Source organism: Girardinichthys multiradiatus, chromosome 23 (genome assembly GCF_021462225.1).
Source record: "Girardinichthys multiradiatus isolate DD_20200921_A chromosome 23, DD_fGirMul_XY1, whole genome shotgun sequence".
In the NCBI taxonomy this organism is placed as follows: domain Eukaryota; kingdom Metazoa; phylum Chordata; class Actinopteri; order Cyprinodontiformes; family Goodeidae; genus Girardinichthys; species Girardinichthys multiradiatus.
Window position 1 is genome coordinate 16,753,151 of NC_061815.1, and position 54,949 is coordinate 16,808,099.

The 54,949-nt window shown below is 39.7% G+C and overlaps 4 protein-coding genes across 7 annotated transcripts in view; 1 reads left to right on the plus strand and 3 right to left on the minus strand.

Annotated features, from left to right (window-relative positions):
* hmmr (hyaluronan-mediated motility receptor (RHAMM)) overlaps nt 1–5,848 on the minus strand; it is an 8,246-nt gene extending 2,398 nt beyond the window's left edge. Inside the window, exons 1-16 of one of the 2 annotated variants that reach the window (XM_047352661.1) lie at nt 5,670–5,848; nt 5,345–5,443; nt 5,162–5,247; nt 4,989–5,066; nt 4,639–4,827; nt 4,471–4,557; nt 4,258–4,369; nt 3,561–3,626; nt 3,314–3,387; nt 3,156–3,226; nt 2,710–3,077; nt 2,465–2,613; nt 2,140–2,375; nt 693–803; nt 366–566; nt 1–292 (exon numbers count right to left, since the gene is read on the minus strand). The exon at nt 1–292 is cut by the window's left edge and continues 434 nt beyond it. In XM_047352661.1, coding sequence (XP_047208617.1) covers nt 1–292; nt 366–566; nt 693–803; nt 2,140–2,375; nt 2,465–2,613; nt 2,710–3,077; nt 3,156–3,226; nt 3,314–3,387; nt 3,561–3,626; nt 4,258–4,369; nt 4,471–4,557; nt 4,639–4,827; nt 4,989–5,066; nt 5,162–5,247; nt 5,345–5,443; nt 5,670–5,715 — 2,265 coding nt within the window. In that variant the 5' untranslated portion in view covers nt 5,716–5,848. The remainder of the gene's footprint in view (nt 293–365; nt 567–692; nt 804–2,139; nt 2,376–2,464; nt 2,614–2,709; nt 3,078–3,155; nt 3,227–3,313; nt 3,388–3,560; nt 3,627–4,257; nt 4,370–4,470; nt 4,558–4,638; nt 4,828–4,988; nt 5,067–5,161; nt 5,248–5,344; nt 5,444–5,669) is intronic. The other variant, XM_047352662.1, reaches the window with a different exon arrangement.
* Nucleotides 5,849–7,851: 2,003 nt separating this feature from the next.
* Nucleotides 7,852–34,671, minus strand: cyfip2 (cytoplasmic FMR1 interacting protein 2). Of its 3 annotated transcripts, none has more exons than XM_047352659.1 (30): nt 34,482–34,671; nt 26,050–26,198; nt 25,878–25,967; nt 24,961–25,038; nt 24,248–24,349; nt 23,206–23,387; nt 23,013–23,109; nt 22,060–22,188; nt 21,870–21,974; nt 21,690–21,778; nt 21,312–21,549; nt 20,995–21,147; nt 20,016–20,155; nt 19,775–19,922; nt 19,426–19,579; nt 19,083–19,239; nt 18,900–18,996; nt 18,736–18,812; nt 18,521–18,629; nt 18,298–18,417; nt 18,012–18,211; nt 17,852–17,939; nt 17,606–17,749; nt 17,357–17,447; nt 14,557–14,687; nt 13,150–13,222; nt 12,954–13,048; nt 12,589–12,827; nt 11,367–11,514; nt 7,852–9,563 (listed from the first exon to the last, which is right to left on the minus strand). In XM_047352659.1, the coding sequence occupies exons 2-30, from the start codon at nt 26,164–26,166 to the stop codon at nt 9,396–9,398; spliced, it is 3,759 nt and encodes a 1,252-aa protein (XP_047208615.1). In that variant the 5' UTR covers nt 26,167–26,198; nt 34,482–34,671; the 3' UTR covers nt 7,852–9,395. The 3 variants fall into 3 exon arrangements, with proteins under 3 accessions (XP_047208615.1, XP_047208614.1, XP_047208616.1); XM_047352658.1 differs by lacking the exon at nt 34,482–34,671 and adding an exon at nt 28,255–28,377 and having other exon boundaries at nt 13,150–13,223; nt 14,555–14,687; XM_047352660.1 differs by lacking the exons at nt 25,878–25,967; nt 26,050–26,198; nt 34,482–34,671 and adding an exon at nt 25,592–25,654 and having other exon boundaries at nt 13,150–13,223; nt 14,555–14,687.
* Nucleotides 34,672–36,448: 1,777 nt separating this feature from the next.
* On the minus strand, nt 36,449–46,968 carry itk (IL2 inducible T cell kinase). Its single transcript, XM_047352663.1, has 17 exons — nt 46,753–46,968; nt 46,511–46,615; nt 46,357–46,438; nt 46,116–46,241; nt 43,910–43,947; nt 43,340–43,491; nt 43,150–43,215; nt 42,982–43,036; nt 42,513–42,592; nt 42,166–42,308; nt 41,922–41,996; nt 40,024–40,192; nt 39,727–39,943; nt 39,576–39,640; nt 39,368–39,486; nt 36,883–37,040; nt 36,449–36,798 (listed from the first exon to the last, which is right to left on the minus strand). Exons 1-17 carry the CDS (start codon nt 46,888–46,890, stop codon nt 36,733–36,735), a joined length of 1,854 nt encoding a protein of 617 aa, XP_047208619.1. The 5' UTR covers nt 46,891–46,968; the 3' UTR covers nt 36,449–36,732.
* A 2,854-nt stretch (nt 46,969–49,822) lies between these two features.
* med7 (mediator complex subunit 7) lies at nt 49,823–52,646 on the plus strand. Its single transcript, XM_047353883.1, has 2 exons — nt 49,823–50,007; nt 51,687–52,646. Exon 2 carries the CDS (start codon nt 51,696–51,698, stop codon nt 52,443–52,445), a length of 750 nt encoding a protein of 249 aa, XP_047209839.1. The 5' UTR covers nt 49,823–50,007; nt 51,687–51,695; the 3' UTR covers nt 52,446–52,646.
* The last annotated feature ends 2,303 nt before the right edge of the window (nt 52,647–54,949 follow it).

The following is a 54,949-nucleotide window of genomic DNA, read 5'->3' on the forward strand; positions in this document are numbered from 1 at the left end:
TGCTGCGTGGATTTTCACTTTCTCCTCTCTTTCTTCTTGGAGTTGCTTAATTATTTCTTCTTTTTGCTGACCGAACTCCTCCAACTGTTGTTGGGCTTTTTCCCTCTCATGTTTGAGCTCAGTTACACTCTGATTTCTCTGTTCCTCTAAACATTCCAGCACCTTTTCTTTCTCATTTATGTGCATCTGTAGCTCCATTTGAAGCAGGCTGATTTCAGCTGCATGGCTTGTCTCTGCGGCTTTCATTTCCTCAACTTTTTGTGCGAGGCAAGCTTCCACTTCAAGCAACATTCTACAAGAGGAAGAACAACAATGAGTTTTTAAAAAGTTAAAAAAAAAACAGAACCATAGAGGTTTAAGCATACCTTGAACTCTCCTCCCTTGTTTTTGCTTCAGCCTGCAGTCTCTCCTGTTGCTCGTCAGTCCACCCCCTCACTCTATTGATCTCTTCCTCCTTCTGTTCAACCATTTTGTCCATCGCCTCCTTCAGCTGGCAGGTCACTCTCCCCACCTCCGCTTCCAGTTCTCCCTGTCTTCCTCTAGCTTCCTTTAGAGTCTCTTTGGTGCTGAAAAGGAAGACAAGGATTCTGTGAAGCTGGAAAACCAACAGAGCTTAAAGTTTAAAGGCAAAATATATCAAACTGACTTTAAAGCAAAATAACACCAGGAAATGCTGACACTCAAGAGCTCACCTTTCCAGCTCTGTGACAATATTCTCAATCTTTTTCTGTGAATTGTTATATGCTTCCTGGAGTTCACTCATAGCTGCAAGATGTAGCTCTTTCATCACTGCCACATCACTGCTCCGAGCAAAAAGAGAAGAACGGGTTGTTAAAGAGCAAATTTCTTTATGTTTTGGAGCCAGAATACATAAAAATCCTGAAAGTCTGAAACTAAACCACAATCAGGCTTTCCATTAGTTGTAAAACAGTGAATCAGCAAGTCATTTTCAAGGCACTTTTCAGATAAAAAGAGCTTTTGGAGCCTCACCTCTCTAAAACAGAAATGCACTACTATATACAGATGAGAACCAGCAACATTTTTTAAAAGGGGGATAAATGGAATGGATCTGTTGACGCTTATAGGCAACACACAAAAAGGATGGAGTGTGCATACTAATTTTCAACAAAAATGCCTCATTCAGGAAAACAGAATTAAAAGATCCACTTCAGGAAAGTTCCTGTGCGTTCCAAACACTGCGTGTGAACTCCTTAGCTTGTTTTACCTTTTTATGACACAACAACATGTGAGAAAACTAACTGTAGAGGACTGCAGGGGTTGAGGTGGCTTTAGAGAACAACAGTGATGTGAAACATAGGAAAAAAAGTGTCAACCTGAAGTATCATCGGTTGCTTTTAAATCCCCGGGTAGAGTGCCAGTTTGTTAGGTCTCCAAGTTATACTCTCAATGATTTATTACATCCTCCTCCTCACTGGACAAATCGCAATATAAATCTTCTCCTTATAGACTCAGAATAAGGCTGGAGACTATGCTATCGCTACTTTCATCTTGAGTGGTCTTTCTTTCATGCACTGATGCCCAAGTTCAAGGTCTCCCACGTGAAGTCACTACTCTTCGGCAACTTTCGGTTACCCAGTCCTGTTTCCTTGATAGACAATCATAATAAACGTTTTAAAACTCATATTTTCTTATCCAATTCCTGGTGTCATTTAAATAACATCTTAAATAATGCTCGGTTGTGTATGTGACACGTCCTCTGTGTGGCCCTTTTGTTAAGAACAGCTGCAGTAGGAAAGGAACAAGATATTTTTGCACCAATAATAAGCAGTATTATATTTCTAGCATATGGTAGCATTTTATACCATCTCTCACATTTAATATTTTACCGGTTTAATAAGATCTAACTAATGTATCTTACCTTAAATATCTTACTGTGTTATAATTAAAATGGCATGTGTGTCAAGTATATGAATAGTATCCTCAGATGTATATGCTGGAATATGTTTATTCATGTAAAACCTGTTACAGGCAGTGGAAACTAATCTAAAAATAAATAATAATAATAATCAAGTAGCCCTTGTTCAAGCCTACTTCTGACTGTCAAACTTTATATGCCCAACCTGCACTGAAGATTTTAGACACATATTTAGCAATAGTGTCTGGCTTATGTTTTTTTACCCTTCCAGAAGGGGTTGTGCATCGCTCAGCTGTTTCTCCAGCTCCTCTTTCTCCTGCTGTAGGCTCTGAAGGGCCTCCTGACTCTTCTCTACCACTTCCTGCCTCTTCTGCTCCTGTTCCTCAATGACAGCCAGCTCCCCGAGCACCTCTTCCATTTCCTCCTTTAGCTGTCTCATTTGCTCTTCTGATTCTTCCCTTTCCTGCTCCACAAGCACAGTCAGAGAGTCCACCAGAGCCTGTAGACATTAACAGAAGACATTTACTGAATCTAGCATTGCGATTGAGTATACGCTTAGACTACATTAGAGGTTAGTGTTTATATAACCTTTTCTTTGGCCAGCTCCTCAGTGAGTGCTGTGTGTTCTTGCTCCAGCTGAATCTGTCTCTTCCTTTCATCTCTTTTAGCCTGCTGTAAAATGTTCAGCTCATTCTTCAGCTCCTCTACTCTCCTAAACCCTTCCTCTTGAGTCTTACCTGAAACCAAATATGATATTCATGTCACATGAATATCTGCCACAAATCTTTAAATAACCTGACTAGACATTAGGTGCTAAGAGTAGATAAACATACTTCTCTCTTCCTCAAAGAACAGACACCTTTGTTCAAGATGCTCCACCCTCTCATCAAGCTCCCTCTCTGTTCTCCTGAGCACCTCCCTCAGCCTGGTAAGCTCAGCCTCTTGCTGACAGACAGTTGCCTGAGAGTCTTCCACTTCTTGGCAGGCCAACTTCAACTGCTTCTCCATGTCAATGGCTGACTTTTGTGCAGACTGGAGCTCCAGCTCTTGGTATTCTAGCCTCTTCTCCACTTCCCACAGCGCATCCTTGGATGTCTGTAGCTCCTGCTGGAATTTGCTGGCCTCCTCTTCTTTTTGTTTCAGCAAATCTTGCATGGTTTGTAGCGTCACAGTACTCTGCTCCAGTTCCATCTCTAGATGCCTGTGGAAAACAGTTATGAGTGTGCAGTAGATACCTTACAGCTCAAATGAAACAAACAAACAAAACAAAAAAATGTACTTTAGTTTCTCTCCTTGGGAATCAGCGACATTGTCCTTCTGTGTCTTCTCTTGAATCTTCAAACGGAGTTCCTACAAACACATCAACAATGTTGTCACCCTTTTTTTTAGAAGTATGTTTGAAAAGTCAAATTTTGCTCTTGCAGGTGTGGGTTAAACCTGAATCTTGTCATTAGCTGCATCCAAGTATTCCTGGAGTACTCTGATCTCCTCTCTCAGCTCCTGTATCTCACCTGAAAAACAAAACTAGTGCTCGCCAAGTTTGCACACAAAACTAAGAACAGAAAGTGCCCACACAACCCTTCTCTTATTTTTGCACAAAGTGTATTACATGGGTATAAAACAGCGTTAAAACTATTGGCAAATTGATGTTTTTCTTTCAGGTAAAAAAAAAAAAAAAGCTTACCATTTAAGCTCTCATTTTCAACCTCGAGCTCTGCATTCTGGGTTTTTGTCACTTGATGCAGATCCTCTAAATAAAAAGAAAACATGTTGGAACATTAGACCTCAATGCTTACATATGTTCCGAGAAATTTGTTGTTTAGCTGAATCGGAGGATTTTCAGGTTGATCAGTCCTGACTGTTTCAAAAAAATCAAATATTTGATATTTTTACAATCAGGGAATGCATCATACGAATGGCTTTAAAGAGACCTTCTCAGCTGACAACAGGAAGGCCAAACAGCAAAGTACAGTGAAGTTGTTCAGTGTTATCCTTTTGAGTTTTAAATGTGTCATTTATGGAACATCCTAGATTTAGAAAAGTTGCCGGCTGATTGAAAATCTCAGAGCTAAGTTAAGGCTTGACATTCTCCAGGTAACTCACGGAGGCGCCCGTTTTAAGTAATTCAAGCCCTGCTAACAGAGCAAATTGCTAATGCAAGATGCTGAAGCTAGTTCAAGTTGTCAAGGCCATTATCATCTCATTTTATAATGAGTAAAACTGTTGTTTACAGCGATTGCTTCATCTCAGACATGCAGTATGCTTCTTTATATGAAACATGAATCCTTATCAACAGGTCAAAGCTTTACAAAAACCAAATATCAGAAAGTGGCTTCTGATTGGTGCGTCTCAAGCAGTGCTCCATAGTAACAAAATCCTACCCAGATCTTTATTCCTGTCCCGTAGAGTAGAGACTGTAGCCCTTGCAGCCTGAAGGTCAGTTTCCAACACCTTCAGTTGGCCTTCAGTGGTAAGTTGCAGAAGACTTAACTCCTGGATGCAACCAAAAACTTTGCTTAAGCACACCTACATCCAGTTAAAAGACAATTCAGCTAATTTTCCGGCCATAAAACTGGAATAGAAAGTGTTCATACGTGATTTTTCACATCCAGGTTGTTCCTAGCGTCCATCAGCTCCATCGTGAGGGAATGTATTCTCTTTTTTGTTGTATCAGCAGAAACCTAAATAAAGATGTGATGACTTTTTCATGTAGTGTCGTTAAGGCAACTCCAGCAGTTACAAGTATCGAGGCAAAATCCCACCTTGTTTTTCAGAAACTCATTGACTTTCCTGAGCTCTGCTCGTTGTCTTTCCAGTGTGATGACACTGGCAGAGAGCCCCGTCTTCTCTCTAACTGCAGCAAGCAGCTTGGCCTCCGCCTTATTCAGGTCCTCTTCCAGGGCCAACAAACGGCGGTCCTGCTCTCCTCGCTGCTGCACCAGAGACCGGATCTTAAAAAAAAAAAAAGTATCATTTGGACAAAGGCAATAACAGACATGGTAAAAATTTTAAATGAACTAATAATTTACCAGAGGCCCAAATATCACGACAGACAGACACCCCTGGAACACTTTAAACGTTGTAGTATAAATGATTAATTCATAAGGTGCACCTCTTTTTCCAACAGTTTCAGCTGCTTCTTTTCAAAGTTCATGCCATGCCTCTCTTTCTTCCCAGTTGACCCTTGGATCTGGGTACCACCAAATTAGAAAAGAGCACCAGATTATATGATGGAAACAGTATAGTCCTCTCAGTTTCATTAGAAGTTCAAGCAACTAAACTTACGAGTCCGTCGACTGACAAAGTCCTGCGGACAGGAGAGATGAAGACGCTTCCAGACGGCGATGGTGGCAGCAGAGCAGCTCCAGCAGCTGCAGGCGAATGAAGAAAATAAGTAACACACAACCACTCGGTGTCAGACACATTACCACAATTTACAGTAACAATGTGCTTACGAGAGCCACGTACCTGCCTTGATGGGTCTGAATCGGTCGGATTTGTTAAAGGAAGCAACTCCCTTCAGATCCCCTGTTTTGATGTCATAGGACCCCGGTGCAGGGGCGCACCCTATAAATAACAACACAATTAGTTGCTGTAAACCTCGGATAGGAAGGACCTCGTCTCAGTTTAACAATTAATTTAATAAGACAGCGCGCCCACCCAGAGTATTTTAGCGTTTGATTAGCCGTTAGCTAAGTATTTCAGCTAAGCTACTTACCATCACTACTTACCACCTAAGTGTTTAAGTCGCCCACCAGCCGCTGCTAGCACTAAGCTTTTTACCGTCACTTACCTATGTGATCGTTGAACCTCTTCAAAGGGGCTCTTGAAAAGGACATTTTTATTCCACTTTGTGTTAATGCTTAGAAAATCTCCCAACAGCTCTAAAAACCTGCAGAGCAGCTTCGACAACTATAAATCAATAACAGTCGGTGAAGCTCCGCCGATAGAATTTCAAACTAACGTCGGACGTAAACCGCTGCTTGCGTGTCCAATAGAAATTAAGTATTAGATGACGCACGCAGAGCCACGTCCAATCGGTCTTCTTCTTCTTCTTTGGTGTTTTGCGGCGTATTGCACCCAATTTGTTGCATTACCGCTTTCTTGAGACTGAACCCAGTGCCTACATTTTAAATTCTATTGAATAACCCAGTCACCTTTAAAAACTATACAATTACTCTCCAGCCCCCTCCTCTTCTCCGTCATTCACCATCCTATCCGGTCTTTTATTCTCCACTATACCGAGTAAGTTTCCATATAAACACGTTTTTCCCAATGCCCACCACCCTAGAGCTAACCTGGCATATTTAATGCAAGATTTCTTTTTGATTTTGCAGCCCCTGATTCAATAAAAGCCAGAGCAGAACTAGAATCACTGCCTATCAGGATGTTGTTTGCATTGCTCTCTAAAGCTCATCCTATTGCCATCAGCAGTGCTGCAAGTTCTAATCCATCTGTAGTTCTCCTCCCATATGCTACTTGAAACTCAGCCCCAGTTTCCCAGTCTGAGGGTTTTAATAGGCTTGAGCTGTTTATCCCTCACTTCATAAAGCAGCAACTTCAGATCTATGAGAGCTCCATGCAGTTTCCAACTTGAAACATGTGGCCAGAATACATTTGGACAAAGGTCAAGTCTGTTTAACAATTCACCTGCTACATCATTACCCTTCCACCCACATGTTTCTTCTGCCTACACCTCTCCCAACAGAGTCCCAACCAGGTGCTTAGTGTATACCCCTTCAAACCAATAATTAGCTTTCTTCTTAACCACAAAGGTATTTCTCTTCAACCCAACCCCCCTCCCCCAAACTGCATAACCTAAGAGCCTATGCCTGAATGACATCTGATTCTGTCAACACAGATTTTGCTGTAGATCCATACACCACTCATCCATAATCCATTCTATTCCGGATCATAGATGTATCTCATTGGCCCCAAATTCAATTACCACAGCCCATTAAAAAACAAACAAACAAAAAACAGAATGAAATAGAAATGATAAACAAACATATTGTTATATGTTATATATTATTGAAAAGTTCATTAATTTCAGTAACTGAATCCTCAAAGCGAAACACATTATATAAATTACACACAGACTGATGTTTTTAAGCCTTTATTTCTGTTATGATTTTCTGCTTGCATCTAATAAAAACACATTTTATGATTAGAATATTACATCAGACAAATAAAAAACACATTTTAATACAGAAACATGGGCTTAATGAAGAATATGTTTAATACCTGTTTAGTGGTCATTTTCAAAGGGTGTTTTTAATCTGACAAACGAGCCTCATCTGAACGCATATTCTAATTTATTGAATATGACTGTATAGGACTCAGAACAAGCTGTCTATTTAGACATATTGTAATAAATTAATCACTTATTCAGAGCAAATTGAAAGAATATGAAATCGCTCAGTGTCGTTACTACTTCATCATATCATGTAGCAGCTGACAGATCCCCCTGTGCTGTATGGAGCCTTGACATGGACCTGTTTTTCAATGTACATGTTAATTTTTTAATACCTTGGCTGTTTGCTTGCCAGTTTCTTGAATAAATATGGCTTAAAGAAAAGTTTAAATGCTCTTTGCTTGGTGGCAATATGCATCAACAAACCAGATCGATGGGATTGTGCCAACTGACAGCTGTCTTCTTGGGAGTCATTTTTCTCTTCAATTAGACAGATTTAGACAGACTTAACGTTTCTAGTTAAATTTGTGCAGCTATTGATTTCGGAAATATAAATTAAAGGGTGACTCCATATTTTTCCCCTTTACTTGATCTATACATCAAAAAAGCCAGAATACTCAGCTGTTAAATAAAATCATTTACATCTATTGGTCCGTTGCTTTTGTTTGATTTTTTTTTTTGTCGCAAATTAAAATCGACTGAACATTTTTTTTTTTTATGTAACAAAAATCAGTCATATTTAAAGCTCTACTTAACAACAAACCACACTGAAACATTTTTGTTTAAGTTAAACATTTTTATTTCATGGAAATACAACATAGGTTCAAATCCTTTGCAGGACCATTGTTCTACACTTTATATTCCTTTATCCATTTTTTTTTTTTTTTTACTTGAAAACATTTTCACTTGTACAACCATATCATAAACAAAGCCTCATGTCACAAATGGAGCCACCGATGACAATAAATTACATCTGCCATGCTGAAGTTTAGACATGATACATTGGTACCTTCATTCTTAACTAGATTAACCTTTAAAAGAACAATAGGTTGAAGTTGAATAAATAGAATAAAAAGACACTGGATTTTACAAAAGAAACCTTCTGTCAAAACAGAGCTGAAACAGATCACATGGCTGTTTGAGAAGTGGTCATTCTGAACCATTTGTTACATTTTCTTTTCTTTATATGAAACAATAGAAGAGAATTTGCATATTTTAATAACACTGTTAAGGTAAACCAAAAGTCCAACAATAGTAAATACTGACTCTATATCGGAGACTGCCCTTCATTTAGTTTTAGCTATTTTCTCTTTACTGTAACAGAGTATTTAATGCTCATCCACTCACACCAAAAACAGCTTGATCTTCATACAGCCTAGAGGTATTTGTCTCATCTTGTTTCTTCAGTATTTTTTCTTTAAAAAAAGCCTACTTTTTTTTCAGATGAATATGTCTTTTCAAAATTGTAAATAATATCACCATATTCATTTACAGAATATAAAAATCTTTCCAACTAACAAAGAAGGGGATAAAATAAGAGTGGAGGTTTCCAGTCAAAATCAGAGAGGCGAGTATTATACCAAGAATGTGTCAACTAAAAATATTAAGAACAATTTAAAACAAGGACTATTACAACACTCAACACTTCACTTTTTTCTTTTTCAAACAATGAAATTTTACAGTGGAACCTTTAGCAAACAAAACTGGATTGTTAGGAGGCAAAGAAGGTTAGAAGAGGCCATAAGATGAATAACAGCAAATCAAAAAAGGCAAGCCAGGTGTGGAAGGAGTAATGAGTTGGTGGTGAGATGAACCCTGGTAGACACTGTGGTGCAAGATGGATGTGGGCAGACCAGATTGTGATGGAGACGAGTGAATGGATTTAAACCAAACTAGCTTTAATGAGCAATGCATTTCAATTTTGTGAGATAGATTTTTGTCTCAGATTCAGTTTTTTTTGTCTTCTTTACTTTAGTTCGACCCATTTGTCAGTGGTCCAATGCAAAACCTAGCAGCTGAAATAATAGAAGAAAGCATGCACGATTCTGAGTGGGAGCCACACAGAAAATAAACTAAGATTAAATAAAATAGAAAGGTGTGAATACGCAGTCAAACATCTGCTCTGGCAGACTTCTCTGAAGAATCCAAAGAGAGCCGCATTTCAAATTAAACTGAGATGATTTGTCAGCGGATTCTTAAAGCTGCTGTGATGAGGCAGACATTAGCATCGCAGCTAAAAGGGGAAATGTATTCATGTATGTTTGCATGTGTGTGTGTGAGTGTGTTTTAGAGACTGTGTGTACTATTTGTCAAGGCTAATTTTTTTCAACAAGTGGTAGCTAGGGACTGGTGTATAGGGGGCTGGAAACAGCGAACGTGCTCCACAGTGGAACTGTCAGTCTCCACCGCCTTCATGTACTTGTTGAGGATGGCAAATATCTCATTGTTGAGGATCTGGTACTTTCTGATGCGGTCTGCCATCTTCTTCAGTGGCTGCAGAGGAAAACAATAAAGCGGAAGTGGTGGCCTTTAATCATATATCTTGTAAAGGATTTATGCCCATTGAACTTTTGCACCATACATATGTGGAAGTTGGTACTGAGAGAAGAAGACTGAAAGTTAGATATTTTCATAATCAGAGAGGTGTTTAAAAATGAAGTCAGAGGAACCACAGAGAGGAAAGAAGATATTTAAAAGGAACCTGTGTTTTCTCAGACATGTCAAGCCATGTCTGCGGTACAATCAGGCCTGAGAGAGAGTAAAACTTTCAGCAAGTAATGCCCCTTTTCCATTGGCTCTTTTTAGGCAGCTCCGCTCCGCTCCACTTGGTTTCACTCTACTCGGCACAGTACCAGTTGTGTTTCCAATGACCCACTGACGGCTCGAGCTATGGCGACTGAAGCCCCGCCTCCAGCCGTCAGTGTAGTGCTGTGGCACGATTAACATTAGTGTGGCAAATGTCACACAGCAAAGTAATCTGCGCGAAGCAATAAAAAAAACCAAATAAACTCATAAATAAACTAAATACTTATATAAGACATTCTTGCATATACAATGATACAAACATTATAAGTTTTTTTTCATGTACAAAATGATCCACTGGCATAATTATCTGGACCACAGCCCAGCCAGAACTTATAAAATAAGGCTCAGAGGTTCTGATGTGAGGGGGGGTGGCAGGAGAAGTGGAGAAGAGGGACGCTGCTGTCTGGACTGGTGAAGCTTTAAAGCTGTGCCTCAATAACGAAAGCAAGGACTTTAAAATGCAAAACCGCAGACTTCTGACCGCGATGAAGTTAGTTTTAGGTTGGATATTGAATATTTGTGCTCCGTGGATTCAGTGGGATCTTCCTCCCGTTTGACCTGATGAAGGCAGTTTGATTATGGGCAGCTGCTGTCTGCCTGCTCCCTCCTCCTGAACACGCTGGTTCGCTCAAGGACCATCAATAAATTCCTGAATCAAACACGCTGTTTCATAGTGGTATTGTTTTGTAGGTTTTGGGGAAAATGTATGTGCCTCTGCACAACTGATTTTAGGTGTGATCAGCTGGTCTGCATGTTTTCAGAACGCTGATGTGTCCTTTTTCTTTTCCTTTAGCCTTCAGGCATGGTTTATGATTGGTAAATAGTGAAATTATATTTCGGTATGACCTGCTACGGCCATTGCGGTCCTTAATATTGCTGTAGTCACTCTTGAGTTTTATTAACGCCACATGTAGTCCTGGCTCAGACCCGGTCAGACCTGCTCAGAACCAGGGACCAAAAAAGTAGGTACCGGTACAGAAAAAACAGTAATGGAGCGGAGTGGAGTGGATCAACCCAAATCGAGCCGGTGGAGAAGTGGCATAACAGGAAGGCTGAATGGAATACTGCAAAGCAGCTCTTTTTTTTATATTGCTGATCTGTCAACGTCTCATGACAGAAAGGCTACAAAAAATATATTTATATATAATACAGTTATTAAGTAAGAATTACACTGAGCTAAAATCACTGTTTGGTAGGTCGAAGTTTCACAAAAACTGGAGATAGTTATAACCAATAGCTTCAGCACATTTATTTGTAATTTTATGTGATAGACCAATACAATTGTAAAGTAGAGGGTAAAGGATACATAGTTTTAAATATTTCTAACAAATAAAAAAAAAATGTGATTTGCATTTATATGCTGTCCCCTTCCCTTTCACACCCCTAAATAAAGAGGAGCCAATTGCCTTCTGAAGTCCCATAATTAGCTGTAGAGAGGGTTTTTTTGTATCCAGCATGAGTGACATAATGCAGTGGATGGAATGTACTCACCACATTTTTGATGATCTCGTCTTTGCCGTCTTGCCTTTGAACTTTGAGCAGGTGGTAACAAAAGTCGAAGAGGTCAAAACGCCGCTGCTGTCCGAGCAGCACGATGATGGCACACCCCGCCCAGTTTAGCCCATCCCCAAAGCACTGCCTGCAAGAAAAGGTGCACACAAAACAGCATATGAGTTTGCAAAATCTAAAGTACCCAAAGTGCAACAATTTCTCCTCTCTATGCTTGACAGTTGGTTATAAATAAAAGTGTGTCACCAGCATTTCTGCTTTGACTGGTTTAAACATATTTTAAAAAAGAACCTTGGGCTGATCCTCTCTCTGTTGCAGTCTTAGCTTTCTCTTGCTGATGAAATAAACCAAACTAAAAATACATAAAACTGAAGCAGCAAGGACTGAAACTGCATAAAAAACACAAATTCTCAGAACAGCCTGAGACCTGCTTCCTAACCTGACTCAACAGATGGTTTGTTAGAGTTCACCATCTGGGAGGTTATAGTTCTTTCTACAAGGACAGACATTTAAAACACAGTAATAACTTGCTGGTCCAAGGATGTCTGTCGCTGGCATGATTTACATTACAGAGCAACATACCAGCGCTTAACCTATTATGCCCGTCCTCTGAATAAACCAGTGCCATGCAAAAGCATCTTCAGACTACCTCAGCGTTACTGAGTGGAGCAAAGCGTAGAAGTATGCCATTCCTAGTCATATTATAGAAACACGGTGCTAGCTGCTGTCTTATGTGTGATATATTAAAATCTCATCTCTTGTGAGACAAATGTATTGTTAAAAATGCTAGTTCTGATATAACGTTGCTGCAGCGTTCATTTTAACCTCTTTGAGAACCACAATTACAGAGAGGTCTTTCAGCTGTATCTGTTAATACAGATCATTGATTGGCCTGAGTTAACTAAACCTTGGCGACAAGCATGTTGAGACTCTCCAGAAATACTGAAAAAGTGCCTGGATCAGCCTTCTTTGACTGAATCTTCTAGTAGTCTGGACCTCTGTCCTTCACAGTGTACACTGTGTAAACACCAGACTGAGACTGATTGCTATACCACCATAAAAACTGTGCCCTTAATCTTCATGCAACAATTTCTACAATGAAAGTTCTATCACATTTTCACAATTAGCAGCTCATGTTCCTGACAGCTCTCACCTGCGAGCAGAACACAAAGTGCTGCACAGATGTCGGCCAGATGCTACTTACTCTGCTGTAAATTCGTGTGTGCCGACGGGGATGCAGTAGACGAACTGCATGGCGCTCCACAGGCGATGAAACTCCATGCACTCATCCACGTGCATGACGCCGTTGGTGGGAGGAGGTCCGCGCCAAACCCCGTCCTGCAGGAAGCTGCGAATACGTGTCAGGATGACCTCGAACATGGAGAGGCCGCAGCAGAGACGCTCTTTGGTCAGCAGGTCCCCTTCCCTCGCAATGGCTATTTGCTAGAATTTAAAGATAAAAAAAAGAATTTTCTTTGCAACGCAAATACACACAGAATTTGTAGAAAAAGAAGCAGATCATTCTTTGCGCATTTAGTTCCATCCCAGCCAAAAGGGTATCAGACTCACCTGAGGAGTTCCTAGCCTCTCGATCAGAGGCACAAGGTGGAGAGGGGCGTACTTTGCTTCCAGCCTCTTCATCCTCACCTCCAGTCGCTCTCCCTCTGCATAATCACAAAGCACCAAAGCTCTGAAGGCACGTCCACATATTGCAGCAGTATTTTTCCAAATTCTGAAACTGTGAGCAATCTGAGCTTTTGTCTACCTTTGATGTAGACTCTTGGAAGAATGTTCTGGAAAGGGGCGGCATGAAGAAGGTCACACACTTCCTCCTGGGACTACGGGTCAAGCAAAAACGCAAAAACACTTTTTTAGTTAAGCATCGAACTTGCCTTGTTCCACCATCAGTACATTAGTCTAAACTTGATAACAGGTAGGCTTCACTTCTGGAGGTTGTAGGGCTCTGACTATGTGCAGTAACTAATACATTTTATTGTCATTACTGAAAACATCCAGATAAAATCTTAATCCCCGGCTTTAAACATGTGAATGGTTATAGAGGACTAAGTATTGTCCTGTTGGAAAAACACGATCCATACAAAGTATTGACAGCAGGGGTACCAATAATTGTAGCACAGGTTATTTTGTAAAAATAATCTCTAAAACTGGGATTTTTAACAAATGAAATAATGTGTTCAAATTAAAAGTCAGATGTATCTTATTTTTCAGTGTGAAGTAAAAATACTGCAGTAGAGTATGAAATTAGTGTGGAGGTTTATGTGATTTTCCAAAGTCACTAACATGCTAAAGTGCTTGTGAAGGCGACTGTTAGCGACAGCAATTCAACTAAATGCTGCAAAGCGGCACCCTGAAGCCTCGAGTGGAGATCGTGGATGAGAAGAGAGCCATGCAATGATGAAAGTCAGAAAAAATACACAAACAAACTCCGTCTGATGCAATCAAAAGCAACACGTAAACAGACCAAGTCAGTGCAGTCACACAGAAATGGAGAAACGATGATGAGAAAAATACAAGTAACAAGGCAGAAACGGAGTCAAAGTTTAGAGAATTCAGAAAATAAAGCTGAGGAATTCAACACAAGACTGTTTCCACAACCAAGCAGAAAAATGGAATCACCTCCTCCATGGAAGACAAGGACATGGAGATTTCAAACTTTATGATTATGAGCCTGTCTATAAGGACAAACAAGGTCATGACATATGTCCTAAATGACATTTTTACTTCATTGCTGAACGAATGACGAAATCTCAGTCCTTTTCTTTCCATGGCAGATTGGAGATGAAATTGCATGTGCAATAAAATAAATAAAATTAATTAATTAGTTTAAAGAAATTGATGTGATAAAAAAAGGAACAAATGGACTCTGTGTTATTTTGAGATCAACAAAATCTACTTCCTTACCACCTGTGGTAGTTGCCAGCGTGTAATGAAAAATAGAGTTGTATTTCAGACAAGAAGCCCATCAAAGATCAAACACACCCTCAAGCCCGACAGTTTTTGATCGCAGTATTTGATTTACACAGAGACAGTCGACATTATAAACTGAGCAGAAACCTTCAGGCACCCAAGATAGATAATCACAAGAGGAGCTGGTAGGAGCACAGCAGATCAGGTAAAGGGAAGATGGAGGCAGGTGGTAGAAATGCCTTACCAGAGCTTGCTCAATGAGCAGGCAGAAGAGGATGGCATTTCCAACCTCCCTTAAACTCTGGAAGACATCTGTCTTCAGCTCGGCATATTCAATGATATCCTTGAGCTGGTGATGGAAAAACTCCAGGATACCTGAAATGGCAGGAAGAGAAAAATAAATCCAAAATGCCCAGAAAATGTCTGTTAACAGAAGTATTTCCCCCCTTCACAGGTTTTTTTTTTTTTTAGTTTTTGCTTTATGGTCACAACTAAATGCCTCAGGTCAGATCTTAAAACGAATGTTAAAATAAAACAACTGGGTAAATACAAAATGCAGTTTTAAAATAATGGTTTCACTAAAAATGTTATCCAAACCAACCAGGTTTTATGGGAAAAAGAAATATCCCCCAGAACCCAATAACCGCTTGTGCCACACTTGGCAGCGCCAACTGACATCAAGCATTTGTGATAACTAGCAATATGTGTTTTACTGGGGAGGAATTTTCGCCCACTCTTCTTCACATTATTACACCTTCTCAATCTTCATGCTAATGCAAAATAGTTTGAATTCAGCCAAATAGGAGAGTGTTTGAGCATGAATGACCTGTTTATGGTCATTCTGCTAATGCATCTTAAATCAGATTTAAGTCTGGACTTTGACTAGGCCATTCCCGAACCTTCATTCTTGTTTGGTTTTTTGAGCCATTCAGAAGTGGACTTGCTTGTGTGATTAAGCCATTATCCTGCTGCACAACCCAAGTGTGTTTGAGCTGAAGAGCAAATGCTCTTTGGGACTTTCTAGTTGAGTGCAGAATTCATTGTTACATCAGATATGACAATCTGCCCAGGTTCTGAAACAGGAACGAAACCCCAGACCATCCCACTTCCACCACCATGTTTGACTGTCAGTATATGATTCCTCTTCTGAAGCGCTGAGGTAGTTTTACACTAGATGTAACAGAATGCAGATCTTTCAAAAAACTGCAATTTTGTTCCGTCAGTCTGCAAAATATTTCCCCAGAAGTCTTTGGGATCAACATGATGATTATTATTTGTCTATTCCTGAATTTATTACTGATGACCAGCCCATGTCAGCACAGAAATACCAGCTGGGCTGTTGATCCAGTCTGCTAGCCATTTACTCCACCGATCTTTGTCTCTAATAAAAACATTATTTGACAATCTGAAATACTGAAGTGTGACTAAAAAGCAAAAACAGAAGAAATCTGTCCAGGGTCAAATACTTTTTTACAACACTGTATATTGCACAACAGTTCACGGCATTACAAAGCATTATGTGTCCAATGTAGCCTCACGATCCCCCTGTTAATCACGTATCTCCAGGTTAAATCAGGATGATCTCAACTGGTAGGTATGGCTGTTGTGACCCACATTTGGTGAGAGCATCAGGGGCAGAAGGATCATTAACAAATGGCAAGAACATCACAAGAGGTAAGTTCAGGAAGTCAAGGTAACAAACATCATTAATCTACAGATTACTGAATCCTTAAAGGGATAATTCATCTGACTGACATCTGAACTAGAAATCTGGGCAAAAGCATGGGTGCAAGTCAGGCAAAATACTAAGACGCAACACTAGGAGATAGTGAAAAGCACACTATCATCTGGATCACGTGTATGGCTGTGTACTAATCAACAAATTAAATTGAATTAATTTTTACCTTAAGGGTTATCATGTCATGGCTTAATCTCATAACAGTACCACCTAAAGGGCTAATGTTATCATATGTTGGGGCCAAAAACTTCAATTCCTCAGATTCGAACACAATCAGCCGTTTCTCTGTTTGTCAAAGCAGGTTTGTGATTTCAAAATGCACTTATCTGACACAGCAAGAGCGTTCAGAAGCAGGCCTTAAGGTCGAGTGATGACAAATCACATTAAACAGCTGAATGTGGTGCAGCGTTGTAAAGAAAAATCAGCACAGTCATGCCACAGTGACAACAGAGATCTGAAGAAGTCAGCAGTCAGACCATCAAGGCAGACGTGGATATTGGTTAGGCAAAAGCAGGAAGTTCAATTAGGTGCGATAACATCAATGAACAAATGAGTGTTTGACCGCAGCTGCTTTGTGTATTTTATCTTGTGCCATTTGCTACACATGTAGCAATAGCTGAAGTGACATTTCACAACTAAACAAGTTGAGTGGGAAAACTGTACATAGATTTTCAGAGTTTAAGTAGCATTAAGTAACATTTGACAACTAGATTACTATAGTACAGTTAAAGCCTCACCAGTAAACCACCAAGACTGACTATATATGGAGAAAAATTTGACTTTCAGCTGCTTCCATTCACTATACCCATGTTTCACCAAACCAGTTTCACAATGTTTATCATCTTTGGCATCTGGGAATATTTGCAAGTTTGGAAAATTGTAGTCATGAAAGGCATTATCCGATCACGCTGCAGAAAGAAACTTTAGGAATGAGAACATTTTTCAAATTTTTGTAATGGTTTGTAAGGTTTTTGCCTTTTTCAAAGGTAACATCAGAAAGTATTTCCACAAAAGAACAAGGCTTTTCCAAATCTCTGTTTAGTGCAGAGCTAGATAAGATCAGAATAAAGCTAGATTCCAGCATCCTTATCTTCCTGCCATATTTTTCATCAGTGCTTACATTGTAACAACACAGTGTAGTGCCCTCTGATGGAACATGCAAGTAAGCAATAGAAAACTCACTTGGGCACAACTTGTATAATTTTTTTTTCGCAAGTGCCTCCCCCAGATGGAATGGCGCCCTGGACAGTAAGCCATATTGCCCATATTAAAAATCACCACTGGTTACAGATCGAATTCAGCTCACCTGGGGAGCCGTACTCATGGCGCGGCAGACGGCAGATCTTGGGCATGACTTCTATCAGAGTTTTTACATACTGCAGAATGGTGCCCTGTAACTGCAAAGTGACAGAGAAGATATATGGATGACAGCAGACACAGGAAGGAGAGAGTACAAGAAGAGAGATAAGAGAGAGTAAAAAGTTTTAGAAGCCAGCACATTCAGGGGGAAGAAATATGTTTATACCCGTGGAGAAAAAAAATTAAGATAAAATACCAGGCTCTTGACAATCTTGAGAAGCTCCTCCATCACTACGGCAATGCCTTGGTAACCGAGGAGGCGGCAGATGGTCTTGAAATGAGGCGGGCCGACAAAGTTTCTGTATGAGCTGTATATGTGGGAGTAGGCAATGTTCAGAGGCTGAGAAGAAAAACAAAGAGTGAGGAAAAACAATCTCAGTCTGAGCTACATTCTTCTTAAAACAGGTAAGGCTTTTTATTAAAAAAAGGAACCTTGTCCTACCTTGGACCCATACAGGTAATAAGGCTGCACATTGGCTGGCTTATCTCTTTGAGGCTCCTGGGTGAAGGGAATAGCTGTACGTACAAAGCTGAGGGGATGGGGGGGGGAAGTTAAACGCTAAGAGGTGGAAGCAAAATGATAAATCTACTATTATACTGACCGGTTTGTGGATCCATTGTAGCAGTAGTTTGGAAGGAAATCAAAGTTCAGCTCCCAGAAGACGTGGAGTGTGATTCGTCCGTAGGGGGCCGAGACATTGTGGTTGGCCTCACGGAACATGGCGTCAAAGCTGTCCAGAGTCATGTGCTTGGACAGCAGCCGGTGGGTCAGCCTGTTGATCTCCAGCAGCCACTCCAACTCCTGCCCAGATGTTAGGAAGCAGCATGAGAAAGATGATGCACAAGGAAACAGCATACCTTCACCAGTGTTCCCAGAGAATATCTTACCACTATGGAAGTCAGGTCCTCACTCTCAAAGCGGCTGATGGCATGGTCCAAAGACTTATACATTGCGGCTGAGATCCTCTGGGTGATCAGGCGGTTCAGATCGATTGATCGACCCAAAAGCTAAAAGATGTACAGTTAAACAGACAAATCAAGTGCAACATTAACAGTGGAAATCACTGGTATCCACAAATGTGAGAACAAAACATCTCCAGTTTCTGTGTACCTGTACGTGTCTCTGCTTGAGCAGCGTCTCGTAACGGTTCGATGGTGGATACGGAATGATGACACCATAATTTTTACACTCCGCTCTGAAGCGCTTGTCTAGGAGGACACTGTGGATGGAGCACACCAAACTGTATTTAGAGGAAGTTTACATAAACTGCTTCAACATCTGCCAACAACTTTAAGCAGTGCTTAGGAGAACTTAAGATCCTCTACCTTCCGGCCATTGCCTTGTAGTAGGCAAATATCTGATCAGCCAACTTGTACACAAACTGATCAAAGCAAAGGTTTACCTAAGAAGAAGAAAAACTCAATGACCTGTGTTTCTGAGAAGGATTTTCTTATTTGTTTAGACTTAAATTGTGGCTATTACCCCTTACCTCGGCTTCAATTTCATCATAAAGGAACTGCTTCTTGAACTTAGTGAGAGCGTAATAGCCACTGTCATTATACAGGTCTAGAGGATACAGAACATATCTAGAAGAGGGAGGGTGGAAGTTGTTATTATGAGTTTATTTACGAAGGATAAACCGAAACCGATCGTGATGGTGAGCTAGTCTTACTCCATCATGGAAGGCTCCTTGGTCTCCAGGATATGGTCGGTGAGAATCCAGGGCATAGACATCTCGATGGGGAACTGGATTCTGCGGCCCATGGTGAGCTCCAGGAAGAACTCCCTGAACCACAGCTGGGACAGGTCACAGCACTGCTGCAGGGCCTCTGCTCAGCATTAGGATGAGACAACCGAAAGGGATAGGGTTACTAAAATGTTGACAAAAAAACCTTTTTGTGTTGTTTGTTGAAACTTGGCCACATGCAGGTTTGCAGATTGCAAAAATAACGAGATTAAAGAAGTTTGACCTGAACCAATGACTTCTTTGAAGCCCTACTGGGTTCTGAACTCACCACTGAAGTTAAGCAGGTGTGTGAAGAAGAAGGAATGCTTGTGGAAGTCTTCTATGGCCACCACAATGGGTCCATCAAGACTGCTGCGAAGAGTTTTCTTAGATCCACTCTTATCTGCTATTAATGACTCCAGCATGGTGCGTACCATGTAGAGCTGCAGAAAAACAACAAATAAAAACACAAAAGTGTTTTTTTTTTCTTTGTTTAGCTAAAAGGCTTCTCTTAAGTTCTGGCATACAGATGCTACTGCAGCTTTTTTTGCAAACCTCTGTAGTATTTGGCCCAATTTGGGAGCAAGTTATGAGACATCCTACTGCTCTTGTGAGAATATATTGCTTTGCTTCTTTACCTGTGTGCTGGAGGGGCCCACTGCTCGACGAGGCACCTTGATGTCAAACCCACCCTTTGGGTCCTTTTCTCCCCTCAGACAGGGGTCGTTTGGAGGCTCTCTCCCTCCCTCCCAGTCACAGACAGTCTTTCGAATGGCCTGCAGGACACTATGTAAGAAAGAAAAAGCAATGATAAAGGTAGTCCAAACAATAGAAATGTTCTTCATTAGGAAGAGTTATTGATTTTGATGTTACAGGTACCTGATAAGGACATTCTTCTTCTTGCGTACAGCCTGGCGCAGCGGCTCTCTCAGGGTCACCTGAGCAAAGTCCTGCAGAGCTGCGTAGATTGTATTCCTGATGGCCTGATTGAACACAGACTCCATGCGACCCATCAGAACCTACACAGTACAAGACACATAATTATTGTCTTTATCTTTACCAACATTATGTTTCTCAGGACTCCCGATCCTAAACTCAGCTTTTAGAATGTCATTTCAAGATGAATCCTATTTATATTATATACAGTGCCTTGCAAAAGTATTCCCACTGTTATTATATTATATCCCACATTATCCCATAACAACCACAGACTTTGGTGTATTTTAGACCAACACAAAGTAGTGCAAGATTGTGGAGCGAAAAAAAATATATAGTTTTCATTAAAATCTATTTAAAATCTGAAAGGTGTCGTCTCCCTTTGTGTTTATTCTCCCTGATTTTTCTGTCTTTTGGGGTTAGCCCTGAATACTCACATTCTTAAACAGCTTTAGGTTTAAGCCATTTCAGCACCTGAATATGCTATAGTTCTGGCTGTTCTTTTAGGGTTGCTGTCCTCCTGGGAGGAGAACCTCTGCGCCAGTCCTAAGTTTGTTTTCAAACTCCTTCACATTTTTTCTCTGACCTGTCTGCTGTGTTCCTTTGTCTATATGATGCATTTCGATCACAGATGTTATCCAACAAACCTCTGAGGCTTTCACAGAGCATCTGTATATATACTGAGATTAAATTACACAGCGGTGGGCTGTAGGAGAATTTGTTGCAGTGGATTTTGTTTAAGGAAATCAGGGTAAAAGGTGCTACATGGATATGCATGCGTAGGATGGTGGCAGCACCATGCTGTCGAGACTCCTCCAAAACACGTGCAGCTGTAGTAGTAGCAAATGGTGGTTTTACACCAATATTTACTCAGAGGCGCTGAATAAAATTGCACGTAACTTAAAACATCCCAAACATTTACCTGCAGCCCTTTGATCATGGCAATGACCTCAACGAGGGCAAACTTCTCCTCGCTGGTGTAATTATAACGTGTGGCCCGCTCATACTCCTCCGCTGTGCCCGGACAGTCCTTATTGCAGAATTTATCTGTGGGATGCACCAGCTTCCAGGAGTACTGCGGGAGACAAAGCAGCGTTAAAAACAGATCAAAGCCAGAAAGATCAATGGTAAAAACAACAAAAAGAGGCCTAACTTCTCTAAACCCACACATATCGACATCTGGGCATAAGCAGTTCTCCCTGCCCACAGCGGAACATGCAATCGCAGTCCTTTACTCACAACTTCCATGACGTGCGTGCTCCACTTGGACAGCAGCTGCAGGCCCCTCAGAGCCAGGTCAAAGAGCTCCCTGTACTCCTCGTCCGACTTCTGGCTGTCCAGGCCGGAGCCCGTCACCACCTCGCTGTTGCTGTAGCGCGCCAGCTCCGAGATGAAGCGGATGTGGTCGTCCCTGATCTGCACCATCTGCTCGCACAGGTTGTACTGCGGGGAGATGCTGCTCTGGGTGCACGTCCACCTGTGCAGAGGGAAAACATAAATGGAGGTGTGGATGGAAAGCGAGAGCAGATGGGAGTTTTAATGTTGGTTTTGACTGAGGGCAACAGGAGGCTGTATCTTTAACCTGTTTCGTTGGCTGTATGGGTATGGGTAACTTACCTGGACTTGTTCTCTTCATAGTGAGCACTCGTCTCTATGTAGCGTGACAACTCGATCTGCATGTCTCCGAAAAGCGGCACGACTTGAAGCTGATAAATAGATTTATTGAACACCTTACATTTAGACATGTTTCTGCATCTGAGACAAGCCAAAGACAAAAAAAAAGGTAGATACACTTACTTTGAAGAACTTGTCGATCTTGCTCAGGTTGATCCTCTTTTTGGCATCTAGTTTGTAGATATTACTCACATTCCCGTCCATCAGGTACAGACCAAAACCCATAACCTGCCAGACATGAAGAAGAGATGGGAGATTTCATCTTGTTTCTTACAGGCTGGTAGAAGATGAAGAAGTTAGATGTGCTTTTTACCTTAAGCAGCATGTGTTTCTCACTGGGCGTCAAATACATTTTGTTTTCATAATAGTCCACGCAGATGTTGACGATGTCAGCCAAAAGCTCCTCGTAACCGGGAATAACCTCCAACTGTTGGTGCAGGCACTACGGAAGAAAGAAGAAAAACAAAAACAGCAGACCAGGCTTCAGACCCCAAGTAGGAAAAACACGGACTACTTCCCAGAACAGTTAGTTTTGTCTTGAAGCACCAAACAAAAATTTGTTTTTCTTTTCCTTTTTGTGGAGCTTTTAAACTAAATGGCATCCATGAGATCCTTGCATCATCTGCCAAATATTGCTCTTTTAGACTTCCAAATATGTGTATAATGGAAACATAAAAAATAAAACATAAACACTCTTAGTGAAGCAAATGATTTTTGTTATTTGTTTATTTCATTAAAAAAAAAAAAATCTGAAATTAGATATTTCTTTTCAAATTCCAAAGCATTTTTCAGCAGACGACATATATTTTCAATCTGTACAACTAAGTGTGGCCATTGGGAAGGTAAAACTAATTTAACTTAGAATCCTTTTTCAGACTTGAACTTTTTTAATTAAATAAGAAACTGTAGAAGTGAGGACCTGAAGGTTTGCCAGTCCTTTTTCTACTTTCCTTCAGATGTCTGCGCAGAGGATAACTATAATGTTCCATTATCCACTTTCTACAGCCAGTGGGTCTCTACAATATTGAGTTTAAGCATTAACAGTCCATATGCTTTATTATTAGAAGATTTTCTTTCCATTTGCTGAAGTTCTTGGCCTAAAGTTTCTAAGTGGTTGTTTTCACAAGAAAACCATTGGTCAGCTTCAAAAAAAAAAAAAAAATACAGATGTGAAAACAAAAATGACATTTTTATGGCACCAAAACCACAGGCACGCAATTTTATAGTGACACCCAGAAGATGAAGATGAAGAAAGATCACACTAACCTGAGTGATCCTGTTGTGGTTGGCTAAAAACATGGAGAGATTCTGGGACTCCTGGATGGACTGAGGGTCAGCCATCTTCCTCAAGAACTGAGCTGCCCTGAAGTCACAGTGAGAGAGAACAAAGTCATTTCTTTTTACAGAAGCAAAACAAAAAATCTCAAACGTAAAGATGGTTTTATGTAAGGGTCAGAACCGTTTGTAGGCGGAGTGATCATTCTTGACGCTACATTTCATGTTCTTGAGTTCATCCAGCACCGCAAACATGTTGATAAATTTGCCCAGTGTGAGCAGGTAGGCCTCCGACACAAAGTCTTTCCTCCTCTCAGCGTGGCACAGACGCTTCACCTCGCTGCAGAAGCGCTCTATGGCTTTCCGCTGTGAAAACATAATAAACATCAGCCTGATCACCGATGCTGTAATCAGAACAGAAAATAGGCCAACAGCAGCTCTGGTTGTCTATCAAGATTAGACCTGCACATTTTATGGTCTGTGGGCCCCATCCAGCCTTTGAGATGTCTCTGTGGTCAATATAGAGTTTTGACTTAAACATGCATTAAATGTTAATTCTGCACACAAATCTGGAAATAATTTTGTTTTGAAAAACAAGCTTTTCTTTAAGAAATCTGCTGTCACTTGTCTGTTTGAGTAGCTGTATTAGCACCCTGTGTGTTCACCACATGCTAAAAAGAGCCCTTGATAGAGAATGAAGAGTTTTTAACAACATAATGAACTCTAAATAAGGACTGCATCGTCAACATATCAGTGTGTGCATAACAATATTGCCAACAACAGTTTGAATTAACACTATAAGAACTTGTATATATTTTGTTTCCACATGTGCTTTTCTAAAAAATTATTATTTAGAATAAAACAATGTACAGTTTTGGTAAGCCACATTTTATTGATTAGTTGCAATGACTAATGCTACCAGCAGCCTATATATGTCTATATATAAAAACATTTGGAATAATAGAGTACAGCCAATGATCCAGCCCCCAGCGACTATACAGACTCATGTCCAGAGTCACTCATGTGCCCCTTTGGTAAAATTAACCCTTGATCTAAATCTAGTTGGCTGTTTGTGAAACCGTCTGCTCCAGAGATCTCCTCTGTTTAAATTATATTTAGACATGTTTCGTGGGGGGGGGGCTTTCCCTTTAAATCACAAACAATACTATAAATCTCCTGACCTTCACTTGTTCGTTTGAAAAATCAGGCTGGACCATCTAACTCACCTGGAAGTACATGAACTTCATGAGCTTGGTCACTTCTGGTTCCAACACCTCCACAGTTTTCTCATAGATCTCCACTCTATTGGGCTGCTCGTTGCATTTCACCTAACAAACACAAGGGGGGGCCATTATTCAGCTTGACTTGGGAGTTCAGTTTAGAATCAGAATCAGAATCAGAATCAGAAAAGCTTTATTGCCAAGTACGTTTTTTGGACATACAAGGAATTTGTTTTGGCGTAATTATGTAATTAGTAATTAGCTTTGAATCTAAAACCAAAAGGAAACTATTTACTAATATTCATTTTGTTCATTTTGGGTATGTTTTGTCTGTAATTAAAACAAAAGTTATGTTCAGATTGAATAAAGACTTGCAGGTATCCCTAAAGGCCTGCTGAGGAAAAGGTTTTCCTTTCCAGATACAACACTGCAACATGATGTTTTCAACAAGGTGGCTGTCACAACAAGTAAAGAGCGAGCCGAAGCACATAGCTGGCCACCAAGCTTCTGCTACAGCCGCCAAATGATGCCACTTTTGGCAGGTCAACGTCCATGTTCACTAACAAGGTTTGTTTGTGTGCTCAATCTGCACAGCAACGCATGCTTGATTTTTTTTTTTTTTCAGGTAAATTTGTTTCTGAGGGATTACTGATGTAAAAAAATAAAACTCCTCTCTATAAGAATGTATCAATAATAAGGGTTTTCTTTGTTTTTTTTACCTGTGGAATGGCTCTGGAGCAGCTCCTCCATGTGTAGAGCATCACAGCGTATTCGTGTCCTTCCTCCAGCATCTCATTCTGCACAAATGGAGAATAAACACCAGATATAATTCAACACAAAGCAATTGAAAAGTCACTTCTGAGGAAAATCTGACATGATAACTTCAATTTCCTGTATGCAGGGCTCTGCAAACGTTATTCATACCCGTGTAACATTTATTTTATATTTAGATTATTAACCATCTGAAATGTTCCCTCTGCTTCACAATTGTGAACTACATCATGTTGGTCTATCACATAAAATCCCAATAAAATACAATGAAGTTTGTGATTTTAATTGTAACTCAAATCACTATTGAATTGTTTACAAAGTCACCAAACAACATCGCACTTGTCAAACTCATCAGCTGAGTCACTTGTTCCCAAACTACATGAATATTTGTGCAGGGCTTGATGGCTTCCTCTCTTAAAATAGGTAACCATACCCACCCTGACAGTCTTCAATGTCATTTCCACTCCCTGATCAAGTAAAGTTATATAAACCACCACTCCTCTTTGCTAGTCAAATCACATTCTCCATTCATTCAGTGTCAGGGGCCTTAGTGGTGTGGGGCATTACTGATTCACCAACCTGTGAGTGGAAAGTGTGTCTGTAAGGGTGCGTGTGTGTTTTGTCCATGTGTACAAGATGAGCCGAATGAGGACAAAAGTGCCAAATGATGTTCAGTTCAACTAAAACAAGGCTCCCTTTACGAGCACGAGGCTGTTTCCCACAGAGGGTGCTGTGCTGACGAGAACAGGAACAGAAACGACTAAATGTGGAGTACAAAAGAAATTACGGAAATATGTGTAAAAATAAGGCTGACAGCAGGTCAGGGAATTTTTTTCTTTTTCTGTAGCAGAAAACTTGGGCTCACCATGCTGGAGTGGACTGTGGCTTGCTCTATGTAACGGGCGATGCCGGTCACAAAGGCGTTCCTGTCTTCAAAGTTGGTGTCAAAGTTCGCCTGCAGGAACACAGACAAAGCAGTCTTAAACAGGCTCTAAGGGGGGAGGAGGGTTATAGTGTTAAATAAGCGAGGGGTGTACCTGGTACATAATGGAGGAGGGGGGTGGTTCGATGCATGGCTGCTGGTCTGGCAGCGGCAGCTCCTCCAGCAGGTCCACGTTGGACAGAGCATCCTCCAGCGTCACGTGGGTTGTCATGGTAACAAGGCCTCACTCAACAACACCTGGGTCTGAGAGAGAAACCGAGACAGGAAGTAGGTATATGAGCAGAGTGCAAAGGTGCGCTGAGGAAGCAGATTCCCTTTAACCTCTTATGCTCCAACCCCCGAGGGAAGAATTTTATTGTCATCACCGTAGGTTCCCTTAGCTTAACATAGACATGTGTTGTAGCCACAGAAATCTTAGAATTTTGACTAAAAGCTGATAAAAAAAAATAAAACATTTCTACGAACACCAAGCACAGTTAAAACTAACTGCACAATATGGCATCATCGGTCTCAGCTGCTCAGCACACAGCTTCACGTAACCAGCATGTCTGCTGAAACCAGAGATCTCACAGACTCCACTAAGTTTTGTCACAATCCCCCCCAGGATTTACTTAAACAGCAACAAAGGAAGACCAGAACTATCACTTGCATTTAAGAAACACAATTATGATTATTTAAATAGAGTTTGTTGTTTCTGGGAAAAACTCAAGTAGATTTGAACGTGTTAATTCGAGCACAATCTTCAAATAAACCCCTTGAGGCTTAAGAGGTTAAAGCTAATGAGGTGACTTCTCTCTAAAATCAAACTTGCTTTAGATAGAGTTTGTCACCTGTAGAACATCATCATCATCAGTCGGTTTTCCTTCTTGTTTTGCCATTTTTTTGTAAATCAATATTTAATCAAGATTAAATCTACCCTCCCATAAACAAGCTTCCACACTCCCAGGCCTCTGGTGACATCACATAAGGCAACTGATCGGACTTCTTTTGAGCTCGTCCATTTGTGCTTTTCTTGTTTTATGTTATTCTTATGTTTTCAATCAAAACAGGTGTTTTCCTGTGGTCCTTACAGCTGCAACAAAACGCTTGAGCCGTATGTGTAAACGCTGCATGGATTACATGGATGGCAATTTGTGAAAAATAAACACAGGGAAGTGATTTAGGAACCCATGAGCTGCAAAGGAATCGGCAACCTAAAAAGCACAATCTTTTTCCGATCAGTAACCACTCTATATGGAAGCGCTACCGGGTCGCGCTGCCAACAACCCTCCGCAGTGTGGAAGCTGTTACTGAGGGAAGAAGACTCCAAGCAATTCAGCTTTAACAAGGTGTTTTAAATGATGTGAGAGTAAGAGCAGAGATGGAGGTCATTTCTATGACATGTTTGCAGTTGATTCAGGCTGTGAGAGAGTGAGGAAGAGAGGAAGAATTTCAGCAGACAACACAAAGGCTGAATGGAGGTCAGCAAAAGTGGCTCATTTCTATCATCTCAGCTTTTTACCTCTCTGTCTGTCAGGGAATATGCTGAATTTTAGAAATGTTGGCTGTTTTTTTTTTTTTTTTTAGAAATCTCAGAGTTAAGATAACAATCTACATTCTGTAGATGAACATAGAGAGAGCTGTTTTCGTAATTCTAACTGCACTAATTAGTTTGCAATACAAGATTCTACAGCCTGTTTGAAATATCATCTCTAATCTTTTTGACTTTGTGTTCCTTATATAAAAAATAAAAGATGGCTCATGGCAGCAAGGTTAGGGAGGTAGATTCTGAAAAAAATTATACCGACATGTTAAAGCTTCACTAACGGCGGAGTTTCAAAATTGGCCATTCTCATCAACCCATCTCTACTCGGAACCTATATTGAAATTAGTCAAAAGTCACTCAGTCACAATTACTAACCTTAACCCTGACCACGTCTGCTAATACGAGCTGACATCAGCTCCCTTCATGTGCCTCTTGTGATGTCATTGACCGAAAAAAACAAAAACAAATGAAAACCTGACATTTTTTCTGCTTTTTAAAAACTTTTTCTTACAAACTTAATTACCAAAATAAGTTTTTATCGGCAGATGATCTTCGTTAGTGCAAAAACCATACATTAATGGATAGCATGTTTAACTTGTGAGCAAAATAAATTCACTTCACAAGGTGCTTCAGACAGGGAAGGGGTTGGCTAGACTTGCAAGGCTATCAAAAGCACAAATGAATGAAAGACAAAGTAAAACGAATCATCTGCTGTTTAAGCTATTTAAAACAAGACTGGAGGCGTTTGATTGACAGATAAAATGAAAGCAATACCAATATTCTGAAGACATGAAGACGGTGCTTCTCAGTCACACGAGTTCCCTCCATCATGTCTAGACGGCTTCATTTCCGCTTGTGAGACTTTTATGCTTTGCGCAGACCTGTAGTTCTATCTCCTCATCCTGCAACCGTGCCACCTCCCCTCTGACTTCACGGCAACGCCTGACAAACATGCGTTGGGAGCAAAAAAAAAGGGGGAAGAGGCCCCTCGTCGTTTCTCTTTTGGCCCCTAGTGGGGCATGCATACTCGAAGAAAGTAACTGTTGAAATGCCACGACCTGGAAATGTCAACGATCTGACAGAGGCGAGGAAGGCTATGAAAGCGAAGGACATTTAAACAAAAACAAAAATGCAACCATCGCACAAAGCCTTCAGGCCCCCTGACAAATGTGTTTTCCTTTGAAACCCTGAGCAAGCTGATGTTTCGGTCACCTAAAATAAATAGTGGGTTGTATATAAATATAACAGCTTTAATACATATTCATACACCGATAATTCACTTTTAACATCTACAAAACCAAGCCTCATCCTGGCAATCAAACAGCATATGTCACGTGTCACTGTGAAATGTGGGTCTTTACGTCCCACAGAGCAGACAGTGCTGATAATTAGCTTAATATTGAAGGCTGGGACTGCACAAAGGGAGCCGGTAGGACAGGAGGAAAACCACAAAAAAGGCATCAGCTGATAAGCAACTTTAGAGGATCCAGAAACATTCAAACATGTCTTTCCATATTCCATTTTTTAATGAGAGTATTACATCACATTGTTGTCAGTTGCACCTACATGTGCACATCTACGAATGATCGACAGACGAAGCAAAAGGGAGGTGGGTGGAGTTTCCTGTCAAACTGTCAAACCAAAAGAAAAAAAAAACGCAAAGGTTACCATGCTAAAGCAAACCACCTGGGTCAGAGTTATGACTTTATTGTGTATTTTAATAATGCACAGCTGATGTAGGGATTATCATGGAAGTAATAAACAAAATTAGTTGACGAAACAAAAAAGTTAGTGAAATGATCAGCCGTGTTATCTTGTCTCTTTCATTTATTTCCTGGTGCCAACATAGATGCCTTTTACTGTGAACTGTTATTGCTTATTTTCTGCATTTAAATAATGCTAGTAAAAAAAAAAAAAAAATTACAATTTGGTAATCAATTAAATATAATAAAACCAAGTCAGAACACATACGTGTGAATGAAGTGTGTTGTTAGAAGAAAGTGTTTGTTCTCCATTTATCTGAGGTTACTGCATTAGGCCCAATTCATCACAAGCTCTAGCAGATCCTGAGGGACCTGCTGTGAGCGTGAACTCTCATTGGCTAAGACAGTGCCGTCGTCAACCCATTCCTGTATTGAACATGTCCCATTTATGACCAACTGACAATACCTGGAAATCATTACATTTATACATATAAACCTAGAACCGGAAGTAAGAAAAAATGTTTTTGGTCAATTATTTATTTGCTGTAACAATAATTCTTGGCAATGTATCTGATACCATTGGAAAAGCTGTGTATTTCTTTTTAAAATCCTGCCACATTTGTAAGGTTAAGGCATTTGTTGGTTGAGCAGCGGAGCTGAGTATGTGGGCTGCACCAATGAAAAACATGCCAATTTCTTTCTGTCAATGCCAAGCAGCTTATTCTGCTAATGACTCTTGCCTGGTAACTATTGGTTTGGATGATTGAAGTCTGAATAAACAAGGCATACTGGCAAATTAACTATTTATTCGTTTAACAATTGCCTTGGCAATCCGTTGAAGAACCGTACACAGTCACAACAGCCTGGGATCTCCTCCTCATGCTGGTCACCAGCTTGGTCACACATTGCTGTGGGATGGCATCACATTCTTTAATCAGCAATTGTTTCAAATAAATCAACAACTGGTCAGTGGAGTTGAGGTCCGACTGCAAACAGGCCATTCCACCCTCCTCATTCCCAAGTTTTGGAGGTAGTCTGATCGCGCCGTAGGAATGAAAATTTACATCTTGGAAGATGGTGTTCGGACCCTAAGAGTGGAGATGTGGGATTGACACTGGTAGCAGAATCTCATCTTGATATTTATCTGCATTAAGATTGCCTGCAGTGATGACAAGTCTTGTTTTTCCAATAAGGGAGATGCCGCCCCACCCTCACATTACCGCAGTTAGAGAAGACCCACAAATGCATTTTCCTCACAAATGTTGCACAATTTAAGAGGACATAAACCGGCTTTTATAAGAAATACTGCCAAGAAGGATTGTGCAACAAAGAATCAATATCAAGAATAACAAGATGGTAGTAGCTGGCTAATTAGTGAGTTTTAAACTGGTCAGCAGCCGTTATAATGTGCGCATTAATTTCCAATTATTTCAGCCATACTGTGCATAGCATTCCCCGTAAGAATGATGCATTTTTCTCCATCTACACGACAACGGAGGCCAGGATGTTTTCAAACCATTATGCTCTGAAACCCCTTCTCAAATAGTGCAATTTTCAGAGAATACGTGTGCCATTGTCCTTTAAACGAACATTAGAAACGCAACTAAACTTTTCCCTTTTTACCAGAAAACGCTGTGTAAACAGGGCATTATTTAGAACTTGGAACATACAAATTCCAACTTCAGAGTAAAAACAGAACAAAACAGCTGTAGCCTACAAATGACATAAATGATATACTGGGACTTCTACTCATTGGCCAACCTTTTAATTAAACTGTACATTTTAGGTTTAAATTAGTAAAAAAAAAAAATGACTGGCAGAAAAATGTGACTAAATGCCAAAAAATTCTGATTCCTAAGGTTATTTTGGCAAGGTGCAACAACCCTACTGAAGTGTCTATTATTATTTTTTTAATGTTTTGTTTTCACATAATGTAGACGGGAAAGAGAAAGGACACACTGTCCGTTCTAGAGTCTTAACTAGGGATGTACCGATGTGAAGATTTGGGCCGTTATCGATATATGATATTAATGTTGGTGTTATGGCCAGTAACCCTTTTGACACCGTGTAAAAATGACCACAATCATGCACTGAATCACTATCACTGTCACATGCCCAAACAAATCCAACATGACCAACCTCAGTTTTAACTGGGGGACAAATACTGATGAGTTCAAAAAAGACCAACATGAGCCAATACCGATGTTTATGCAGATATTTCGTGCATTCCTAGTTTTAACCAAAGCCTATAAAATATTTTATACAGTCTATGGCGTTACTGGTCTTTACCGGTTTCTAAAATTATTTTCACCTCAAGCGTACAAATCTACACACATCATAGTTTCCATCATGTTAAAATTTATTAAACAAAAAAGGCAAAATAAAAATAAAAAAGTACTCTAAAAAGCTGTAAACTGTATGTATAAAATAAGTAATATTTAATAATAAAACCCGGCTATGCCTTATTACAAGCTTAAAGCAAACAAAAAGAGACTCTAAGTGTCTTTTAAGACTTTGACCATCCACAAAAAGTAAAGCATGAATCATGCAGCAGCTCCAGGCACTTTGTCTAACTGACAAACACCCTCAGTGATACCAAAGTCCCATCTGTGCTTGGGGATACAGACACAGCCTAAACCTTGGCTTGGCTGAACAAACTTTCCCACCCTCTACCAGACTGTGCTCAACAGTTGGAGTGTCTGTGTATCGCAGTGTGTATGTACATCCTTATAAATGAAAAAGGGCCCCTTCATTCCCGTCCCCGGCACTTGGTAACGAAGCTCAGCCTGCACAAGATCGCACAAGAACAGCTATAGGAGGCAAAAGAAGAGCAAGTTTCTTACCAGAAAACCTCCCCACTAGCTAGATAGTTAAAACTGTGTTTAGAAAAAACTCAACCCCAGACAATCTCACACGTTGACTAGGGCTATTTTGAGAAGTCATCCAAATAGTATCACAAAAAAAAAAAAAATGTGTGAGACTGCAGGTAAGCCATGGTGGGAAAGTAGCCCCACTGTATGTTCTAGTTGGCTGACTGTCATCTGTCTAGCAGGGAGAAAGTGTGTCAGTGCCAGTGTCACTCCCCTTAATGGGATCCCTCCCTGAAGCTAGCTTCACATACACAGTCGTGCAAACAACAGAACACGATCCCATCATCTTGGAAGCAAGTGAGCATTTGAAAACAAAAAGCCTGCTGATGATTCCTCACATCACATAGCGGCATCAGCATCTGAGTGGTGTACAGAGTGGAAGCAGGTGCAAGACTCTGGTCTGGCTGAGGTATTTCACATACCGACTGTTGTGGAAAACAAGGCTGCATTCCCATGTTGTCATGATCTCATGTTTTCCAGAGAACAATGAGCATCACATGAGAGATGGAGAATAGCTTGGCTTCCATCCCCATTGTGAACTGGTAAAGTGACATTTAAACATTTGACCCTGACAAGTATTTTGCAGAAGTTTTTTAATTTCTTCCTACTTGCTGTATTTGCAGTTACGACAACAGGAACAGGAACATCTGTAGCTGATTGACAGCAATTTTTAACTACCACTTCCCATTTCTTTGAATAGTTGGCATATCATTGGCATCTCACCATCCAGTTTTGCTTCCCAATTCACTTAATAGGAAGCACTAATACTCTAAACGGTTGTCAGTAATGTGAGATTCTTACAGCATGAATACCTTAAGTAGAAAAACCATGATCTCATTGTAGTTTCACAAAGATTAAAGGCAAAAATATTTAAATATTGCACTGACTTTAATTTGAAACAAAAGCTAAATTTAGTTCAAATGTTTCTGCTAAAATAATATACTCACTAGTAAAGTCACTGTATCATTAATCTCTCATTGCACCTAATCTGAAAGGACCTGGATGGAGATCAGGTGTCCCAAGGAGACCATTGGAGTACAGTGAACTCATTTTCATGAATCAACTTTAAGATGTTTGGGCTTTGTGACATGGTGAATTATCCTGCTTGAAGTAACCATCAGGGGGCGAGTACACTGTGGTCATGACACACAGTCATCACTTAATTCCCCCTTCTTCAACACCCTGATGCTCCGCATGAACCTCAGCTAGTTGTCTTCATCACATCTAGATTGCTAAATACACTGAATTGCTGCAATGTATTTGGCTGTTTCACTATTTGTGTTTACGAGAAATTAAACAAGTATTCAATTATACATTTTGTTTATTATTCTTACTGTTACTACTGTAACATTTGCAGTACTTGATATACTCATTGCAGATGTCCTTTATTCCACTTTTTTTTCACATTTAATGTTAATTATATAGAGCTATTCTCTTATTTATGCTATTTTAATACTATATCTGTAATTCACCTGTCTCTATGCTGCCATAATCCCTGAATGTCCCCCATGGGAATCAACAAAGATCATGAATGTAAGCACCACTCCTTGAATACATGATCTTAGTATATTTTAATGATTTTTAACCCTGTTGTTTCCAGATCTTGCAGATGAAGAGCTATAATATTTTTGCACGCACCAAAATAAGCATCTGAGCATTTGCAGCCCCCGTTTTTTTTTTTTTTTTTTTTTTACATCAGCTGTAAATAAGCATTTACGGCTGGGAGGGTTTAAAAAAGAGGCAGATTCACACTCGGAAAGATGAAATGAGCAGCAGCCGTGTTCATGCAGACGTGTATATCAAACGGAAGTAGGCTAGGTGGACCTGTTCTCATCTCTCAGAAGGCCTGAATGTCTGCCGCCGGCTGTGATGGCCCTGAAAGCATCTGCATTGTTGAAGGGATCAACCGGCGGGGTGGGGAGCGGGGGGTTACAGACCAGAGGGAGAATGGCATGTAACATTAATGAAATTATATAAAATTTAAAAGGTGATCTGAAGTTGAGAGTGTGTAATCGACACATCCGGACATGCATCGTTCATAGTCTTCGAGCAGTTTTCAGCCTGGAGAATATCGTTTAGCTTTACGTGCTCCATCAGTCATGAGTGCACTTGCTGCACGGAAACCCTCTCCTCACCCCACCCATCTCAGTGTGAGCTACGATGCCGATGTAGGCTAACGGGGATCCCATTCATGTCAAAATAACAGTAACAACCCACGCCTCTCAGCCCGCAGGTTTCCCACGGATCGATCTATGCTCCTCTCTGCGCACAAGCAGGAAAACAACGGGAAAGATGCAGAAAGCAAAATAGAAGAAGCGAATGAAGGAAGGGAAAAAAGCACTCCATTCTCCAGCCATCATCACTACCAATCGCACATCTTCAGCCCCGGTCCGCTCCCACTGCATCCATCGCTCCGTTTTACACATACCTGAAAATTGCATGTCCGTCCGGCGACGAACAGGCGGGCGGTGTCGCGGTCTGCGACGAGAAGCCGACGATTCCTGGATTTATTATTATATTGTCCCCACTTCGTTTTCTGTGCCGACTGATGCTCTAGTTTCGCCCAGTTCCAGCCCAGTGCTAATCCACCCTACACAAAGAGCAGAAAATGGCTGCAAGTGCATATTCTTAAAGGGACAGTCACAGTGCGATGGGTGATGAGGGGCCCCAGATACGTTCATCTTGTTCTTTTAAATTGAAATCACTCTTCTGCGGTAACATTTTGTATCAATGCTCTAAAAATGTATTGTTTGTTGATTTATTGTTTGTAAAAGAAGACACTAATGCACATTTTGTTTCCTACCGGAAATAATTGGAATAATTAACGAACACATATTGTTAGGTATTATTTAGTCAACTCAGAGGCAAGAACGATACAGTCAATTTACTTGCAAGGGTAGCTAATTTAAAGAGAATAAAAATAAATAACCAAATGAAACTCATGCAGGAAAATTTGAGAATTTAAACCAGTCATTAATGCATGCAATCCTCCCGGGCCCATATATTCTCAGTCATAAAATCTAAATTTATTCATGACTGTTAACTGGTATCCAACACCCTCTGACCCTATTATGTTACATGCAATAAAAAAATTAAAAGGTAATCAATTAAAAGATAATTGGTAGCTCCACTAGACTACGGAAATGAGAAGCATCTAACCATTGTGGTCATTAACCATCACAATTATCTTTTTGATCAAACACACATACAAAAATAATTTAAAATAAAAAGGAAACATGAAAAAACAATTATACAAAAATATGCCCAAACAAACCAGGAATTGAAAGATGGTTAAAACAGCATTCTACAAAAACCTTTTAAATTATAGCTTCAATATCTGTATCCATTGGTCGATCGGTCTGTCTGTTTGTCTCTGACAATTTATACATCTATGTATAATTGTTATATTAAAGTCTGTTCAATTCCCCATTCCAAAAAAGGAATGCATTTACTGATAAGAAGTTTGTGAGGCCTATATTTGTCATGGTTTGTGGTGGTGAAGGACCAAAGCGGCAACAGGATATTGGCAGGCGCATAGTGGACGCATATATTTTAATAATTCACAAGGCACCAAAGGAAGCACAGAAATCCGGACAACAGCAGCGACGAAAGAAGACTGAAAATTAAATACACTGAGGTGAAAGTAACTACATGAAAAACCGGTGAGTGTAATCAACAGGTGCGGATGATGACAATAAAAAAACAATTTCTAGCAAGCTGATAAAAAGTGGGTTAAATTTGGTGGTGGACCATCATGTTATTCAGTGACTGAAGAGTGAACTAGATGATTTGTGTAAATAGTTCCCTATGAAAGAAACAGCTTCTGACGATCGTACCTGCAGAGTACAGTAAAGTGTTTCACTGATGAGGTGAGTAATTTCCTGCCTGACTTGTTGGAAGAAATTGATAATTCACTTGCAATCCACATCCTCTTTTTTTCTGTCAAAGTTAATTTAAAAGGGTCATTATTGTGTTTGTTTTTCAAACAGCAACAGACAAAGCTGAATTAAACTAGCCTTTTATGGTTAGAGAAAAAGACTGTCACAGGCTTCTTCACGGAATCAATTGATTACTCTTTCTGGACATGTCCCATCAGGAAGAGATCCTCGAGTAGTTTCTGTACGGATCATATATCCCTGAGAATGCCTCGGGATCCCCCCTGAGGTGCTGCAGAGTGTCACTTCATTTGACCCTATTCCAAAACCCTATTCCATATCTCTTCAGTTGCACTTTTCATATTTCAAAACTCAAATTTAAAATTATTTTTATATTTTTGAAATATTTCATTACATTTATTTGTTTGATAATGAATGCAAATTGTTAGGTCTAGGAAAAAAAAACTAATTGGTGTTAACTGCTTGTCCACCTCGGTATGCAAGAGAATAGATGTCAACCTTAATGTTGAGCTATTTTTATTAACAAATGTTTAATCAAAGTAACCATCCTGCATGTTCAGGTAAAAAACTGTCAATATTATCACATTATCTTAACTTTGTTTATTATTTACTTTGTTAGCCTTCTCAGAATAAAAGTAAAGTGCTAAATGAACCAAAAAACACTTTTGATCCATGAATGTACATTTGCTTCACAAACATTTGGAAAATATTTAGCAACAAGTGCCTAAATAAATAAATAAATAACATAAATGTGTTTAAAATTGTTTCAAATCTTCACTTGGATCAGAGGTCGGAGAAGGCAGCCAGTTCATGCAGAAGAAGAGCAAAGGTTGGGCGATCTTCTGGTTTCTGAGAAACACAACCAATGAACTATGAGAGCTCTGATTGATCTGTCATGAGATATGGCAGGTGTTTTACTGTACACTTTCCTACCTCCTTCCAGCACCACTCCATCAGCAAATACACAGAGTCAGGGGCCAACCGGGGCTTCAGGAGCCTCAGGCCTGAGTTTAGGGACTCCACAACCTCTGTATTAGAACGGTTCTCGTAGGGAAGACGCCCCTCATTGTAAATCTCCCACATGAGTACACCTGTTAATGGGTGAACAACCAAGCTCAAGTTGTATTCAGATATATAGAACCAATATTGACTTTGCTTTACTTAAAAATATATTTTCATGATTATGCAGCAAGTTGCCATAAACATTAACAGTTCAAAAAATTCTAACTTGAATACAATATGCTAGGTTTCAAAAATGCTTTCATTCTTTAAAGTGCTTCAGATGGACATCATTCAAAGACAAGTTAATTGTGAACAATGTGACAAGAGCTAAAACAAATATTGAAAGTCAGGTGTTTATCCTTTCTGTCATACAATATTTCTTTAAGCTTTTTCCATCTTTATAAGACTAAGTTTTAGTGACTGAAAATGAGCCTTGTTTTGCAAGTTGGCTTTTACTGAGAGATAACTTGTGCTCTCTTAAAAATGTAAAAAAAAAAAAAAAAAAAATCTATACTTTCTCAGATGTATTTAGATTTGTAAATACATCCAACAGCCAGTATCCTTACAAACAATGTGATTTTTAAAAAAGTCATCCTGGCATGATCTACTCACCACAGGTGCATCGTAATGTTATACATACTGGCCATATAGCCCCTGGCTAATGCAACAACATTACATATAGGTCTCGCTGGTACATAGTTGGGACAAATGGTTTACAGGATATCCCTATATGCTGATGATCTGATTGTCATCTTAACAAACATTTCTGCCAGTCTTTCTAATTTAGTAAATCGCAATATTTATTTGACAATTCTCAAGCAATTCAATTGACAATTCAAAGCTGACCATTCCTGTTTTAAATAAAGGAAAAAGACCTGGATGGATTGTTGAAAAGAGAGATTGCAACCTATTCTGTCGGAAAGTTTGAGCTGTATAAATGAAGAACAGGCAATTTGCCTTTGACCTTCTTCAATGTTACCATCCAGAAGGATTGCAATACTGCTGGGTTATATCTTTTGGATGACATAGTTCTTAATACATTACTAATGGTGATGCATTTGTAATCTTCCAACCACTTACCATTAGTTTGTAGCAATGGCAATAGAGCACTTAACCATCTCTAAGAAACTTTGTTTTCCCATGACACAAAGCCTGTTAACATTTTAGGACAACATCTATGTTCCTTTATGAGTCATTTTAAAGGCCAATTGTAGAATATGTCATAGTAGCTCTTGGCAAACAGCATAACAAGAACAATTGCAGGTACTCAGATTTGTATTTACCATGAAGAAAAAACTGACCTTAATAAAACTTCCCCCCAGAAGCTTAGTCTGCACAACAAAAGAGTATCTCATTTATAGTCTAAAGCCAACTAAAGTAAAAGACGTATTACACCTGTGACTGAAGATGCAATTTATTTAACCAAAAAACTTGCATTTAGTTGTCTTCCTGACAATTTTAACTTCCCATTGGTACTGTAAAAAAGCATGCTTGCAGTGCATAAAAGTAACATCTTAGCAATTGTGCAATCAAACAGCTGTGAAAAAGTGAGGGTTTAAATATCAGAAGCTTCCCTTTTTAAAGTATGTGCAAACTGTTGTCACTTTCAAAACATTTAAATATCTTCAATGAAAAATGTCTGAAAAAGCTGCAAATCTGCATGTGCACCATTATAGTCCCTAATTCTAACATTTTATTGTGCCTTGTTCACAAGCAGGACAGTTTCTGTCCAAGGTGGGTCAGAGAGCATGGTACAAACAATTCTAGGCTTTGACTAATAGGATCACTGCATTGTTTTCTCCATCAGTCAGCCAGACCTAGAGAAGGAGTTCTTCAGTGTTTCTGAATCCATCTGCTTTCTTTTAAGACTAGAGTTTTATTTGAATGAAACATTTTGAATGTTTTATAGAATTAGTGAAATCTTCTTCACATTTCCAAGCTGTTTCTATTATTTTCTTTTTTCCATTGTTTTGTTGATTGAGTTTTAATATTTGTTAAACTGACTAGAGGATTCAAACTCAAGAAAAGACATGACTATCACCTTTTAAAATTACATTACGAATCTAGAATGTTTTTTTTCAATCCTTCGTAGGATTTGGACATTTTTTTGCATGCTCTTATTTATATTTTCATTTGTTTTCCAGATGGTTCTGTAAAATGTTATATTTTCAGAAAGAAAAATACCATGTATATCATTTAACTTCCAATTTGATTTGACACTGAATCCAACACCAGAAAAAAATGTACAACCTGTGAAATACATGGTCATTTGGTCAGCAAGTCAAATAACCTGCAAAATTCAACAAAGAGTTTTTTGAAAGTTATACAGTTGGTAGGAGAGATGTTCTGAGGTTTAAAGATAGTGAGTCAGCTTAGAACCCAAACAACTGAAAGGCTGAGCAATAGCTTAACACACCAAATGACCAGACATCAGACTTGCTGCTGAACTTTGAGTACTTGATGACTTCTGGGGCTGACCACTTGACAGGAAACTTGGAGCCTTGGGAACTTGTGTACTGATCATCAAGAACAAACCTTCAAAGCACAATAGGTGGACAAAAAGACACATCATTATACTCACACGATACAGCAAAGGACCTTCAAAAACTATGATGGCAACCTACCTTGTCATGCCAAAATCAGACACCTTCACCTCATTGTTCTTCGAAACAAGACAGTTCCTTGCAGCCTGTAGGACCACAGAAACAAAACCTTCTTGGAACATAAACAAGATACCCAAAGAATAGCCAGAAAACTTGTCTTCTTTTGGTTTACCAGATCCCTGTGCAGGAAGTTGGAGCTCTCCAGGTAAGCCATCCCCTCGCTGACATCTAGGCACATTCCCATCATCATATCCAGAGACAGCTGGCCTTTCCTGTCCCGCAAGTAGTCTGACAGACAGCCACTCTCCATGTATTCGAACACCAGACACATGGGGGAGCGCTGATTGCACACGCCATACAACTGCACAAGCTTACAGTGAGACAACCTCCTGTTGAAGCACACGCATGCTTTAGAAGGCTGCTTTCCAACTCACCTTCAGTAGAAAACCTTGGCATATATCATACTTACATCATAACCTTTGCCTCCTCTTTGAAGTCCTCATCTGACATGCATTCCTCTCTAACCATCTTCACTGCCACCTTCGTGTCCTTCCATTTCCCCTCCAGCACGAGCCCAAACTGTCCACTGCCGATCTCCTGACCCAGAATCAGCTCTTCTGGGTCTATCTCCCACTGATCTGTTGAGATTACCATAGCTCCATGTCTCTTAAAAAAATCTTTTTTCTATTTATGAAATCAAAATTAAACCTAAACTTATTTTTCCTATCCTCCTTAACGATGTGATGTTGTAAAGTGATTGAAGGCCAACGTCTCTTTCTTTGGGGCTGTTTTTTCTTCGTCCAATCTACAATCATACATTGCTTGTTGGCATAGTGTTGTGCAGTTATGCACCTAAAAATTTAGACTAGTGAAAGACAAAGATATGATATTTCAATGACATTTCACACCGCAGAACTCAGGTTTAGAACTCTGGAGAAGTCCCTAATAAAATTCACAGAAGTGTGTGGTTGTAACATGACAAAAAAGGGTTTCAAGCCCACTCTAAAACACAAGAAATACAAAATTTTTGTTGAATATGTTACAAGAAAGAGGATTTTTTTTCAAGAACAAGTTGCAAGTAGTCTCAAACCAATGTTGCACAAATGATGGCATTTTGTTCTTGCAGCCCTGGAAGAGAGTGCAATTTCTTCTGTTCTTGCAGAGAATGTATTGGCTTTAATAAACAAGCTAGGGGTTGTCTCATGTCTCACCTCATCATTAACTTTCTCCCAAGTTTAGGGGCTTTGTGTCTTTGTGTCAGTCTATCTTTATATGTAAAGATCCACTTTAAAATGTTGCAAAAAAGCAAGACTACTTTGAAGAAGAAGATATTAAGAATAGCGAATGACTGAACGCACAGTAGCGTTTGTCCAGATAAGGCATTATGAAAAAGGACAAGAAACTGTCAGAATATTTCGGTTGTATATGCATGAGTCATGAGTTAACCAAACGGTCTAATTAAACTTTAAATTGTAACACAGTTTTACAAAAAGGTCATGTAGCACTGAAGAAAATGCATGATGATCATTTCGCTACTTCACCTTTCTGCACAAAATCTTGGTTTTACACCTGGATAAAAAACAGGTTGTTCACATGTACAAAATAGAAGTAAAAAGGGATAAAACTGTAACTTGTAGAAAAGAAATGGCTGAACGAATTTGCAAAAGGAGGAACTGACCCAGAGCTCTGCCTAACCACAGCCAGAGTAATATGTATACACACTGGGACAAAAAAGAGGGTCAGGAAAGGCAAATGTCAGAACAGAGCCCTAAATAAGCCTTGGGTCTGGTGATTTAGACCTTAAATTCAGTAGGAGAACAAGGTTTTTGTTGCACTATTATTATTATTATTTATTTTTACATTACTGTTTTTTTTTCTGCCAGTGCAGGGAGCATAGCGATAGCAAAGTCAGACTTATTGGAGTAAATAACAAATATAAAGGATGAATTACAAAAATGATTTGGGTGTGGAAAGCTTTACTTTTGTTGAGATCTTCTCAGTTAGAATGTGGAAGTCTCAAACATACTTTTAGTCATGTTTCCTCCACATGTACTTGATTAGTTAATACATGTTCATATATTTTTTTTAATGTCAGAATAAGAATGACAGTGATGGAAAAGAGCAGAGGAATGAAAGCTGCTCAAGCACATATACTTCTGGGCTCTAATGTACGGCTTCAAGTCTAGCAAAACCTTAGGCTGACCTGTTGTTGGACTACATTGAGTATTTCAGTGCACTTGTGTATTAGATAAACTCAGAGTGCCATCCTTCAAACAAACCAGAAGAGGTCAGTGAAATCCCACATTTCAGCAGTATAGCATGGTCACTGAGTTCTAGTTAAATTTATACAACAGCATTTTATGTAACCTTTTAAAGGACCAGGAATTTCCCGAGAGCTGCGTTGTCCTTTAGAGACAGGGTGTCTCAGTCTTGTTATCAGACCTGAAAAGGCAAGAAATTCACACACACGGGAGTTATGCACAATTATGAACAAACTTTGTGAAGCACCTTTATTTTACCTGAGTCATAAGATTTGCACTATTTTTTAATGTAATGAGGAATTTCTTTTTGATCTTTATACGTCAGTGCTGGATACAAAAAGGACACTTACCGGCAGCATTGTGTTGGTGGTAATTGATCAGCTCAGGAATGGTGCTAAACAGGTACTTCTCCGCCAAGTAAAACGCTTTCTTCTCTGTGTCTGTCTGTCTTATTTGATAATGTTTCACTCTAGGGTTCTTCTCTCCATTAGATCTAAGCATGACAAATGTAATTTAATGCAAGCAAACATGGTTAAAGTAGAGGCATAGCAATAATTAGATTGGTCACCAATAATGCTAATGAACACTACAGGAGATTTTTAATGCTTATTGTGCTGGCATCATAAGACTTAACTGAACATGTATTCATTGTTTCATTAAAATAATGAAATGAATAATAAGAAGAGTGTTAAATTACCCAGGAGCTTTGGTGAAAACTGATACTGTATAGACTCCTGCCTGTCTTGAGTCCCGCATCATGAATGCACCTTCTTTTCCCTGAATGCAAAGTATCAAGATCACATTGGAGTTCACATTTTACCCGCCCCAAAATGTTCCAAATCATGCTTTTCTGACACTTCCAGTTCTATCAAAAGCAGATATAGAAGATTACGATGGACTGTTGTTTCCCCCCTTTCCGCTTGCAAAGTGCAAAGAAGCAATCAGCGGCAGGAAATTCAGCATTGGAGGAAACGGTGTGGTTGTGAGAATTTTTTTATGTCCCACTGACATGTCAGATTGTCAGTTTGCAGGTGCATTAATTTTGCAAAAGCAAGATTGCTGTAGGTGGCACAGTCACAACAAAAGTGCATTTTTTCCCACCAAGCAGGAGCGACTTGGTGGTTATCGCCATTCGTCATTATTTTGTCAAAAAGGTATTGTTTTACCTCTTTCAATAACAGTTCCTCTGCATCCCATCTGCTAACGTGTTTGTTGTACCATCTGCCAAAAAAGACAATTTAAGAAAACCCAAACTGGTTATTAAAGGAGCAAATTAAGAATCATATAGATTTGTTTGCAGTGGAAATGGGCAGAGAGAGGAAAAATAAACTCACTCAAATCGCTCAAAGTTCTTGCCATTTTTCTCAGCTACGTATGTGCTGGGCACATAGCCTGCATTTCTGAGCAAGGGTCAAGGAAACAAAAAACAGCAGTTTAAATGTCATATATTTTCTACTGAAATAAATAAAAAATAAGAATAAACACAAGCGTAACATGTTTGCTAGCCTTGTGTTTAACCCTTACCCCTTGTCATCCTGCACAGTCCACCAATCTGAATGGCAGCTGTTAATGAGCCGATACTCCTGATCTTTCTGAAGAGCCAAATCATCATCTCTGAGTGGCGTGTAGTCTAGCAGAGCGATGACCATCTGATCTCCTGAATCATTCAGGCCCATCTGCCGAAGATAAGACAAGCTAAGCCGCAGTGCAGTACCTTTAAAGCAATAGATCATTCTGATAAAATGAGCAAGAATTTATTATACTGTAGTCAGGCTTAAAGAAATGTGTTTAGTTACTGCTATACAAGGTTATACTGAAGTGAACCTTTGCTTTGTACATACAGGCAATCACATGATGTGACCAATGAAAGATAACTACAGTAACTGAGCAACATGCAGATGAATCATGGGTGCCCAAAAAAGCCGTTGCACAGTCAGCTATTATTGATCATTAATTAATTAAATGGCTGTAGTGAATTTACTGAAGTCAACAGAAAAAAAAAAAAAACAACAAAACGTCTGCTGTTTTATGACTCTTTACAACCTTATTTAAATATTAATATTTGGAGCATAGATAAGCTTTCGAGAGTGATACCTCTGGATCCGGTAGCTGGGGAAGAGGCTTTTTAGAAGCTGTGGGGACACAATATATTTTATATTAAGGCAGCTTGGGTAGCCCAAATACTCAAAAAAGAATTTTCAGGAAAGCAAATATTTAAACACACAAGTTAAGATCAGTGCAGTTTTTTTGCAAACGTTTTCATACTCCATTTGTCACACTACAACCACAAACGTCTGTGAATTGTATTGGAGTATATATAACAGAACAATACAAAAATGAAAGTAATAATAATAAAAGTATATAAGTAGTCTGACATAATAGTAGTCTGAAATAATAAAGGTTTTTAAACGTTTTTCACAAACCAAAATGTACATACAGAGTAAATGCAAATGCTGCTAGATTCCAGCCCCCACAGCTGCTCTTCTGTTATGCTTGGTACTTCTTTTTCAGTTGTGGTGAGAAAAATGGATGAGGAGAATGTTTATTTTTGAGGTTGGAAAATATCCAAACAAATTGCTCAAAAAATAAAAGGAAACAAAAATCCTGGTGGATACCCATACTGAGGGACCACATTATTTAATTAAAATGGTCAACCCACAGATGGCTTAATATGCACTTTCTGAGAAATTTTAACTTTAAAACTGATGTGGCAGCCTAATCCAATTTACCATGTCATTGCAGCAACTCAAAATGGTACTCAGTAGTTTGTATAACGCCTGATGTGCTTGTATGCGTGTCATCAATGGACCTAAACTTGATATTACAGAGATGTTCTATTGGATTTAGGTCAGGGGAGCATGGAGGCCAGTCAATGGTATTCCTTTAGCCTCCACATGAGGCCAGGCATTATCATGGACCAGGAGGAACCCAGGACCCACTGCATCAGCAAAGGATCTAACAATAGCTCTAAGGATTTTTTCTGGATACCTAATGGCTGTCAGGGTGCCATCGTTTATCCTGTACAGGTCTGTGTGTCCCACCACCAAACCAATCATGCTGAACAGTGTTGCAGGACGTCTAGACGGCCCTGTCCAGCTCTCCTACAGTAACTGCCTGTCTCCTGGAGTCTCCACCATGCTCTTGAGACTGTGCTGGGAGACACAACAAACCTTCGAGCGAAATCACATATTGATGTGTCCTCCTGGTGAAGTTGGACTGCCTTTGCAACCTCTGTAGTTCCAGGTATCACCTTATGCTATCACTAGTGACACTAACCCTGGTCAAATTCAAAACTGCTGAAAAGTGGTCAAAAAAATGAGGAGAGAAAAATGTCTATGGCCTCCACCTGTAAAACCATTCGTGTTTTTGGGGTCGTCTCATTGTTGTACACTTTACTGCACCTGATGTTAATTTCATGAACACCAAAACAGCTGGAACTGATTAACAACCCCCTATACTACTGAACCGACTAGATCAATATCCCAGCAGTTTCATTGACTTGATATAATACGCTGATTAAAAAGTGTGTCCTCAAATTTTTTTGATCCCTGTTTGAGTGAGCGTTGTATAAGATGGCCCCTTAAAGACACTCTGTGACCCACCTTAAGTTTTGCGGCATACATAACATTTTGCATGTCGATCAAAAAAAAGCGTCCTTTAGCGTCCTTAGACCAGACCATATTATTCTACGTGTTTCTCTGTTATCTTTGTATTCCCTTATTTGGCTTGTGGTAATCTGCAAACGTGACCTTCTATGGGTTTCTCTCAACAATGACTCTCTACTTTGCTCTTTTCCAAAAAGGCTACATGTAGGAAGAGCAGGAATAGCTGTCCTGTAGACAGATTCTCCCTCTTGAGCTGCGGATCTTTGAAGCTACTGCAGTTTTAGTAAGGGTCTCTTAAATGCTTTTTTAATTACTGCTCCTTTCCTTGGACTTCCTGTAGGTTTCCATGGACGGCCAAGTCCTCATAGGTTTGCACTTTTCATCTTTTTGTTTGTAAAACATTTTGAAGCCATAATTTTCCTTCCTTTTCACTACGATGCGCTAATTAATGTTTGTCTATCCCATAAAAATCACAATAAAATACATTGTAGTTTGTGGTTGTATAGTGACAAAATGTTAAAAAGTTAAACTCACGGTATTTTAATCCCTTGTTCAAAAGAAGCTTACAGGATGATATTTTTTTTCTAAAGTTTGTGATGTATACATTTGTGTGTTTATATTTAAAAAAATAAAAAATTAGCAAAGCCATGCTGAAAATGTGCATTTAGCAAGGAGAAGAAGAAACGAATACGAACCGTAACCCACAGGGTTGTAGAGTTGACAGCCTGTCGCCAGCTTCTCAGTTTGTTGGCAGCATCTCCATTTTCCCTCCATCCAGAAGTTTGGGTGGAACTTTGCGACCAAATTGTTGTGCTTCGTCTCTACGTTACAAAGAAGAAAGCAAAATAATGGCAAGCAGGTATGTTGCAACAAATCAAATTCGAATGGATTTGTACCAATAGATTGTGATTATTTGTTAGTGCAGAAATAAATTACCCCCTTTGAGAGCTCGAACCCATCTCTGACGGCAGTCATTGTCTGGGGCAAAGATGTAGAGGTAATAATTGTCATGAAAGACCTGTAAGAACATTAGGCTTTCTTTAATATCACGTATAGTACAAACAGTACATCGTTTTGTGGTATAGTATACCTGAAAAGGGTACTTGTAGTTGCATGGTATAGGGACATCACTCAACACAATCTCCACACACTTAATCCTGGACAGTTCGATGCAACCTTTCAGCATTGGCTTTTTCTGCAAGAGCATTGCTCTTTATGTCATGCTTGGTATACCTCACATGCATGCTATTAAATTTGTGACTAGCTATCAAAACAATACATTTCCATACCAAGTCCCTTGACATCAACCTAAAACTTAAAGTGAGGACTTACCCCCGGACGACGTTCAGAGTATTTCAGGTCTTGAGTGTCTAATACAAAAAACCTCTCCTTGTAGTTACATGGTGATGTTCTTTTCTTTTGCTGAGACTTTTTGATCATAGTTGCCTTCAAAATCACCCGGGGGAACATTGTAACAGCTTCGAAGAACACAGTGTGCAACACCAGGTGGTTTTATCATGGGTAAGAGTTTTAGTGTGCCTCACAGCGGCAGGAAAAAAAAAAGCTGTGGATGATAACTTTATAGATGCGTGGAGCTTCCGGCATGAAGCTGCTGCACACAGTAAACCACATCCTTACGGCAACAAATATATCATGCAAGCAAACACACACCATCCATGCAGGCACACACACTATACACATGCACTTTCACTTACATGAGAACGTTGCGGGTAATTAATGTGTGAAATGCAGAACAGAAAAGGGACTTTTTAAATGTATTTTTTTAATATATATATATATGTTTTCCACCAAAAAGAAGGAGTGTGGTAATGATATATTGTAGTCAGAGAAGAGTCAGAGTAGTAGTAAGCAGTGTTGCTACACCTATAAACTAAAAATATTCGAAGAAATGTTTTGTACGCAACTATGTGTGTGTGTGTGTGTGTGTGTGTGTGTGTGTGTGTGTATGTGTGTGTGTGTGTGTGTGTGCGTGCGTGCGTGCGTGCGTGTGAAAATTAGGACACCCTTCAAAAGACTGTGTATTTTCCTGATATTTGATCATAGATATTTAAAAATCTGATTTAACTTTACTAGCTATAAATAGGCAACACAAATTAAAGAGAATATATTTAATTTTTTTCTGTAAAATGTAATAGAAAAATAAATAAAATGGGGCATATCACATTATTAGAACATTGTTACTCAGCATTTTGAAGGAGTTTTTCCCTGTTTATACCTCCAAAGTTCAGTTTGGTGTCCCTCTGATCAACAGTCAGAGACCTTCAGGAATAAGTTTGTTGCGACTTATGAGTCTGGAAAGGGATGTAAAGAGATCTCAAGACAATTTGAAATCAGCCATTCCCTGTATTGAAAATAGTCTACAAGTGGATGACATTCTAAGCAACTGCCAACATCCCCAGCTCTGGCCTTCTAGGCAAGTTCATCCAGAAAGCAGAACACAAGATGCTGAAAGAAATCTCCAAAAACCTTAAAATGTCTTGAGGACGCCTGCTGCAGGCTTTCGCTATTGTCTGTACAATCAGAAAGAGTTTCAGGCAAAAGTTTGTCAAAGAGAACGTAGATCACCGGCACCTAAGGCTTAGGGGCCATTTGTGGTCCTCTAAATGTTTTCATGCAATTTTTACTTTTTGAAGCACTAATGGCCTTTATTTTTCTTATTTTTTGACAGCAAGCTGACAGGGAGGAGGTGGAGTAACAGGAAAGACATGCAGCAAAGGTTGCTGCATGCAAATTCTTGATCAAAATAAAAAACATTTGACCCCCCAAAAATCAAAAAACCATGCGTTTCTTTTAATAAAAGCACAAAACCATTTTATATTTTGAATCTGCTAAGATTTCAAATACAATATGGATTTTTGTAGCCCACCAGTGGTTTAAACTTTACTAATTTTGACCCTCTTGGCAAAACGTTTGGGAACCATTAAGATCTGGAATAATGCCCTTTGGATAGATGAGTGTAAGACTGACTTATCTGGACACCAGGACAGAGTACATATTTGGCATAAACCAGGAAAGAACTATATGCCAACTGTGAAGTATGGAGGTGGATGTGTCATGGTTTGGTAGGTGCTTTGCTGCAGCAGGATCTGGCCAGCTCACCATCATAGAATCAGCCATGACTCCTACCATGTACAATCATCAGAGGGTGCTTGAGGAAAATATGTGATCTGTTAAGAAAATTAAAGATGAAGCCGAACCGAACAGTGCAACATGACAATGACCCAGATCACACTAGTAACACCAAGGACATGTGTAGAATTAAGAAATTAAAAGACCTGAGCCTAGTCAAAGCCCAGATCTTGATCTCATTGTGATGCTGTAGGGTGACTTGAAATAAGCTTTACAGGCAAGAAACCACTCATACATCTCACACCTAAAGAGACGAATGGGGCAACATTTCCTCAGAATGAAGTCCGTCAGAGACTGACGGTTACAAGAAGCTTCTTACTGAATGTGTTTCAGGGAATACGACAAGGCCAGGGTTTCTGAATTTTTATTCAGAATCCTCAGAATCCACTTTTTGTTGAATTATTTTCTTTGAGTAAACAAAGTTAATGTGTGTTTCTTTGCAAGTAAACCCTTTTAAGAGATACATTAAAAAACAGATTAATTATCAATATGTGATTATTATTTTTTTTCTCATTTTTTTCTTTTACAGGACCGTGTGCTTGTGTGAAATTAAAAAAGAAATGACAGCAGTAACATTTTACGTAAATGGAAGTTCCGATTGTGTTATTATTTTTCTTTAGTCTGAATGTATGCCTCTGCAATAAAAACAAATATAAAAAAAATGCTTTTTACAGGGTGTCAATGGCGCTGTATAGGTTAAAGATATTTAATTCTATCCTCTTGTGTGAAAAAATAAACGAAAGACACTGTGAAGTGCTTTAAAACATGTGTAACAGGAATAAACTATGCTTATTCACATAATTTTGTTGGCGGTATGTGAGCAACACGGGAAAAGGAAGAAGCAAGATAACTGGGTCATATATTTGTGCAGTTGAGACCACGTATTAAGCGCAATGAAACCATCAACTCGGGTTTTTGACAAAGTAAAGGTTATACAATACATTGCGTTTTTCGATTAGGAAAAGAGATTGTAATGAGTTTAATGAGCATAGGATGTAAAAGGTACAGTGCGGACATATTCCTGCAAAAAAAACCAAAGATATTTGTTTTTTTATTATTATTCTTAATGACAGCATAACCTACATTCTTCGGTGTAATAGTTGCGTTTTATTCCTAATCTAAAGGAGGTTTTACTCAAAACTTTGTTTCAAAGTCTTATAAATGGATGGCCACAAACGCTTAGCCCTGAAGTCATCGAACTACCATCAGTGCAGCTGCCAATCAACCATTATGTCTTCCTTCCCTCAGCCACGGTCCAATCCGCGCTTTGGAAACGGTCACGAGCTCAGTTCAGCCAATAGAATGTGAACCGAAACATCCGTTGTGATCTGCTAGGAGTTGGGAAGCTAAGCTAGCTCGGAGCTAATGGTTTAAAGAAATTTCAGGTCGTTTAAAATCGGTACTCAACTCTCATACTACTGACGAGTGGTTCGTAAGGTGCGTAGAAATATATTTCGATTTACCTTTGTAAGAACCTAGTTACATTTTTCTTCAAATGTATAGCTATTTTAGCTGAGGCTAGCAATGGATATAGCTTTAGGTGAGTTTTTACTAAATGCTAAGCGGTACATCTAATGTTAGCGTCCACTTGGTGTGGTCGCAGTGATGTTCTACAACTAAATAGACTTTTATTAAAACAACAACAACAACAAAAAACTACTTGTTTTAGTCATGGCTTTTAAGGCAAATGTATGTATTTATATTTTAAAACCGCCGACAGGTAATGTAATGAAGTTGTTTTTTTTGGGCCCTTGTACATTTAAATGTATTGCGTACTATTGTGCACTGTGACAAACGCAGTAATTGTACCTCAGAACTGGATGGCTTTTCATACGTGCCTATATGGATTAGTTTGTATTAGACTGGTGCTGCAATGTTATTTTGCGTCTTTTTTTAAAAAATTTTTATCACAGCTGTGGAAAAACTAGCATGGTTCATGTTTAGCGACCACAACAGCCGTTCATAACATCCCAACTGTAAAACTATTACAAATTGCCTACAAAAAGTAACATATCCCCTTAGTGAAAGAAAAATGCTACATTTGTTTTTTTTATTTTTATAAACTAACTAATAAAATTGTAGTATGGATTTGTGATCAGCCCCATTATACTGAAACCTGGAATACTGTGTGTAATTTAATCTCAGTCTATGATGAACTGGCAACCATTGCTGGGTGTCCTTCACCCAATGACTGCTAGAAATAAGTTTCAGTAAACCTCCCACCCAGCTCCGTGTGCCTGACCCTGCAAGGATAAGCGGGTGTAGACCGTTGATGGATAAATTCAGCTGTTCTGTGACGGTGTCAAAGGTTTGATGGGAAACATTATTAAACAGCACTATGAAGACCAAGGAACGCAGAAGATAGATCGGTGATAAATATGCGGAGACGTTTAAAGCAGGCTCAGGCTGTAAAACACTCGTCCAAGCTTTACACATTTCACAGAGTAATGTTCAAACTATCACCTTAAAATGGGAAAAGTATGACACAACTGCTTACTTAAGAAATCATGGCTGTCCACCTAAACAGTGAGGCTAATTAAGCTGAGCATTAATCAAAGTAGCCTAGAGGCTCGTTTGGTAACTCTGAAGGAGCTGCAGAGATTCACAGCTCATGTAGGCAAACTTGTCAACAGGAGAACTGTTAGTAGTGTAGTCCACTAATACAGCCCTTATGGAAGAGTGGCAAGAAGAAAGCTACTATCGACAAGAATCAAAAGAAGTTTCATTTGGTGTTTGCCACAAGTTTTATAGAAGACACAGCAAATGTGTAGAAGTTGCTCTCGTCAGATGCGACCAAAATTGTTTTATTTTTTTATATCAAAGCAAGTAGAGCTACAAAAATCCAGCAACGTTTTACTTAAAAACAGACTTAGGGAAACTCATTAATTAAACCTGGCTAAATACAGTCAGATTATAAAGTTTTCTGGGCAGATTAATTTCCACATAGAATACACGAGATAAACATATTGAACACATCCCTGTTAAATGGAAAAAAAAAAGATTAAAATAATCATGGATGGTTGTTTAGGTGAAGCTGGTCACAAATAAAATGGGAGGTGTCTTTGAGATACGTCTTTCTTATTGATATCTGTCCTCTGTGTGGCTTTATTGTTCAGGTTGACATCATGGGTGAACCACAACAAGTCAGTGCCCTGCCGCCGCCACCGACGCAGTTCATCAAAGAGTACACAGATGAAAATATCCGCAAAGGTCTGGCCCCCAAGCCACCTCCACCCATCAGAGACAGTTACATGATGTTTGGCAACCAGTTCCAGTGCGATGACCTCATCATCCGTCCTCTGGAAAGCCAGGGCATCGAGAGGCTTCATCCTATGCAGTTTGACCACAAGCAGGAGCTCAAAAAGCTAAACATGTCCATTCTTGTGAACTTTCTGGACCTTCTGGACATCCTTATTAAAAGTCCAGGCAGTATAAAGCGGGAAGAGAAGTTGGAGGACATAAAGCTTTTGTTTGTCCACATGCACCACCTGATAAATGAGTACCGGCCTCACCAAGCCAGAGAGACGCTAAGGGTGATGATGGAAGTGCAGAAGAGGCAGAGGCTGGAAACGGCAGAGAGGTTCCAGAAACATCTGGAAAGAGTGGTGGAGATGATCCAGGGATGCCTTGCTTCCTTACCCGATGACTTGCCCCAGTCAGAGAGTCCAGATATTGTTTGTGGTGGGTCTAAAAGTGTGTCTGTGGGACCTAGTTTTGGTTGTTCTTCTGGACAGACCCCCCTGCTGAAAACTGCACCAATGGATGTGGAGGAAACAGGTTCCAGTTGCATGGAAGCAGGTGTTACCACCTCAAAAAGGGACAAAATATGGGACAAGGATGCTGCCATGTGTAGTATAATAGATGAAATAGCTTAAAATAGACAATGTTTAAGTAGCTTTACTGTTTCATTTGGGCTCCAGAATGATGTTTTTTACTCTTCTTCTGGCATGAAATATTTCTTGCATTCTCTAGCATTCTTTGCTAATATAATCTGCTATCTGTGTACGATACTTAAACCTGCTAGGTTTCAAGGTTTGTTTTCCTCATGAGACTCAATAAATGAAATTCCGGTTGTAGTTCACTCGTGTCAGTGTGATACAGTCCGACCTATGAGCATATTATCTATTGTTTGCACATCTTTGACGCGATGACTTATATTGTGCTGTTCCAGTGAGGTGTCACCAGAAGGTCAGCATGTACAGGCGCAGACACTTTTCTTCCACTGACCTATTTACTTTTTTATGCATATATGGCAGGTTTTTGTCCACTTACAGTTGCTAGTATTCTTCACGTGATGGCGGCGGCGGTAGTAGCGGTTCATCCTGTAACCGGTGGGTTGCTAGTTCGAATCCCTGCTCTGTCTGTGTCAGTTGTCGTGTCCTTGGGCAAGACACCGGTGGTGCCAATTGTACGGCAGCCTTGCTTTTATCAGTCTGCCACATTACAGCTGTGGCCACAATGTGGCTCACTGCTGTCAGTGTATGAATGTGTTTATGAATGGGTGGATGGATGATTGTAGTGTAAAGCGCTTTAGGGTCTCTGGGGACTTGATAAAGCGCTATTCTAGGGCAGCCCATTTATCATTTATTTGCGTGCATCTGAGGTGAATGGCAGCAAAGCAGCATGGTCTTATAGGGTGAATCTGTTTTGATTCATCATAGGTCTGCTTCTGTAGGGAATAAAAATGCAAACCTTTGTGACAAAGGGAAAAATATAAAAAGCAAAGGGGTTAGCAATGTACTAAGGAATGCACTTTTGACTGGAATCCCACTGTTAAAAGCTTGAATGGACCAGCTGGTTAGAAACGGAAAAATGATGTTTGTCGACTCAGAGAACACTATACTAAGCATTACTAGGGAGCTGACAATAACACTTCTTTGTGTAGAAGTTATTGAGCAAAGAAGACAACATAAGCTGTTTTCAATGTCAGTAATGTATTTAAAGTGAATTAAAATGTTTCACAGCGACTGATCTTATAGTTTACCTCGATTTATATAAATAGCTTTCTGCACACAACAGGAAGGATAGAAAAATGCCTTGAATATTCCTATACAGGTCCTTCTCAAAATATTAGCATATTGTGATAAAGTTCATTATTTTCCATAATGTCATGATGAAAATTTAACATTCATATATTTTAGATTCATTGCACACTAACTGAAATATTTCAGGTCTTTTATTTTCTTAATATGGATGATTTTGGCATACAGCTCATGAAAACCCAAAATTCCTATCTCACAAAATTAGCATATCATTAAAAGGGTCTCTAAACGAGCTATGAACCTAATCATCTGAATCAACGAGTTAACTCTAAACACCTGCAAAAGATTCCTGAGGCCTTTAAAACTCCCAGCCTGGTTTATCACTCAAAACCCCAATCATGGGTAAGACTGCTGACCTGACTGCTGTCCAGAAGGCCACTATTGACACTCTCAAGCAAGAGGGTAAGACACAGAAAGAAATTTCTGAACGAATAGGCTGTTCCCAGAGTGCTGTATCAAGACACCTCAGTGGGAAGTCTGTGGGAAGGAAAAAGTGTGGCAGAAAACGCTGCACAACGAGAAGAGGTGACCGGACCCTGAGGAAGATTGTGGAGAAGGGCCGATTCCAGACCTTGGGGGACCTGCGGAAGCAGTGGACTGAGTCTGGAGTAGAAACATCCAGAGCCACCGTGCACAGGCGTGTGCAGGAAATGGGCTACAGGTGCCGCATTCCCCAGACCTGGGCTACAGAGAAGCAGCACTGGACTGTTGCTCAGTGGTCCAAAGTACTTTTTTCGGATGAAAGCAAATTCTGCATGTCATTCGGAAATCAAGGTGCCAGAGTCTGGAGGAAGTCTGGGGAGAAGGAAATGCCAAAATGCCAGAAGTCCAGTGTCAAGTACCCACAGTCAGTGATGGTCTGGGGTACCGTGTCAGCTGCTGGTGTTGGTCCACTGTGTTTTATCAAGGGCAGGGTCAATGCAGCTAGCTATCAGGAGATTTTGGAGCACTTCATGCTTCAATCTGCTGAAAAGCTTTATGGAGATGAAGATTTCGTTTTTCAGCACGACCTGGTACCTGCTCACAGTGCCAAAACCACTGGTAAATGGTTTACTGACCATGGTACCACTGTGCTCAATTGGCCTGCCAACTCTCCTGACCTGAACCCCATAGAGAATCTGTGGGATATTGTGAAGAGAACGTTGAGAGACTCAAGACCCAATACTCTGGATGAGCTAAAGGCCGCTATCGAAGCATCGTGGGCCTCCATAAGACCTCAGCAGTGCCACAGGCTGATTGCCTCCATGCCACGCCGCATTGAAGCAGTCATTTCTGCCAAAGGATTCCCGACCAAGTATTGAGTGCATAACTGTACATGATTATTTGAAGGTTGACGT

Bases quoted from the DNA above. Each gene is read 5' to 3' on its own strand.
- cyfip2 (XM_047352658.1), bottom strand. From the start codon at position 26,166: ATGACAACCCACGTGACGCTGGAGGATGCTCTGTCCAACGTGGACCTG. The intron at 20,156-20,994 runs GTAAATGTTTGG...TGTACTGTGTAG, and splicing joins CCATGATCAAAGGGCTGCAG to GTTCTGATGGGTCGCATGGA. The intron at 18,630-18,735 runs GTAGAGGATCTT...CTCCATCCACAG, and splicing joins TACAAGGCAATGGCCGGAAG to TGTCCTCCTAGACAAGCGCT.
- itk (XM_047352663.1), bottom strand. From the start codon at position 46,890: ATGTTCCCCCGGGTGATTTTGAAGGCAACTATGATCAAAAAGTCTCAG. The intron at 42,593-42,981 runs GTAAAACAATAC...CTTTGCATTCAG, and splicing joins AGGAACTGTTATTGAAAGAG to GGAAAAGAAGGTGCATTCAT. The intron at 39,944-40,023 runs GTAAGTATGATA...GTGCTTCAACAG, and splicing joins GAGGAGGCAAAGGTTATGAT to GAGGTTGTCTCACTGTAAGC.
- med7 (XM_047353883.1), top strand. From the start codon at position 51,696: ATGGGTGAACCACAACAAGTCAGTGCCCTGCCGCCGCCACCGACGCAG.